Below are 54,011 nucleotides of genomic sequence, written 5' to 3'. Positions count from 1 at the left end.
GGGATAATTGAACCTAGCACTTTGTGGTTATGTAATATGCACTATAATCACTCAGCTAGCGGAGTATGGTACCACTATTTTTTTTTTAATTCATAGACTCAAAGGATGAATAGGATGAATTTTGACTCTAGTGATCCATGGATATTTCCTCTAGCGCCACCATGAGGTTGACATTTTTGTTTGTTTTTGAGATATCTTGACAACTGTAGGGCAGATTGTCCTGAAATTAGGTCCAGACATTCATGGTCTCCAGAGGATGATGTGTGAAAAAGTTTGATCCCCTGACTTTTAATCTAGCGCCACTATCCAGTGAAAATTTCTGTTTATCCAGTACCTTGATTATATGGCCAAATACCTGCCAAGCTAATGATGTTTCCATCATCCTCATCTGAACTTTATTGCTAATTAGCAACTGTCAGAATGCTAACACGCTAAACGAAGCTGGTAAGCATAATTGTGCTGCACATTAACATGCTAATACGCTTGCTCAAAGCACCACTGCACATGGCTATATGGTTGTATGCCTCTGTATACCTGTCAAGTTTGTGAAAACACAGATCACACACATCTTCCCCCTGGCAGTACAGAAGATCTATATAATCAGCACATTTTCAAGGTGGACACCCAGAATTAGTGTCACCAATTCAGTATCTAACCAAATGTCTCCCCTTCTGCTCCTGAGACATGATGTTGAGTAATGGCCAGAAAAGTGTTTTTGCAGAACATTATGATGTCACAGTGAAGTTGACCTTTGACCTTTTGGATATAAAATGTCATCACTTCATTATTATATTATATTATATTAGACATTTATATGACGTTTTGTCATGATTAGTGTAAGAATTCTTGAGTTATGGCTAAAAACATGTATTGTGTGGTCACAGTGACCTTAACCTTCGACCACTAAATTCTGATCAGTTTATTATTCAGTCTTAGTGGATGTTTGTGCAGCATTTGAAGAAATTCCATTCAGCTGTTCTTGAGATACTGTGTTCACAAGAATGAGATGGATGCAAGATTATGGTGACCTTGACTTTTGACCCTTGACCACCAAAATCGAATCAGTTTGTCCTTGAGCCCAAGTGAATACTTGTGCCAAGTTTGAAGAAATTCCCTCAAGGCGTTATTGAGATATTGTACCTCCAGCCACGACTATCACCAGTACAGAATCATAAAACACTGGTTAACACTGGGATTTTTTTGTTAATTATAATAATATAATAATATAATAATTGAGCTTTTTTTTTTTTTTTTTTAAATTGTCAGGGAGGATCCTCCAGTTTCCGAGACAGAGGTCCAACCTGAGCCCCACATGTCCTCAAATCCTACAGACGCCCCTGTGAACACCCCTCTGAACACCCCTGTGTGGGGCTGCTGCGACTGGATTTGCATGAGTGAGGTGAAAAGATCTTTGACAGGTTGAAAAAAGGCAATTCACCTTCCTCTTTTACAGGACCAAATTCAACGACACCCGGCCAGATGTTGAAGGTGATGTTTATAAATAACAGTTGCTTTTCTCTTTGATTATATAAGAGCAATAATATCCAAGTTGGTTTTCTTTACTGTGATTATGAGAGCAACAGTTAATGTGGCAGCAGATGAAGGGAGCCGTCATCATCAATCAGCTGTCAGCACCACTAATTAGGGAGTTAATTCTTTGAGTTTATTCTTAGCTGATGTTCATTCCTCAGTAACACAGAGCTGAGCGCCAGACAGCTGATCAGTTTAACACTTGACAGCAAACATTTCAAAAGCGACAGGAAGACTATTTATGAAATTAGGAAGTCTAATTAAATGCATGTACATCTTTAAAAAAATTTTTTAGGATCATCCCCAAGAGCTTTTGCTACATTCACCACTTCTCCACTACATGCAAATGTGGGCAATGTTTATTGGAATATTTCATAAGGATAAGAGTTCAAAAGGCTTGTAAGAAAAAGTTGTCAATAATAAACTTAATCAGATTGAACTAATTCATATTTTTGGCTCATCAAAGCTTACCATAATAAAAGCAGACCTAATAATTACTTAAGTCACAGTGAAATGCAAAAATCAGCCAGGACCCATACTGCCATGATTCAGACTGTAAATCTACACAAGAGAAGATTTTCCTTATGACATACAAGCATTAAACAATTATAAAAATGTTGAAATTTGCATTTAAAACCAGTGCAAACAATGTCACAGTTACATAAAGGTCAGTGAACACCGAACCCATTTCACAACAATCAGGTGAGATGAGAATGATAAGCACAGCAGTAGATGCTCCCCCACCTTTGCTACAGATTGATGGTAATGTGTAGAGATTCAGCTATTTCAGTTGAAACAATTTTCTTTATAATTATCTTTTCAAACAGTTACTTCAGATCATAAACAAAACAATGTGCCTCACTGTCCATAACTGGCCCTCTTGTATCTTATCTATAGCACATGATAACAAACCCTAATAAACACTAGATTTTCAGATTAAACGGTACAATAGTCTGTCATTTTTTTCCTGAACACGACAAATGACCCTATTTATTTCAATGATTTATTCCCCTGTATATACTTTTATATTTTTAAAACACAAGATCTCCATTACTCTCATATTGTAGAGTAACATCTCTGTTGTCTGGCTATTGTAATTCAGTAAAATAGAGAAGGTATTTTCACAATTTTGCATTTTCAAGTGCAATTATGGGCTACATTAAATGGAAACACCAATTTACCCAATTTAAATATATTATTTCTATGGCCTAGGTAAGTTCAGTCAATATTTGTGAACATGAGCTACTCTCTGTCAAAGCCAGAAACCAGAGAAGTGAGTAAAACCTGTGATGTCATTAAGTAGTAATTTTGGAGCTGCTCCATAGACAATGTCTGGGAGGCTGATTTTATGGCCCCACAGAATGATTGGGGGATTTTTTTTTATACCCAAATGAGCTTTATTTCATTTTAGTGTTCTCAGTTGTGAAACCGAAAATGTGCCGATATGCTCTCAGAGTCATCTGTAACATCTTTCACAGTTCATTGTCTACGGAGCAGCTCCAGACTTTATACTTGATGACATCACAAATTTGAATGTGGCTCTCTAGTTTGGGGATTTGGGAGAGTGTTGTTCATTTTTACCTATATTTCTGAACTGTCTCAGACCATAGGAATAAAATGTGTGAATTTTCGAAAATAGATGAAGTTCCCCTTTAAAACACCAGGGGAGGATCACAGTCAGTGTACATGAGGTAAGGAGGCCTTTAAAGGATGGATGATTTTTACGATCTTAACAAATACATCATGGTTGCATGTTGTAACTACAATAAAGGCTATATGGGCAATGATTTATGCTATAGTGGATTTTCTCTATGTGAGTTACATGTATTAAATGAGGTGGCTTAAACCATTAGTTCAAGACAAAAAAAACACTCTAGTTGTATCTGGCCATGCAGATAGTTTTTGTGTAATTTGCCCCAGTCTGGGTTGGGTAAGATTAACATCACTTTCTATAACAGGAATGGTCCCTATAACAACTGATACAGTGAGGTCTTTAGATCTAAATGTCCAAACCTGGACAAATAAAACCCTGGCTAAATACTGGCACTGCAGTTGTAAGTGAGATGGTAAACTGAACCTACGTTATCTCAGTACTTTCACATACAATTGAAGCAAAGGAAGTTTCCTGCCCTTTATTTTACATCTCAGAAACAGAAAATGGGGGCGTCGGTGACTTAGTGGTAGAGCAGGCACCCCATGTACAAGGCTGTTGCCGCAGCGGCCTGGGTTCGACTCCAGCCTGTGGCCCTTTCCTGCATGTCTCTCTCTCTCTCTCCCCCCCTTTCAAACTTGTCTGTCCTGTCCATTAAAGGCTAAAAGGCCCCAAAAAATATCTTAAAAAAAAAAAAAAGGAAACAGAAAATGATTCCTCCATCAGCATCTGCACAGTTCATCCACAGGTAAACAGCTAACAATATGAAGTGCAGGTTGATTTCAATGCTGCTTCCAGAGATCAGGTGAAATGAGCTACACCTGCTCCATCACTGCATATCATGTGAACACACAACTCGTGTGTCAGAAGGACAAATCAGATCAGTCTAGGTGACGTGGGTGTAAAGATGTCGCAGGAACTCTCCTCCGGTGGTTGTGTCTCCAGGGAAAACCGCCTGGCAGAAGTCACAAACGTGAGACTGTAGCGCTACATCTGACATCAGCATCCCACCAGACTGACTCAGGCAGTGTCCAACCAGGGAGGGAGTGTCTGTCATAGGCATCTGACAAGAACAGAGAGAACAAGACAGATTTTTTTTTTTTTGCGGAAGATCATAGTAAAATCCAAGCCCTGCCCTGTTCAGTAAAGACACTTACCCCTACAGTGTGCGTTGTCCTGTCTCCACAACAAGAATCAGCATGCTTTGGATTATTTAAGACATTGGAACACGCTCCTGGCCACTTAGTGATGTCCTGGCTTATAAGGGGTGCAACCGTTTGCTCAGTCGTCCCATCTTCCTTTCTCTGACGAGGCACTTCCATACAGAGCTTAGACATATCCTCAGCGAGGAGATCCGAAAAAGTCCCAAGGTTTCTAGAGGGCCAATCGACACCACATTGTGCTGCAGGTTTGGGTGCCTTGGCTGTTAGTGTTTGAGGCCCGTCATGGAGATTTACAAGGATTTCTTGGGTACACTGGACGGGGAGGGACATTGCATCACTAAGTTCTCCATTAGGAACAGTGGTACCTGCAGACAGAGAGTTTCAGTTGTGTTAAAGAAAAAGGTCAGTATTTGTCAACCAGTTGTCTCCATTAGTCACTAGGACCCCAAAACATAGGAAAACAGGGTCCAGGTTAAAAACTGATGTTTCCCTCTCAGTAAATGATGACTGACACATATTTATGGGCATTGCATTTACAGTAAGTTGTATATGAACCTTGCTGTTTCTGCAAAGCTGTTTTGAGTTCATGTAGCAGAGCTGCCTGTCTCAGGCAAAGGGACCTCAGGCAGAGAAACTGCTGGTAGAGTTCATTGTACGCTTCCTCCATCTCACCAGCTCATGTATCTGCAAATAGTAAATAGAGGAAATTACATTTATCCAATATGTACACAGTATACAGATGGATGATATATTAGGAACAAGAGTTTAAAGCCATGCTAGCAGCTAAGGGTGGGTGGTATATCAACATTTTAGGACAGTGGTTCCCAACTGGTCCAGCCACAGGGTCCAGATTTATCCTTGGTCATTAGCTCAAGGTCCACACAGTTTAGTATATTCAGCGAATTTGGCCATGTCATCATGCTAATTTGCTGTCTCTCATAAGTAGTTGTCCGTTTGTCACTCACTCTAGTTTTTTTACAAACTTGACACATTTGCAAGTCACTTGAGGTCCATTCAGAATGGACCCTTGACCCACTTTTAGACAGGCACCCAACAGTTGGGAACCACTGTATTAGGGTATATCGATTTCAAACTAAAATTACCACCTTGCAGTTGTATGCCTCTGTGCACCAGTCAAGTTGCAATTACAGTTTACATCTATGTCTGTGAAAACATGGATGCTTCACACACATCTTCCCTCTGACAGCACAGAAGATCTAAACAATCAGCACGGTTTCACAGTGGATACTGAAGGGCACCCAAGATTAGTGTCACCAATTTAGTATCTGACCAAATGTCTCCCCCTCTGTTCCTGAGTTGTGACATTGAGTAATGGCCAAGAAAACTGTTTTTGCATATCTTATGATGTCTCAGTAAAGCTGACCTTTTATATATAAACATAAACATAAATTCCTGAGTTTTGGCCACAAACTTGTTTTGTCCTCACAAAACAAGTTTGTGGCCTTGACCTTTGACCTTCAACTACCGAAATTTAATCAGCTTATTGTTGAGTCCTAGTTGATGTTTGTACTAAATTTGAGGAAATTTCTTTAAGGCCTTCTTGAGATATCACATTAATGAAAATGAAATGAATGAGGTCACAGTGACCTTGACCTTTCACCACCAAATTTGAATCAGTTCATCGTTGAGTCCAAGTGGACGGTTGTGCACAATTTGAGGAAATTCCTTCAAGGTGTTCTAGATATATCATGTTTACAAGAATGAGATGGACGCAATGTCATAGTGACCCTGACCTTTGACTTGTGACCATGAAAATCTAATCAGTTTATCCTAATGTTCAACTGGACATTTGTGCCAAATTTGAAAAAAAAAAAAAAATTCCCTGAAGGTGTTCAAGAGATAGCATGTTCACAAGAAAGGGACGGACGGACCGACAACCTGAAAAAATGATGCCTCCGCCCACGACAAGGCATAACGTAGACATAGAATGAGACAGTACAGTTTATATAGATATAGTCTGATGTTGGGTTACATAAGCCTTTTTTTCTGTAGCCGTGCCAGCGTGCATCTCTTCTGTCTCATGCTCTTCATGCAAACTCAGTCATAAGTTCTGTTGCAACATGGAGAGACACACACTGTTGGTGCTCTATTTTAATCTGTCTGTTATTGTTTTTGAAAGTAACTGAAATAGGATTCTCAGAAACAGGCCTATTTTTATTTAACATAGGCTATTTAATTTATATAATCTTTCATTTCCATGTTTTTTAGCAGTATATTTTTGAACAGGAAAGGAACCACATTTTATTTTGATCACAGTCTATTTTAGTAATAGTGCTTTTACTTACAACTGAACATAGAGATATGTGTCATGCATTGACATTTTCAACTAAAAATAAAGGAACAGTGGAGCTTTGAGCTAAATGCTAATGTCAGCATGCTAGGGTAATACATTGCAGGTTCACCATCTCAGTTTAGCCTGTAAGCATCAAACTATTTAGTGACCCCTTGTGCCCAGTGTGGACACATCTGCATTAGTTTTACAGTTGTTTCTCTACTCACTGGTATATCCAGCTTATTGCAATAAAATTCTGGGGGAGAATTGCTGAAGCCTTTATTTAAATTTTTAATTTGTTGGCCTCTAAGTGGTCAAAAATACTGGAATCAGCATGTAAAGTATCCACCATGTGCCTGTTGATCATTGTAAAGCCCACAAATTGAAAAAAAAAAAAAATAAAAAATAAATAAATATATATATATATATATATATATATATAAAACCTCAGTGTCTGGATTGTTCCTGCAGGTGGAGATTTTGAATCCAAAAACATCCAACAACAATCAAACAACAATAATTTCATTACCTCTAAAAGAAAATATGTGCATTAAGTCTTCTCCCTTATAAAAATGGCACGTGCCGTTTGATCCTGAATTATGTGCATTTTATTTTACAGTACCAACCAAAACTCATCTAACATTTCATAAGGCCTATTAAAACCCTAATGTCTTGGTCTTGTTTTTTTCTGTCTCTGTGTGAATGTGTAAAGCGATTTCAAACTCCTACCTCTAACAGACAGTACACTTCCTTATAGTGCTGATTTATTTACCCTTCATAAACTCATCTGTCGCTGCTCCGAGATTTCGGGACTCCTTGTCATTTCTTCCAGCTTTGCTCAGTCTCCTCCATCTCCAACAGGACTCCTGGTATTGTCAGAGAATCAGACACTCTCTCAGTGTGTAAATCCAGACTAAAAGCACATTTACGTAGCACCACGTCAACAAATTTGTGACGTGAAATCCATTCTGCAGATGAAGCCTTACTGACCACAGTGACTGTATGACAAGTCTGTTTCTCTGAAATTATGCTCAACTCGTGTAACAACACTTGGACGCATTGGAAAATGTTAAACATAAGGAAGTAGCTCTTAAAACAGGGAAGTGAAACCTCTTTAGTATAAAAAGGAACCTCTGCAACTCTTAGACTGTAACATGAGAGTCGGCAGTCTGCATTTTTTAGCATAGACTCAAAAGAGGAAAGAGTCAGGCTTTATTTTTGTACAATGCTAATTATTAAGATTTTAAAATATTTGACTGCCAATGATTTTACCCTCATGTTGTCCCACAATGTTGCTCCATCTTTGCTTTAAATTAGTTTCAATGAGGAGTGTCAGAAGACGATAGAAGACGGAGTGGCAGATCAGAGCAGCTGTTTCCTGTTTGCTTTTCAAGTTACTGCACTCAGAACAGGCATTAGACAGCAACAGCAATGCACTTCATAAAATGTGCACCCAAACATATCAGTGCTGTTATGGTAAGACATGGACCTTATAAAACATACTTGACTGCATAATGCCTCATCATCAGTAGTGATAGAGGTTTACTTAACGAGTAATACCACCTAATTTAAGAATTTCAAGTTCAATCAATATAAGTGAACATGAGCTACTCTCTCTCAAAGCCAGAAACCAGCGGAGGAAGTCTCAAACTTGTGATGTCATCAAGTATGAAGTCTGGAGCTGCAACATAGACAGTGAATGGGAGCCTGATTTTGTGGACCAACGGAATGTTTGTTTTCTTCTTCTATTTTATACCCAAATGAGCTTTACTCTGTTGTAGTGTTCTCAGTTCTGAAACAGAAAATGCACCAAGTCATTGTCAGTTTCATACTTTATACCCAATGACATTGCAAGTTTGAATTTTAACTCTTTCAGTTTTGGATTTGGCAGAGTTGTTCATGGTTACTTGAAATTTCTGGACTGTCTTAGATCATAGGAATAATTCCTCATGGAATAATATTATTCCATGAGGAATGATAATAATAAAAGGGCGGAGTTCCAATGTAAGAGTTTCACTTAAAATTTTACTGAAGCAAAACGTGTATTAGCAGCAAAATTCAATAGAAAAAGTAGGGCTGAGCAATACATCAATATCATTTTATGAAACTAGAAATCATCTTAGATTTTAAGTGTTGTGCTTTCCTGGTTTTAAAGGCTGTATTCCAGTAAAGTGTCATTTTGTTCAGCCGTCTTATTATTTGCCTTTACCCACTTAGTCATTATATCCACATTACTGATTTTAAGTTATCATAATCTTATTGCGTTAACATTTTTGAAAGCACCAACAGTCAACCAAACAATATCTTCGCCATATCAATATTGTGGTTTTTGGTCAAAAAACACATGGTATTTGATTTTCTCCATGTCCTTCAGCCCTAAGTATAAGTCTACTCATAATGTAGAGAATGAGTCCAGTAAATGTTGTTTTGAACTGAACTGATTATAACTAATGCGTTGGTGTGTAAGTAGCATTTTACTGTATTAGTTGGTTTAAGTGAATCCAATTTTACTGATACTTTTGGGTATTTTAATCATTCACAATGCAGCATATCTCATAAGATCGTTATATTGTAGGCTCTGCAAATATATCTTAGTAAGCTGACTACATTGGAAATACTCAAATTACGTACAGTACTTGAGTAAATGTAATTATGATATATTCTAACACTGTACATATACGTTATGTTCTAGTGTCGTTCATCATAAGATGCCACAGAATAACCAGAAAGGCAAACATGTCTCTCTGATACAAAGTTACATAGGTGAGGTGGAAAAGATAGGTGAAATTAATTGTATTGACTCTGTCATTAGATATTATGTTTCCAGATTGCCTCCCTCCATAATGTACCCAATAGATCAATCTGCCTGACCAGCAGCTTCTCCTCCAGTAATAATTCACACAGTGCCCATTATGGAAATGTCTCTTCCTGTTTTCCAGCACTCATGGATTCCCTTCACTTGTTAGTACACTTCGAAACAATAGTACAGAAACAGCTTTGAACTTTCTACTCTCTCTCTCTGACCTTACATGAATCACAACTGTGTCAGTGGAAATTAAGAGTCACTTAGTTGCTCAGTTTCACTGTAAAAATGCGGGACTTGAACCGACATACATTTTCGGTTTTCCAGCTTTCCCAGCCGAGACTTAAATCACGTGAGAATAGTTTTCCATTTGAATCATCATAAAAAGTAAAGTTTACTTACACTCTGAGTGATCGATCATTCCCAGCAGGAAGTGCAGACGCATCTGATAGTGATGATGACAGACCTTCCTCTCCCGAAATGGACAAGATCCGCATTTTAACTCTGATGACGTTTCTATCCCAACCCGCAGCACAAGTTCACCTGAGTGAATCTCAAACCAACCTGCCAAAGTAATACTTCCTGTTTGATTGCCTTCAAAATAAAAGGCATACTCTTGTGTGGTCATGCAGCAGAAGTCTCAACACAACTTTAGATTTGAAGTTGGTCTCATAAATGTATAACACTGGGTAAAGCATCATAGAGACAGTTGTATAAATTACCAAATAGACTTTAAAAACCAAAGACATGCATCATATTAAGCTTTCATTTTTACTGTTGTTTTTAATGCTTATACTATGAGATTGATAATAGTAAGGTCATGCGTCCAAGTCCCAAACCCAACACTACACTCTTCAGAAAAGTTTGTTTTAGAAAATTATTTTATAAGTCTTAAAAAATATGTATTTTTGCATATTTAATTTTGGCAATTAAATGTTCAGTTATATTTTCTATACAATTGAATTCCTGTCATGAAGGTCTACTTTCTGTTTCAAAGCCTTCTCCACACTGCCAGTAAAAAAATAGTGGAAATACTGAAGTCTTTATTCACCTTGTCTGTTGTTTGGTACTATTTTTTTTTAATGCAGAAATACTCTCATACTTTACCTGTTTAATCCATGTGTTTAAACTGTAGAATGTAAACTACCCCAAGGTCCATAAAAGCCCCCAAAAATACCTGGGGAAGAAAACAGAGGACATGACATGATCTCCACAGTGGTTGATACAGTCATTGGCCATTAGTTTTTCATGTGTTGGTAAAGAACCAAAGTACTGGACCAAACAAGATGAGCCATCATCAGTTAAGAGATCACCAAAGTAATTACATTTCATTGTGAGGGGATATATGTGCCAGATTTAATGGCTACCCATTAAAGTGGAAATAGACATGTTTTACTTTAATTTATCATCACGAAGTAAATGCTGATTGCACAAAGTGCTGACTATAGAATAAAGACAACATCAGTGTTTAAATTTGTTCCATATCCACATCATTCCTGATGGCACTACTGTAGAAATGATTATGTGAGATAGCAGTAGCAGTAAGCTAGTTAGTCCCATAGACTGTCTGTGGTTAGTCCCAGTGGCTACTCTTGGTGGCTAACTGCCAATGCTGGTTCTCTTCAAAAGTAATTTGCCTTCAGTTTGGCGAATACTGATTTATTTTTAACAAATATTTAACTAATGTTAACTTAGCTTCTAAGCTTCTAAAATGTCTTTGCGGAGCTCTGGTACCTGTTGCACTGTCCATGTCTGTAATGACTAACAACCAGTCTAAGCTAAATTTTTGTCTTCAGCAACTGTGTGTAGAACATGTAACCAGAACAAAAAGGGATTGTTCCTGTTGCCAAAGGTACCATTGATATGAGAAATAGAATTTGCGGAAGAGAATGACACCTAGACTGACAGGTCCGTCACTCAACGTCAGTACATGGTATCTCTATCTTTCCCCGTCTGACTTCACTCTCAACCTACATTAGGAAATAAACTCAGCAACATACCTTGAAATATGTATGTAGTCATTAGGGCTGAGAATGTGTTACTGATTTACTGTACTTCCTTTATATTACATAAAAAATGAATGCTAAAACATATTTATTTTACTACTACTTTGTATTACTGTTATTGAAGTCTGCTGCTAAATTCAGCATCAGGTTTTGCTGTTTTTAATAAAGTAGAAGTTAGACAAGTGGAGGATTAGCTGAGAAACATCACATTTATTCAATTCACATGGAGCTACAGTTAATACTGAATTATGTTAAATGTTTGCAGAATGTGTTGGTATCTCTTAATAAGTCATCAGAAATCAGAAATCATCTTTAGAAGGAGCAGGTGTTTACCTTAAGCTAGCTCGGGCCATGTTAAAGTTAACAATATCTTAACAGAGCAAGGCAAGCTAATTGCTAGCATGCTCTGTTGAAAAGGGGGGGGGGGGGGGGTGCTTTGAGATGGCTGTCAGAGATGGCAGAGGTATGATCACATAATCCCATTTGAGCTATAACAGGTAATGTGTTCCATGTTTTATTTCCCAGTTGCTCTTGGAAAGAAGAACAGAGTACTGTCAACAAACTGTTACCAATGGAAATCGTCGGTTTCGGTTCAACGCCAGAAGTTACATCCATAATTCACACAAGGTATCATGGGGGCTAGGAATAAGGTGGACAAGTCTCACTTTCATCATGCAAGTTTGTCCTCTCTCCTAGGAAGATGAATGCTCAATTTATGGCACAAAGGAAGTGCTTCAACCATTGTGCAACAAAAACAGGAAGAGGACTGCGCTTTTGCTTTTCCCCAGATCAGTATCAGTATCAGTGTAAGTTCTTTGCAGTTACTATCCCCAGAAGCAGAAATGGAGGGTGTTGTAACAACAGGAGTTAACTGTGGAAAACAAAATGTAGGCTAGTGTGTGCCCTGGCTCTGAGGAAAACAGAAAGCGATCCAGTTGTCTTTGCAACTGCTGTGCCAACAATAATACCACTTGGATACATTGGGGGTGGGTTTTAAAAGTTGTCTATTTCTGCTCTTAATAGTTGTTGAGATAATTCACTCAAAGCTACTGGAGCCACTGGAACGAGATCTCTCCATGAAAATGTTTAGTCATGTTTAGTCCTGTTTCCCCAGGGGGGTATTCACTGTATGTGCGTGTGTGGCACTTTGGGCGTTCAGTCATGTGTTGAATGTGCCTGATATTGATTTAAAAATAGACCAACATTAAGTCAGCAGAGTCCTGTGGGTGGCAGACAGCCTTCAATGCTGTCCATCTACTTAGGAGGAACAGCAGTTTCTGCCCTCAATGTCAACTCCTGACAGCTGAGTTCACAGCCAGTACCTTGTGATCTTAGAGGGGTGCCAGCTCCCTTTGCTTCAGACTGGTTATGTAACTCTGTGAGAGGGATGGGCAGCCTTCAGTTCTCTGATACTGAGTCCTGTCTTTGTCAAGTAACTTCTCCTCAAGAGGATCCATTTATGTCCTTGCCTTATTTTTGGCAAAATACAGCTGCTAATATGCATTATTTGCTTTCTTATTATCATCTTGTTGTTTTGTTCAACTTATTATCTGCTTGCTGACCTGGTACAGTGTAACGTCAAGTCAGTGCTGCATACTTTATAATCCAGCCCATGATTTACATTGTAATTTTGTTGTAGTAATAAAGTACCAATAAAATACTTAGAGGTTCTGACTGGTAGCCCACTTAAATGTAGGTACTGTATAAGAAAGCAAGACAATGGTGAACAAGAGAAAAACAACCGGGTATTTTAGATAAATGTAGCCAAAAGAAGCAGTAGCACTACTCTGAGCTCCTTCCAGATGTCATAGCTCCTCACCCTATCTCTAAGACTGAGCCACCCCACCAAGGAAATTCACTTGGCCAGCTGTATCCACGATCCCATTCTTTAGGTCACTAACCAAAGCTTATGACCATAGGTGAGGTACATAGAAAGACTGGTAAATCGAGAGTTTGCGCTCTGGCTCAGCTTCTTCTTCACCACAACCAAGCAGCACAACACCTGCAGCACTGCTTATGCTGCACCAATCCGCCTGTCCATCATGACCATGAGATACTTGAACTACTCCCAACCCAGAAGGAGCAATCCTATGTTTTCCAGCTGAAAAGCATGGCCTCAGACTTGGAGGTACTGACTTTTATCCTGACTGCCTCACAGTTGGCTGCAAACTGCCCCAGTGCATGCTGGAGTTCAGGGTCTGATGTAGTCATCAGTACCACATCATCTGTACAAAGCAGGGACAGAATTTAAAGTCCCTAAAACGGGGACTCTCCTCCCTCCAGTTGCACCTTAAGATTCTGTCCATGAATATCCCAAACAGAATTAATGACAAGTGACAACCCTTGCAGGGTTGCCTTGCGTGCCACTTTGTGCAGAGTATCCAATCACAGCTCTTACTTTGGTTATGCAAGGACCAGATGGCTTGTAGCAATGGCCCCTGTACCCTATACTCCCACAGTACTCCTCACAGGACTCCCCAGGGGACATGGTCAAGAGCTTTCTCCAAGTCCACAAAGCACATGTAGACTGGATGGAGAAACCCCCACGACCCCTCAAGTAACCCTACAAAAGTGAAGAGCTGGTCGACTTTTCCATGGCTCAGGCAGAATCCACATTGCTCCTCCTGCATTCTAGACTCAACATTCAGTTGGAGCCTCCATTCCAGTACCCTGGAATAAAGTTTCCCAGAGAGGCTGAGCAGTGTGATTCCATAAAAAATCTAGCACACCTTCTTGTCCCCTTTCATAAAAATGTGAACCGGTGTCTGCCACTCCACAGGCACTGTACCACAATACTAAAAAGGCCTGTCAGCCAAGACAGCCCAAAAATGTCCAGAGCATTCATTTTCTCCAGGTGGATTCAATCCACACCTGGTGCCTTGCTGCTGAGGGGCTTTTGGACTATCTCAGAGGTCTCTGCCAGTGATATGGGTGAGGCTCCCCCAAGTCTTAAAATCTGGTTCCTCAAAATTCTCTTTCCATTGCTTGACAATATCCACAGTCCGGGTCAGCATTTTTTCCCATCTGAAAACAGCCAGAGCTAAGCCCTGCTGTCCCCTCCTGTGTCAACGGTTTTTCAGATCTTCCTTGAGGCCAACCAAAAGTCTGTCTTTGTAGCCTCCCTGAATTCCTGCTACAGCCGGGTTTTTGCTTCAGTGATCACTAAAGCTACAGCTCTTCTAGCCACCAGATACCTATATGCTACTTCAGGTGACCCTCCTTCACTGCTGGTGGACACCAGCAGGTTCTAAGGTTGCTGCCACAACAGGGCATTCTGACCAAAAGCCCTGACAGCTGCCTCCACAGTTGAGGTCCTGGACATGATCCACTCAGATTCCATGTCTCCAGCTTCCCCTGGGATGCACGAGAAATTCTTCCGGTGGCAGAAGTTGAAGACCTTGCGGACAGGGGCCTTGGCCAGATGTTCTCCATTCACCCTTCTTCAAGGACGCCACCCAGACACTCTAGCCGGTACTCTGAACTGCTTGCATAAGCGCAAACAACAGCCAAAGACAAGCAACTTGCAGTAGCACACAGCCATTGAGTATCCTCACACTTTCCTTGTGCTTCTCACCCTGGGCAACTCAAAAAAAGCAAGAGTCCAGCACCACTCAAGGCGTTTGGTTCAAGAACCACTGCTATGCCTAGAGGTGAGTCCAACTATATCTACCTTGTACCACTCCACCTCCTGTACCAGATCTAGGTTCCTTTCCTGCCAGTGAGGTGATGTCCCATGCCAGCATGCCTAGATCCTTGCCTTCGCCTGCCATCCTTACACTGCATCTGCCCCCAATGCCCACCTTCTTCAGGCTGTGCTCAGCTGAGCACCATGGGTCAAGGCCTGGCTGAGCTCCCCTCCTGGGTCTGTGCCATGAGGGGGCCCCAGTATGGCAGGATACGACAATGTCAAAGAAAACCACACAAATCCTAATTTTTATGCCAAAATAGTTTGGCAACAAAAACATGGACATGAAAATTTGTGTAGCACCTTACTAGTCTTCCAACCACTCATAGGGCTTTTACACTACACATCACTTTCACACACTGGTGGTTGAGGCTGTCATACAAGGTGCCCCCCGCTACTCAGTTAACCACACACACTCACACACCGATGGCACAGCATGGAGCAATTTGGGGCTCAGAGTCTTGCCCAAAGGACACTTTGACATGCAGAGGAGGAGCGGGGGAACTATTAGCTAATGACCCACTCTACATCCTGAGCCGTCCCGACAAATGTATCATACAAAAGTATTAACCCCCATACAGTATTTCATCTTCACATGGTGAGAAAGTTTGTATGTTAATTCCTATTTTTAACTGTTCCTCATGTTTCCAAGGACATGTGTGATGCTTTATCACGCCCACAGCTTTTAATGAGATGCAAGTGTCCAAAACTGTTGAAGAAATGTTACTTCCCATAATGGTTATAAATCCAACAGGTTTACAATACACATTAGCATTAAAGAGGCTTTGCCTACATATTTTTTTTTTAGAAGTCAGAGAGTAAATTGTTGATTGATGCAGTTATTTATATTCATGTTGTACCTTATACCAATAGCCTGCACGAGTTGCTGGTTTGCCCCATGTATTTGGTCCGACCTTGAACCTCTCCCTCCACACACACACACACACACGCACACATGCACACACACACACACCACACCCTGTCCACCAGCCCCCTTTCCCCTAGCGCCATCCTTTTACATTTGATCCCTGTGTTGGGGCTCTCTGAAGTGTGCGTGGTGTATGTTTGTGTGTCGTGTGTGTGAGTGTGTGTGTGAGTGTGTGTGTGGTGTATGTTGTGTGCGTGAGTGTGTGTATGTGTGTGTGTGTGTGTGTGTGTGGGCTTTGCTGTGAATAACTTCTGGGCATGCAGCCAGGAACTGTCATCTGCTAGGGCAACACTATCCATCCTGTCAATCTTGTTTTATAATTGTAACATTCTCATATTCTCCGGCTGAGCAGGGAGAAGTTTCCAACATAGTGAGATACACACTCTCTCTCTCACACACACACACACACACACACACACACGCACACATATTGCAAACTGGACTTCTCCAGCAGCATCTGTACTTTTTATTAATTACGTTTTTAAAGGTGTAGTTATAAAGTTCATGGATTGTAAAATTAAACAGTCGACCTGTTTGCACTCACTGTCTCAAGCCCTTTTTAGATAGGAATTGTGCAAATTTGCAGGAAAGCCCAATCAGTCTTTTTTCAGCATTGGCAGTATAAAAAACAAAATCGGGGATAATGCCGCCTACCTACTTTTGTTTATACAGAATGCGCCTTTTTCGGGGTAATGGGGGGCATGAGCAAGTAACACAACGTGTAGCTCAGCGTGTGACGTAAACAGTGGGAGGGAAGCCGCGGCTAGTCAGGCGGCGATTCTCCCGTAAGGCGGCCCGTTCTTCACCGTCCCCGTCATCTGACGGTTAATGGCCTCTTCATTTGCGAGGGCAAGGAGGGCGCACAATTCCTTGTCTCCTCAGTTGCTCATCTTTACAGTGTCTGTCAGGTTTATGTCTCCCTCTTGCTACTAGCTGCTCACTAATTCCTGCTATCAGCTGTTTCCTGTTTATCCACCGCCAGTGGGTCGCACGTGTGGTGTCATCAACAGCTCCTCCCACAAGTCATCAACAGCCCCTCCCATTGCGGAAGGCCGCCTCAGTCTGTTTAAACTAAAAGTGTTCCGCCAATATGACTACCCTACGAGGCGGAAAACTGGGCACCTCGGACCAACTCACCAATCCAGCTCTGTGTGTATAAACGCTCACAGCTGGCCAGGAAAACAGCCCAACATTCACAGAAAATCTGGCAGTGTAAAAGGGGCTTCTGTCTTTATCTTTCACCTGTGTTGCTCCAAACACAGTTTTTCCTGTATTATTTATTTTAAAATGTAGGAAAAAGTAAATAAAATAGAATTCAACTCTTTGCATATATTGTGAACAAACATAACAAAGTATACAGTTGTTTTTTGGGGTAGTAATTTAAACGACTTTAAAATATATATATATATATTTTAAAAGCCAAACTTCAAAGATTTACGGTGTAAATCTTAAATCTCTTTTTCCAACTTCTAAATCTAAACCATGTTACGATACTGTAATGGATCCCTCATAAGCAGGAGACCAGAGTAGCGTTCGGGAAAAAGGCCCGTTTATTTGAGCACTCCAAAAACTCCGGTAACACTCCAGGGGGTAAAAGACTCCGTCCCAAACTCTGACTCTTCTAGCGTAACAGACACACTCCATACACACATACTCACTTACAGTACCTAGCGGGTTCCCCCTCCCCTCTCTGCTCCACCAATCTCCAGCCCGCACACTGACTGACAGCGTAGCCTGTAAACAGAGCTCAGCTGTTTGTTTAGCCTAGCAATATCTCCGGACTATAGTAGCTGCAATGGACGACTTTGAACGCGATTTTGAAGAGTTTCTTGTAGCGGACACAGATCCAGAGCTATACCTGTTTGAGCCGGAGCATACAGATGAGAGCCGGAGTACACTGAGCGGGCGAGAAGAGAAGCTGAATCCTCCGCTCCCATTTTGCTGCACAGAATGGGATTCGGTGCTACCATCGTTGGGGAGATATATCATCAGGAGGAAAAGCGCCGCAGAGAGTGCATCACAAGGAGTGAAGTTGCGTCTTCTTTTCCTCGCAGATGACGGTTCGGGTTCATTCTCTCCTGTTGCATGGTAAGTGTGGTCCATTCCCAAACTTTATAACTAAAAAAACTTTTCACTACTCTCCATCGACGAACTACTAACACTCTCTGCTGTTTCCTCCTCCTTCTTCCTTCCTTCCTCCCGCTGTCTTCGTTGGTTTATTTATACACACGAAACGTGTTCTCTGGCTGGCTGGATTGTCCGCTCGGGCTGCCTTACATACATGGCGGCGCAAGATGGCGACCTCTCTAAAGCAAGGCCCTTGCTATATATATATATATATATATATATATATATATATAAAAGCATAATTATAAGGCTACGAAAACCAAACAAATTTTATTTTATAGTGATTATACACTTATATAAACATATTATTGGGTAGAATATTCAGATTCAGATTCAGATTTGATAATAAACCATGCCAAATATTACACACTGGCCCTTTAAAATAAAAACAACATAATTATAATTTTAGGGGTAATAGCTTTGAAGCTTTGAGCAAAGAGGTTTCCACCGTCCCTTCCTTTCACACACTTAAGAATGATAATTCAGCCGGCTCACCATCCATTTATTAATTTAATCCAGCGGAGACTAAGGGCTTAAGACGGTGATGTGGGGCGTACAGTTATCGCAGGGATGGTATGAGCAATGACGTCTGCCAACTCATTTATCAGCGGACTCCCTTAGTGAAAGAGACAAGATCCAATTACAGAGGTTTCTATGGGCTCAACAATGGGCTGCTATAAATACACTTACAGAGGGTTTTCCACACTCAACAGCACACCCACATACATACAAGGACTGTTGCACATACACAGTACATGAACAAATGAATGTGTGTCTAAATGAACATGGGAGATTGTGGTCACCACTGGAATTAAATTATAATGCCAACATCTCTGATGGGTTCATTTTGGTCTTGGTGAGGGATTCAGCATTGTGCTAAAGATAAATATCTACAGAGTCTTGTGTGCACCTGTGTGTAAGTGGGTGTGCATATAAATGTATAGAGGAGGAAGAACAGTGGAGGAGGAAACACAGAAGCCCCCATCGAGTGCTAAACAGCTTCACAGAGTTATTTACAGCTCAATCCATCAATAAACGACAGGTGCAGCATCTTCACAAACAAACCTATTAGCTTTCCTCCCGCTGGAACAATATCCTCTCCAGCAATCAGCTGCTCCCTCTCTCTCTCACTCACACACACATACACATACACATATACACAAACACCAGCGTCTTTGTGACAGGCCAATATGGACAATTGTGATGACCCTCTTGCTTAATTCTTTTTAAATTATGCAAAAGAAAAAAAATGAAAGGGATGTTGTTGGTTTACAAAATATGCTTCCTATATTTATCACTGTCAGTTTTATCCTAGCAACATATTCAGACGTCAGCAGCTGTCAACAGTGGTGGTAGAACCAGTAAGTGTCCGACATTGAAAATTTTACCTGAGTGAGAGTAGGCAAGCGTTAATAGCAAAGTATACTTTGTAGAAAGTATCTAGGTTATTCATGCCAGCTAACAGTAGGTTGGCTGGCCACAACTGTGATCCAGTCCCACATATCTGAAGCAAGTATTGAAGTATAGCCACTAATTGTTTTACACACATTCATTGTCATGTGAGGATGAAGTCTACTGAGTTTAAGAATCCCCTGACTTTTTCTCTAGCACCACGGACAGGTCAAATTTTTTACTTTTTTTGTGCAATATCTCAGCATCCACTAAATAGACTGGCACCACAGACATTGTACAGACATTCATGGTTTTCAGAGGATGAATCCCCCTGGTGCCCTCATGTGCAAAAAATAAATAAAAAATGCTGTAAATTTGCCCTCTTGGATGCCCGACATGCTTACATCCCAACTTATCAAATAGTGACGCTTACTCAGTGATCCTACACACCAAAATAAGATGTGCTAGGTACCTTCCTGTGTCAGTTTTGGACAATCAGGGACGGTGTGTTAATTCACACTCATTACTTGCATTGTGTCTTTTCAAAATACACCTCTGTTTTCACAGGAAATGTACAGTTTCTACTTATGAATCCATACAGTCTTTTTCAAATAAACTTATGTCAAGGTAAAACACATCTATTTTAGGTTTTATTTCCTTATGTTTAGACACCAAAAGCCTGTGGTTGGGTTTAGAAAAAAGACATCATAGTTTGGCTTAAAATAAGTACAGTACGAATGTAGTGTCACGACATATGTCACTAGCATAGCATGCTACACATACTAGCACACTTTGTACTTAAAATAGCTCCACTGAATTTTGGTTTGACGCAAGACAAAAACAACAGGCTCCTGGGTGGAAGTCCAGAGTTTGTTTGACCCATGTAAATCCCTTTCCAGAATATTGCAGAATATTGGCTTGGTTGTGCTATAGCTCCACCAAGGTGTTAGTCCCACCACTTAACAACCAATAAAATTTGCCAAGCAGAATGAGCCAGCTTCTTCTTTTTTCATTTAGTCTTATTTTTTAACTTTATGTTGTCTCTTTGCTTTGGCTCAACAGTGCCTCCACAACACCTACCGTATGTGCTGTATTCTGTAATCTCATGTGCCCATCAGGATGTAATGACTTTGGTGAGCCCATGACTTTTCCCATCAGTTCTTCAACACTTGATTTCTTTTTTGGATTTCCCATCAGCCTCAACTGTACATGTAAAGCTATGCTGGTGAACAGGTAGTTCAAACATTATTCATGCCTAATATAAATATATTAGCATGCTGACAGGTATTAGTATTAACAGTAGCTCAAAGCACCACATTGTCTGAGTGCAGCCTCACAGAGCTGCTGGCATGCTGTAGACTTCAGTGCCATTTTTGATGCCTTACTGGTTTCATTTTCAAAATGTTATTCTGCAAAGTAACTTGTAACTGCATCTGTCAAATCAATGTTGTAGAGTAAAAAGTAAAACGTTTGCTTCTCATTCATTCATTCATTTTCTGTAACTGCTTATCCTGTTGGGGGTCACAGGTGTACTGGAGCCTATCCCAGCTGACAGTGAGTGACAGGCGGGGTACAACCTGGACAGTTTACCAGACTATCACAGGGCGTTTGCTTCCCAGTTGTAGTAAAATATAAGTATAAAGGGACATGATGTATTATACTATACTAGTAATTGAACTTAAGTACAGCGCTTGAGTAAACATACTTAGATACATTCTACCACTGTTCTCAAACCTTTCCTGTCACGTACAAGGTGGTGCAGAAGCATAAAACGTGGAGATCAGCATGTTCGTCCAACAAATCACCATGACAAGCGAGCCACACTTTACTGGTCAGAACATAATGTCTCATGTGTGTGGGGTGTAAGGCTTCAGTCTGTCCTGAATGCAGAGTGTTGCATGACAGGGCACAGGTCAAATGTTACGGGGCCAATGGCAGCTCCAGATGGTACCTTTCCACTTTTGGAAAAAGATGGTGTCAAGAAAGACAGCAACTTCAAACATGTGATATATTGGCAGGGGGATGTATTTTGAGTTTAGGTTTGGGCAGTGAGTAGAAGCAACATGTCTGACCTGTCATGGATATGTGATCAAAAAGAATGGAAGTCAAAAGGGATTAACACAGTAGATTGTTCTGATTAAAAGATAGGTTTTAGTCAGAACCAAAAGAGCCCTCTGAGCTGCCGCATTCATCTAAATCCTTCTTATGAAACTGTACTCGTCTGCTGTTCCCATTACATCTGACTTGGGCAGCATGCTTGCCACTTTGTAACATAATGAACACCTCAATGCAAGCTAGCTTTCATATGCCTCCTCCTCTTTTCTCCCCTTGTCCCTTTTTTCCACTTAGTCTGCCAACACCAAAATCCAGATGACCGGAACGTGGTGTACAGTAGGATCGGGTGTCGAGCGGCTGAATGCAGTCGGTGTTGCAGTCTGCTGTGGCTGAGAGTGGCACGGTGTCGTCTTCCCTTTGGTCGGGGATGTTGCCAACCTTAACGCCATGTGTGACAAAACAACACAGACTCAGTGAAAAGGAGATGAAGGACTAATTTTGGTCACTTTTCATCACGTTATTAATATGTAAGAGGCTGCAGCACTGTGAGTGCTGTGTTAAATAAAGACTAAGCTTTGTTTCCTACACTGCTCACACTGATGGGGAGACATTTTCTAAACTCTTCTTAAAGGATGAGTCTGGTGATATTTCTTTTTTTTTTTTGTCAAAAATCCAATAAAAAGGCCAAAAACATGGGGCATTGGTGGCTTAGTGGATAGAGCAGGCGCCCCATATACAAGGCTGTTGCTGCAATGGCCCAGGTTCAAGTCCAGCCTGTGGCCCTTTGCTGCATGTCATCACTCCTTTCTCTCTCTCTCTCTCTCTCTCTCTCTCTCTCTCTGTCTCTCTCCCTTCACACTTGGCTGTCCTGTCCATTAAAGCCAAAAATCCCCAAAAAATATCTTTAAAAAAAAAAAAAAAAGACCAAAAACATCAATTAATCAATCTTTACTACAAAGTTTTGCCTATAGAAAAAGCCTGATAAAACCTACTCTACATCTGGCTGTGAGGCTGTACTTAAAACAGTTGTATGCAGTGTATTAGCATAACTATGATTTACACTGGAATTCCACTGGATGCGTGTTCGTTGCGGAACGGCTGCGGTGGTTATCCACTGCATGCTCCGCCGTCCATCAACACCCACCGGCTGCGTTTGCTGTGCGGAGCGGTGCAGCTCCGCCAGACAACGGGAGTCACGAGGACCCACGAGATCTCACGAATTCACGCATAATCGTGTGATATAACAAGATGTAGTTTCTATAAACAGAACCACAAAACCAGAGTAGTAGGAAGACATCTCAGTGCACCTCCATGATTAACATCTCCTCATCCATGGTGTCAATGTTAGCATGTGCACAATGACAGTGCTAACATGGTGATGTTTAACATGCTCACCATTCTAGTTTAGCATGTTAGCATGCCAACATTTGTTCCCACATTTGTGGGATTGTCAAAGTCAATCCGACAATCCGTTCATCTATAAGATGAATAAGCCATGTTGTTACGCTTAGTGAGATGTTCCTTGATTACACAGAACCTGGGCACTGCAATTTATTTTACAATTGACCTATGGCTAAGTCCCGCCCTCAAACGTGATGAGCCAATCACAGTGCGTATAGCCATTCTCCTACACTTGGACATTCTTTGCTTTTTTTGCAGTTTTGTTCGGTTTTGTGAGCTTTTTCGGAGATTTGAAGTTTAAAAATGGTCAAATGGTGTGCATGGGGTACATGCAACTCCGACACAAGGTATCCTGAGAGGCTGGGCGACGAGGTGTATTTTTTTTTACACTTTAAACCACATCTCAACAGAGAAAAGTGTCTCCTTTGGATAAAGTTGTGTGGTAACGTTAGACCACAACATCAACTCAGCGTGAACAAGATTAACAATGATGTCTACAACTGTTTTAAGGTAAGTCAACATTGTGTTTGAGGCAACATATTGTCACTTTGCTGGAAAGAAATATGAAGTTATCTTTAATGTTAGCTAAAGTTAGCCTAACGTTAGCTCCAAGCTGCGTTGTTCATCATGTCACCTTGTTTGCTGGGAGTTCATTAACCTATTTTGTTCTAGTTTTGTACTTTGGTGATCGTACATCATTAGTTGTTGTCCATAGGGCTCTAGTTAAGCTAACGTTAATGTCTGGAGCTTAGCTTCATTAACTTATCTGTAATCGCAGAGATAACAAAGGTTGGCAAACGTTATGCTGAATGATTAAATGTAAATACTGTAGCACCAAACTAACAGAGAGACACTCTTGGTAAAGATGGTAAAAAGCCCGTTATCCTTTTCTCATATTCTGAGCCAAAAACCTTAACTTCAGTGGCACTTTAACTTTTGTCTTTGATGGCGATGGCAACGAGATGCGGTTCACAAGCGTACACTGTGACCTGTAAATTTTGGCTTGTAATTTAAGTTTTTCATCAACCTTCTCAACAATAAAATGATTAATACATCCCTCCAATGTGTAGTTTAGGCCCTTTTGGTTACTTCTCAATGACATCTGATCGTTATGTCTCCAAAAATCATCAGTTGTCTCCTGTGAAATGTCGTGTACTGTGACACCTGCCATAGCGCCCGGTCACTGAATGACTGTTGATAGTTTGTCCGAGTGAGTGGAAGGGGCGTGGCTTAGCCATAGGTCAATTGATCCAACAAACACGGTTCTGTTGCTGTCAGTACTCAATAGCACGACAAATCTGCAGCTGAATATAGTCCCCATCAAACACATACTTTACTGTTTGAGTGGCAATTGCAAAAAGGTTACAGTGCCCAGCAAGTTTAGGGGATTATTTAGCCTTTTAAAAAACTTTAAGTATACGTTAGTGACCTTTTCATCTTCAGTAAGAACCAGTGTGATTGTGGGTGAGAGCCAGGAACAGTAGTAGGGAAGTTGGAAAGTATTGAGTATACAGACCAAAACATTAATGATTTTGGTCTTTTTGTGTAATTTGCTGACAATATATAGAATATCATCAGCCTTATCCTACAACCATTTTTGTAAGCCAGTGCTTCCTAAGACAGAATATAAAATTCACCCCCTTTGAAATTTACACCATGATGAAATGCAACAGAAACATAGAGAAACTAGCACTTACTCATCTTCCCCAACAGGAAGCAGAAGACACTAAAAATATATTTGGGTAGACAGCATAGAGACAATAATCTGACACAGGCCACATGGAAATATATCACTCCATTTCCTAACATATAAACAAAGGCAGCCACTGACGTATTTTCAAAAAAGATTTAATATCAAATATTCTCTGTCTTTTAACCATAGACTGTATATAAAGAATCTATGCTTTTAACACTTCTGCACCATTTTACGAAAGCCCTGGCAGTATTTTCAAAGTCCACACACACACACATGTCCAAAACAAAACACATACAGTTGAAGAAAAAATGTGTTCTTCATCTTGTTTTCACACTGTTTGAAGTGCTCTTAGCTGCTCATCTTCTCATCACATGTCACTGTGATTCCTTAAGATATTTCTTTAGTTCATTTTGAGATGAAAATACAAAATAAATCCAACATATAAAAACTGCAGAACTCAGAAGAATGTGGAAGACAGTAGGAGAGCTTTACAAACACATGCAGGGTGATGTGTTTGCAGCCAAAGACAAGAAACCAGTTGATGTTGAACATAAAATGTCTGCTTAAGCATGTGGATTTTCTTGACTTGTTGGGTTAAAAACAAATCATTGAATGGGGTATACTGTATCTAATTGTGGATGCAAGGAGACTCATGAAATGTGCTTTGACTTCATTTAGTCTAAAACTGGACGGCTCTGCTGCTGTTATAAAGTTCACTGCCTCAGGAACATGAACAGGATTTAGTTCTTATAGATCCTAAACCACATGTCATCACTTGATCTCTTCCTAGTTTTGCAATGTGAAGTGTGTGTTCAAGTATTGTGTTCTCTAAATTAACAACCTCATGGCTCAGGCACTTCATAACAAAAGCTGGCACAGACCTGAAATCATATTCCAATACAAAATTAATTTTGATGGTAACACTGAAATAGATAATTTCACATCTGTAATAACAGGGTCTTGCTGTGTGTGATATTTGGAATGAAAATTCATTTAGTGTCACTTAATTAATATGGTTCGAGGACTGAGGTTTTATAAAAGGCACTGCATTTTCATTCAGCAAGTCCATTTTGTTCTCAAAAGCCCAAAAAGTATTGGGTAAAGTTGTTACAGGGACATGCAGTTCAACAGGAACGCTGCCAGCAGCAGCCTTTACAAGGTGTTGCAAAATGGCAGCACAAGAGTTATGGCAGAACATTTTGTTTAGCTTAAGGCAACAAGGTTTAAGTGGTAGTATCAAAATAAGAGTAAACTTTGGTCCAAGACCTTCCACAGGAGCACAACTAGGACTAAAACTATCTTTTGTGATTCAAAGAACTTAGTATTTCCCTTTCTTAAATTAGGATTCCACAGTTCTTTAAAGAAACAGGTGATTCTGCCTGCCCTTTTCTACTAAAAATTATATTATCTCAGCTTCTTAGTGGGAACAAAAGCAACTTTAAAAACATGCATTTTAAGAGATTAGTGTGTTTCTTTTGTTTTTAGAAAAAGCTGAGTATGTAACACTGCATTGCATCTACCCAGATATCCATGTCTTACAAGCTGCATAGCAGGACAACATTCACACATCGAGCACAGCAATAAAATCATTTTACAAATGCACACAAGAAATATATATAAACTGTGTCCTGAACTGTAACACCATCTCAGCTCTGTCTGGGACAGTATCCTTGAACTGAAATAAATCTTTATGTGGTACTCACACAGGTACCATGTTAGAAAAATAATCTTGAACCATGTCAGACATTCGTCAGTACACAAGTCAGTGTGACAGAAGGAGGTTCATCCGTAGAGTTCAATGATAGAACCTCACATTAAGTGCTTTTTTACAAATAACACATTTGTGTTATTGTTTTTTTCAGAACGGCAGAGTATCCATGAAGATTTTCTCCACTATTGGTGGAGGAGGGACCAGGTCCTCCAGTTTCAGGTAGAAGATGCGCTGCAGGCCCTGTGTGCATAGAGTCCTCAGTTCAGGGAGTTTGCCCAGAAGACGAGAAAGATAGTTGGGCTGGGTCCGGCTCGGCTCTGATCCATTTCCGTTCACGTGTTCCCTTAAACAAGTGATGAGATGACTCTGAAAGTCTTCCACCCGTTTGGGCTCTTTGAGGCCATGGCGATCTAGATGCAAAAGATGTTCTCATGAGAAACACTTTCCTGAATACAAACATAAAATTCACCCTTCAGTAATATTCACCCTAATGAAGACCAAACAGAAGCTCTCACCTGTGATGATAACTAATGCTGCGAGGCAGGCAAACAATGAGACGTCTAAGTTCATGCGGTGAAGGCTTTGCGAGAAATCCATGATGGAGTCAATCCAGTCACCAAAACTGCGAACGCACTGCAGTCGGTGGAGCACCACACCATTACAGAAGATCAGCTTGTTCTTCTCAGGATTTGACCTGCACAGTTTCAAACCAATAGAACAATCAGCATATTGAAAGGTGCACATTAATCCAGCAAAATATTCCTTAGCCAGACATTTTTTAAACTGTAAAAATGCTGACCTGTATGCGAGTCGCAGAATGAAGAGCTCAACAAAGGCAGATTCAAGCAGCAGCTCTTGGTCTTCTGTGCAGAAGTCTGTGAATCCCGGGATGGTTTCAGCCCAACTTCTTATCACATCCAAAGCACCGGTCAGCAGATCATAAAACTGCTGGATATCACTAGCATCCTCCTTTTCTTTCAGGTTGTCCACTGTCTCCTGGTACTGAAGAGGAAGAGAAGGAAAGCGTCAATACTGAAAAGAACTGCAGACACCATCAATGAGATGTTCACTGTCATGCTTCATCCTGTGCTGTGGAAACTGTTACTGTCTCAAATCGAATGCCTCTGTACTTAAACTGGCTATTTTGAATGCAAAGGTGCAATCCCACTGAGAGGTATGGCACAATGCAGTGCACTATGAGTGCGCAATTTGGGGACTCATAACGGTCAAAAAGCCAAGTGTGTAGAATGAAACTTCTCACACTCACTGGTCGCCTTGTGGCCTACGTAGCAGAAAGAGCGGGACGACAACCACAATTCAAACTTGTGAATGCCAACTACTGCGATAATCCCAAAGCATTGTACAAATATACATGTCCATTTTTTTCACTACCACTCTAAGGTTGTCGAACATAGGTCATCAGTTTGTTTTTTGGGGTTAATTCTGTAATAATTTGGCACTGCAAACAATAACTCCAATGCTAACGTTAGCTTCCTAGCTAGCTAACAGCGGCACGTTGTATCATCAGGCACTGACGTGATGTGGTGTGGTGTAAGCTATACCTTTAGGTATTTATGCATGTTAAACTGTCGTTTTCACCGTAAAAGATTTTAGTATCACATTTGTGGTCAGATAGTTGACAAGTTGTAAATATTTGCAAAATGTAGCAGCTCATTACCTCAGTATCGGCCATGGACATTCATAGATATAGAAATGTGCCATGAATGCACGTTCATTTCATTCGATAAATAAATACAGAGAAAGTCAAGTTGGCAAAGAAGCAGATATAGCATGCATATATTTTGGCAAATGACAATCGTTCGTCAGATATCAGCAATAATGCTCCGTCTGGTTGCAATTCACCCAGCAGAAGAAGAAAAGCTGACAGATCTTGTGATTGTCATATCATATAGGGTATGCGGTGTACTAATGGAAGTATCCAATTTGAGACACAGCATGTGTGATCTGATCTGATAGGTACAAGTCTTGAGCTTTACCTCAGAGTAGTCAAGCTTTCCAATGGTTGGGTTTGAGTCCAAATGAGCCCTTACAAGGGAGGCAATGATGTTGACACTGGGGGTTGTTGATGAAGCCTCGGCCACAGTCTTGGGTTTGGAAGGCAGACGTCCCCGGCGACCTTTGAGGCTGTCTGTGCGAACAACTGGGACAGGGACAGAAAAGAGGGACACTTCAAGCACACGTTTGTGACTCTCACATGGCTGTCGCTGCACCCCGCAATTTAAAAAACAACTGCTGTATCAGTTTCAGTTTCTCTTTTTCTGCAGCTGGCACTATATGGCTCCGGTTACATATGCCTGTCATTCCTAGCTTTGGTTTCACAAGACTGTCATTACAAACCCCAGTTTCTTGTCATCATACATAAGTCAATGAAAGTGAGTCTGACATTGTTTTACCTTCTTTGACCATTCCCACTGCGAGACATTTCTGGAAACGGCAGAACTGGCACCGGTTTCTCCTCCTCTTGTCCACAGGACAGTCTTTATTGGCGAGGCACACATACTTTGCATTTTTCTGTACAGTTCGCTGTTAAATTGGGGAAAAAATACATTACAGTGGGTCTGTAATGCTGAACACATAAAACAATGTAAATGGCACAAAGACAATAATAAATCTGTGTGCTGCCTCTATGTAACTCAGAAGTATAGTCTGATCAATACTGGATTTTTGAAGCTGATACCAACACCAATATTCAAGAGTTCAAAATCAAATAATTACTTTTTTACATAAACATAGGGAGACACTTTTAATAAGGATCCCTTAAATTTGTCCTATCACCTGACATATACACTGATACCAATATATCTGTAATAAGCTATTATCAGCTGATCTGCTCAGCTGAGCCAATTTATCAGTCGAGCTCTATTGAGAAGAATAAACCAGCAAAATGCTGTCCAGCTATTTACCTTGAAGAAACCTTTGCAGCCCTCACAGGTGCGGACTCCATAGTGCTGACATGATGCATTGTCACCACAAACTGCACAGCGGCCCTCACTGGATCCTGGGTTGTGGGTTTTAGGCGATGTCATAGTCCCCTCCACTATCCTGGGGCTCTCCAGGGGTCCATGCTCCAGGGACATGGGGGGGCAATGAAGGGGAGAGACATGCTGCTGAGGAGGCAGGAAGAAAGGGTCATCATGACCTGGCTGAGCATCCTGATGCTGCCCCAGGGGGGAGTGCTGTTCTGGTGTGGGGCTGAAGGTGAAAAAGGAGAGCTGCTGGGCCATGGCAGTCTTATCAGCCACAGAGGAGGGGGGGGCTGAGGAGTAGGGGCTGAAAGGGGAATCCCAGACAGGTGCAGACTGGGCCTGAAAGCCCGATGTTGGAGGGGAAGCAGCGGCATAAACCGGGCTGCCATAGTAGTCGGAGCCACATGAAGACAGCGTTTCATCAAGACAGCTCAGCGCAAAGGAACCTGGGTAACAGCCATACACCTGGAGATCATCTAGCTTGAAAGCTTGGCTCTGCATCTGAGGGCAGGAGCTTTCAGCTACTGCGTTGTGGCTGAATGAAACTGTAGAGGCCGGAGGAGAGGTGGTAATCTTGCAGGAATAAGCATCAAACTCCCCCACATAGCCATTTCCCACCAAGGTGTTGATGCTGGGCAATGAAGATGTAGACAGCTGGTCCTTTTGGCCACTGATGTCCATCATCAGTTTGGCACTGAGGTCAGGATTCAAGAACTCAGAGCTGAAGTAGGTGTCATGGGACAAGGATGCATACTGGGTTTGTACACAGGGCATCGCTAGAACAGAGGACAACAACAATTACTGCGATGAAAATAAACCTCTATGCTTGTCCATACACATTGTAAATAGAATAAAAGTCAGCAAAATCACTTGGGATAACAGGGCTTGATAAGCATACAATGAAGTTCAGACATCCCAGTAAATTAGATATTCCTTTAGGTCAGCATTTTTGTAAATCTGTCCCCTGTAACCATCCAAACAGTAGCCTACATTCACACCTTGAACGCACACGGTCTCATTTCCCCAACATGCCATTTCTCTAGCTTAAGGGCTAATCAGTCCTCTGTAGAAAATGCAGAGGGAGGTCCAGCGGAGCCATCAGATATCGTCACATATTGTGTTACTGGCTGTTAATGCTTTGAAAACCTCCTTCAGTGGAGGGCAACCCTCTTTCACAGGGACTGTACCAAGGAGTGCTGCAGATTGTATTTCAGGGTGGGCTACATGCCAGCTGAAATAGGAAAGGTGGCAAAGCCTGTTTATGTGTGTATGTGTCTGTGTGGCGTGTGTATGGTTAGGTGGATAGGCGTGTAACAACAAGTGCGAACTTCCTCGCTCTGTAGCTTTTTCAATACAAAAGTGAAGCACACCTGATGATTCTTTGCAAAATTGCTTAAACTTAAACCTGACTGTGAAAGTACATTCATAAACCCACAACTGAGCTTGATTAATGGGGAGACCACACTGCTCAAGTGTCCAAGGTGTGTTTTATGACCTATAAATACACCCTACTCTATAACCTACGTCTGCTCGTATAGCAACAGTAATAGATCCACATGTAAAACATGCATGTAAAATCTTGGAAAGTAATTACGATGACAGCACACTGACATACGCTCTGAAGGATTTAAGTTGACACCAGACAACTGATTAAACTTTTAGGAAAGTACTAATAGCACAGTTGTATTACTAGCAGAAGTCACTAAAGACAAAATATACTCTATTTTAGCAACTATTTAGCATATAACAAGATTTGCACTTTCCATAAGAATAAATTATGTTCAGCTTATGTGTATTAGGTACGCCTGGCTTTATACCAGAGTGGTGTTGATGCAACTTTTTGGAGGCTGTAGTTTGTTCTGCTGGTGTGGTAATATGTTGTCTACCCCATTCTATCAATAAGGGTAATATAGTTACATCAACACCTCTCTAAAACAACATCAACAAAACTAAACCCTATAACCATGAAAGAAAGATTTGTATCAGGGGTGTTGTATTAGACTGCATGTGTTTTAGCCAGGTGTAGCTACCTAACAAACCTGCAGCTGAGTGTGTAGCTCTGACTGCTACCCTGAGAGGGAGGCTGAGGCACATATGGCATCTTTAAACATTATTTCAAACTGATTTAAGTATAACATGTTTAACTCTTGTATTAGCAGCCATGTAAGCCTTACCATTTTTAATTAAGGCTATATTATTATAAAAGGTGCTATAATGAAGCATAAAGGCAAACATCAATCTGACATCAGCCTTCATGTGACACCCTACATAAACTAATATCAAAACATGCAAACCCACAGTTCCCTCTCACTCACCTGGTTCAAGTAAATATCCGGATTTTGAAGCTTTTCATTTATTCCAAACGACTGAAACTGATGAATGTCACCTCTGCCAGCTGCTGTCAGTACACACACTCATTGAAACACACGTTCACACACACATACTGGGTCAGACCGACGCAGGAGGCTCCATACACTCTTGTTTTATTTTGGCTGCGTCGACAAAAAGGGCGGGTCAATGCCCAAACATGGTGAACAGGGCGGTGGAACGTTCCGGCTCGGGAGCCAATCAGCGTCGGCCCGACATAGACGTTCTTCCGTGTGACGCACGCACGGAATTCCATTGACGCAAGAGCCGGGGGAGCGTGCGTTCTAAATATAACCCAACAACGACAGCGGGGCTCACGTGGGGCTATTACTGGATGAAAAAGGCTAAAAATAGCCGCAGTTTGGAGGTGCACACGTTTTATGAGTGGAAATGTAGATGATATAAACGTTTACAGCAGGGAGGTGTGTTGTCACATGACACACCAGGAAACACCTGTGCGTTCTTTTTTCCAACAATAGGATTTCTGTTTTGAAAGAACTGCTAGAAACTCCCTACCCTCTGCCATGTCTCAACTAAACTCGTGGAGGAAAAGGTACCTGCTATAAGCACACATCACTATTCAGCACCTGAACTGTGAACAGTTATTGTTTATTTATGATTTTATACTAAATTGTTTAAGCCCAGACTGTACTGCTGTATATCTCCTACTTGTCACAAATATGTTGTATTTAATGAAAAGATAGTGAATTAAACCGTGCTGGTTGTCAATTAAGATGCCTTTGATGGTAACCACACAATGTCACTCTTACATGAATTATTATAAAGTGGATAAAATCAAATATTCATTTTTTTTGTGATGCTAAAAGTAGAAATTAACAATTTATCTTTAAATGTATGGCACTGTAATGGATGTCACATATTGTCATTTAATTTGCACAGTTAAATGTATGGAGACTCAAACACTGCATACATTTTGAATGTATAGAGGCCCAAAATGCTCAATATTGAATTTTTATCTCAAAGGAAATTAAAACAAACAAACAAACAAAACAAAAACACCTGGAACAATATAAAAGTGACCTGCATTCAACTATTTTAAAAAGAAGCAGGAAGTAAAAGATGATTATGAGTTTAAAATATTTCACAAGTGTATGGTTATAGTATAAGCCAGGGGTTGGCAACCTTTGCTATTAAAAGAGCCATTATTGTCCAATTTGAAAAAGAAATCTGCCTTGAGCCGCAAAACATATTTGAATTAAGGTAACAGCCAATTAAGTCTAAATTAGCCCATCAACATTATGAATATGTCTTAATGAGCATTTATTAATATGATTTACTACAAGGTGGCTACTCTGCACTGGGCTATTTATAATTATTTGGTACTTACACTTTGCAGCGTTGGTGGTGAAAGCAAATTAATTTCAAGACTTTTCTAGAGCTACAGGCTAACCACTGCTACTGAAGTTCAGCAAAATTTTGGGGGAAAGGCACCAGATCGTAGACGTATGATGCACAATTTTAGTTGATGAAATGTTAGAACATTTTAAAATTCGATGTAGGCTACACATTTTTGCAGCTGTCAAATGCAATAATCACTTTAGGCCTACAACAATGAAAATCTGAATGTTAAGATAACTTTTATTCATTTCCAGATAATTTCATGTCGGAGCCACAGGGAGCCAATGGAGAGGGTTTAAAGAACCACATACGGCTCTGGAGCCCCAAGTCGCCTACCCCTGGTATAGGATATGTTCTGTTCATATTCATATGTTTATTTATTTCATTATGTTTTATTATTTGTTTAATGATGTACATTTAGGATCTCCATAATAAAGTAGCTTATATTTTTTATACTCAGCAAAATACTCTTATGTCAAGGTCAGTTAAAAGCTGTCCTGTGGGCTTTTGATCGTATCACATGATCTTCATTAGCGGATGGAGTCTGTCCATTTGGTGTGCAATTGGAGACACATTTCAAATACTGTAAAGACTTCTCGTCCACGTTGGCCTGAGCTGAGATCGTTCATTCTTGACACTGAAAACAGCTATCAACAAAACAGTCTCACCTCAAGGTCAAATAAGTAACTCCTTCATGTCACATGATCCAAACAAACTCATCCAGATCAGATGAATGGGAATTTTAACGTGTGCATCAAGTGATACGGTTGAAAGCTCCAAAATAGCCACAGCTATTAAAGGGGGCTTGAGGTGACATTGTTTTGTCTGTCAACATAAGTAATTATCTGAGCACTGTGAGATCTTCAGTCTGACCCATAAAATATGCCCATTACGACTGGTCACACTCTGAATTCATGAGATGTGAAATCACAAACCATTTCACATCATAAAGTCATCATCAGGCAATTTGCACTATGGATGTCACGGTCACAGCTGCAGGTGTCCATTTGTCAACATCAATTTAAGCATCACCTAATACCCCTCACCTCTTAACTTTTCCACAACAACCAGAAAAACCAACACTCGCTAACACTTGAACCCACTCAGGGGATCTATAGGAGTGATCTAGTTTCACTTTTAAGTATGAAGAAAGTGAGAGGGATCATTTAGGGTGAGAGGCAGATGAAAGTTTCTCTGAAGAGGGAAGAACCTGCAGCTGATGTGACTGGACAGACCGGCTTGTTAGTGGAGTGAATTACAGGGATCTGAGCATGATGCTCGGTTTGGTGCAGTAAGAATATAAAATAACAGGCTAGACTGGACATGTTCTTTCCAATGCTTTCACACAATCATGCAAGAACACACACGTGCTGGCATGTTGCGCACGTACACAAATACAAATACAAAAGACATTGCATGTGTCAATTAAGCATGATTAACATGATTAAGAATTAAACACAGCCTGTTACAGTTCAACTTTAGCCTCAGACATTCTTTACTAAACATTGTTAATACATTTACTGCACAATGTTGAGACTTCAATATAAGTCATAAACAGTTACGGTGGTGGTCTCATTTAACTGTTGCCAGACCATCATCATTAGAAAACTTAACACTCTGCTAAACACAAATGCAAGAAGTGTTTAATTCTCTTCACCTCAGTATGCAGACATGATGAAATATCTTGGCATAGAACCACACAGATCAGCAGGTAAGGTTACAGTGGTGGAAAGTAACTAAGTACATTTATTCAAGTACTGTATCTAAGTATAATCTTTACATGAGTATTTACATATTGTGCTATTAGCACTACATTTCTGAGGCAAGTAACGCACATACAGTAATACTTCACTGCATTTATTTAGCATCTTTAATTACTAGTTATTTTTCAGATTCATATTATTTTTACGCGATATAATCAGCAAAGAAATAATGATGTATTAAGAAACCCAGCAGTATATAGAGCTTATTAACATTAGTTTCACCTTTACCAGCTGCAACATTCAAAAAATGTAATCCAATAATACATCCATTATGCATTAGGAGTATTTTACCTTTGGTACTTTAAGTACATTTTGTAGATAGTAATTGAGTATGTTTACCTGAGTAAAAGTATATATGTATGTTAAATTGCTTTTGTTACTTTCACCTAAGTACTGTTGTTGAGAGGTGAAATGTTCTGAAGCACGACCAGTCTGCAAAAAAATCATCATTTTCCTTGAGAAGAACAATCAGACTTCTTCTATCTCATTTTTGTACAGTATATTCTTGAAACAAGTCAATTTTGTATTTAACAAATCGTTCATGTACAGTATATTACCATTTATTAGCACCAGTAGAGTTTGTCACGTGAAAACTATTCTGATGTTATAACAGATTTGATTTATAAAATGAGATTTCAGTGACTTTACGGACACATTTTGACAGACATGTCTCATGTGTCTATCAAGCAGCAACCTTTTGGCTTTAAAAAATGAAGCCAATGCACAAGTGCCAAAAACTACAGTTCCTCTAATTGCCACTTGAGGCTGGCTCCAAAAGTGAGTCAATCCCTATAGACCTTCAATGTTAAAATGCCCAACTTTACAGCAGAAATAAACATGTTTACAGCCTGGTACAAAAAACAGTTTTGGTCTTTATAGCGAATTCCACCTTTATAGCAACTGTACAGCGGTCAAATTTTTATGTAACTCAACCATTTACATTTTATGAAGGCTTAAATTTAAACATAATTGACAGTGTGGCTGATTTGATTGACAGATTGTCTTCAGGGCGTCACTACAGTCAGGCTGTTCTTACAAACTGTATGTTTTTCTACGAGAAGTAATGCACCCCAGTTCATACATATCTGAGAGGTTGCAATCACGTGACCAATGCACTGCAGGAAGCAGTTCCGAGTGGGTAGGGGTGGTGGATTGGTCACAAAAACCCAGACTTTTCTATGTGACTTTCCCCTGGAGTTGTACATTCAAAAGGTACGTCTTCACGTTTTTTCTCCTAAATCTAACCACATTAATTTTACTTGCCTAAGGCTAACCTCTGTAACTTTACGTTAAGTATGAAACAGCACATTGCGGACATAACATCATTCATGTGGCAGTAATTCATTGGATATCGTAAGAACTGTTGTGCATGCATTTTTCGTAGGATGTCATACAAACCATTCTGTGAAAATACGCTGCTACAGTCTATGATTGATCCACCTCTTGCTCCTCCACAGCTCCACTCCCTTGTCCAAATATGGTCACCTGTGGCTCCCAAAATCCAAGATGGCGACAGCCCAAATGCCAAAGTCTATATAGGCTTCAAAATGGGAGTCCACAAACTAAGTGGTGACATTGTGGTGACTAAATCCTCAATATCTGTCTAAAGTGTCTATTGATAAGTAATCTGAACAAAGATAAAAATTTAAGATCCAATGCAGTCTTGCTTTGCCAGCATTGGATAATCCCTTTACACTCAACACAAATACAAAAAGATTTCACATCAGCATAAGATTATTCCTCTTATTTTGTCAGATTTTCATTTTCATTTTCATTTTCAGTGTATGCATATGAAAAGATACTTGTGTAATCTTTTCCACCAACTCCCCTCTCTGCTCTTTTTTCATCACTCCCAGCCCTCAGTCAGTGGCTTCTTGCTTTTGTCTGATGCCATCTCCCGAGAGAGTTCAAGTGTGTCACAAACACACTCACACATACCATCCACACTGAACTAACCGTTTGCTGTTGCCACTTCTGGATTAGTCCTGCTTTCCCTCCCACAATGACGCAAAGCCTGCCTCACTGTATGCTGCCATGCTTTGGATTTAGGGAGATTTAAGCAACTTAGATTGAGAATTTCAATAAGTGGGCTGCATGCAGAGTAATACTGCATACACACAATCCTATAAATAATCACACAAGTCAGTACTTTTAAACATAAGCATTGTTACGTGCTGAGAAACATTTTTATGACAGATAATCATGGAAGTACACTTCACACTTATATGGATGTTTTTACAGGCAAATTTGTGTTTTTTTCTGCTTTGACAGGAGTGTGAGAAGCATCTTACTAAGATCTGTAACTTATAATACCATGTAAACATTTGGCTGTGCTGCCATTTGTGCTTTTATTATAGAGACAATTCAGATGAAAATGGTGTTTTTGTACCCTCATAATAAGCAGCTTAATGCACACGTTTCTCTTATTCCAGTGTAACCAAGACTTTAGGAGCTTAATTTTCAGTTGCAACATATATATATCTATAAACAGGGCAAACAATATATCACAAAGATAATTGTAGCTGGGTAACAGAAACTGCAAGAACTTTTGAGGACAATTCAGTAACTGTGATGCTGTCTACTGAAACTGAGTATGCAGTACTTTCAAGACAAAGGACAACTACACAATTTCACATTAAGACAAGATGATAAATGAACATGAGAGCGTGTTACATGTAAATAAGTACACTGAACATCCATCACAAGACTGACTATTGAAAGTTGAAGACATATAATGCACATCACTAAAACAAAATCTTAATATCAGCATTTTTCCAGTCACACAAATAGATTATCAGGTGAAAAATGTCTAATTTCATTAGATTTTTGAAGGTTTCTGTGAATTTTGTGACTGTTTTCAATGTGAGAACCTTGTTACATACAGTAGATGGTGCAAAGACATAAATTATCATCAATGATGACAACAGGAAACTAACATTACTCTCGTACAGTGCCATTCAATGTATTAAATACAGTGGAATGCTGTTTTTTTTTTTTATACTAAACTTGCTAAATTTGGGAAAGCGATATCAAACCCTCAGTGCCCAGCACTAACTGTAGAGCAAACTTTTATAAAGCCACATTCAGTTACATTCATTCCAGTGTTTCTCACATCATTTCTTTACCTATCGAAGAAACAGTAAAAACCACTTAAAAATTAACACACTGACAGTGAAAGACACAAGAACAGACAGGTAGGATCGTGTTGCTGAACAAGGTGAGCTGCTGTGAGTCTCTGAAGGCCGAACAAAGACACTGATGTAAATATAATTAACCACAAAAAGCTTGTACAACACAAAATAAGCAAATGTATTTCTTACCACTGTAGTGTAGGTAAACAACAGGCTCTGCTCTTTTATTTACATAAACAATAAAATGAATGCATTACATTGAAGTTGGCACACAACAGCAGCAATCAGACTAGTAGTGAAACTCGCACCTTTTATTTGGTCTGTCAGTGTGGTCTCTGCCTTAGTGCAAGCTGTCTGTACTGAACTGGAATTATTTAGAGTTATATCAGGGATTAAGACCAAATGACACACACACAACAATAGGTCATAATAGAAACACACAGTTACACACTCAGCGTCGGACGTACTCTTTAAAATGCCTAAACACCTCAGCAGACGGGAGGACATGGTGGAAGAGTTTATCTACTAGAAGTGAAAGAAGCCGGTTGGTTTCGCTGGTGCAGCCATCAGCATGTTAGCTTGGTTTTTGTGAGTTATGTGGATCTATAATAAAGAAAAAATAAGAATTTGTGAAAAACAACAACAAAAACAGTGTATTTTTACTTTAAATACTCATCCCTTCCTGTGATATTTAATCTCCCACTGACCCAATTCCAATAACCACCCTCAGCCCTGAGCGCTGAATCCTGCATGACTGATGATCAGTGAGTATAACAGGGTGCCAAGGCTCCAAACTCTCAGTTGCCAGTTTATTAGGTACACCTAGCTAAAACTAATGTGGTCTTACACAGCAGTCCTGCAATTAATCCATCCTTTAGGAAGGTCATAATGTTCACTTTACGTTCAAACTGTTTGAGAGAGGTGCTGATTCACCTGTATGAACATATTGAGGTTTGTGAAGCTGTGACGGCAGAATAAATATTAGAAAGAGCTGCTATTTGCACGTAAGCCTGTACTTGGGAGCTGTTGTTTCAGAGTTTAGATTTCCCCTGCTATCATTTCTAGGATTTGGACACTATGAATTGTGGGTAACTGGGAGACAAAGAGTCAGGTTGTGTTCAAAATCGTATTCTAAAAAAACTGCCTACTACACACTCAGTCTGTATGTACTGCAAACTGCCTACTTAATGAATGAATTTACCAACGGACTGTTCACATTTAAGTATACTCAAACAAATCAATCATGACTGTATCACATGACTGACAGCCGGTCTGATCAAGCCAGCAGCTCTCACATCTCTGAAAACATACCAGGAAATTTCCAAACAGGCGTTATTTGGATAAACTGACCATATATTGTGAATCTAAATATTCTCTCGTCTAAAATAATATTAAAACATAATTAAGTGACATTTGAACAGCTTTTAGCCTGGCTCAACATCTCCACCACTGCACAGTCTGAAGAGATGCAATGCATTGTGGGGAAAATTGAGTATGTTCAGTAAGCTAATTTGTGTTTTGTATGATAGCAAAGCCATGATCTGCCCTACTCTGCCTTAGTCTGCCTCTGTTTGCCTTACCCTGACATTTAGTACGTTTACATGCACAGTTTAATTCCACTTTTAATCGGAATGAAAGGCCATTCCGATTAAAAGTGGTCATGTAAACGGTCATTCCGATTGAAAAATGGTCATTCCGATTGAAAATTAAATCCGATTAAAGGGGGTGGTTTATTCCGTTTGTCATTCCGAATGAAAGAATTTTGTATGCATGTATACACTCATTCTTCTTTAAATTCATTCCGGTCTTTCTGCGCATGCTCATTTCCTTGCCCTTCTGGGGCGATGACGTATATAGCGCGCATAGCAACGGGCTGCATAGCAACGGGCTGAGATAGAGCAGTCGGACTCGTTGCACTCACCGGTTTCCATTCGCCACAGCACGGTCTTCTACTTCTCTTCTCCTCCTCAACAGACGAAGCATTAGTAGAACAAGGTTGTTGTCGTACTGCTGCTTCAAGAATATAAGCAAAACACGCCCGAAAAAGGCACTAAGAACGGCGCCGTCAAGCATCTTGTTATCCGGAGCGAGGACTACAGTGTTTTCTTCCGGTAAACGTAAATACGTAACATCCACCCCGCCCTCTATCCAATCAGAAACCTTCCCTGCCCCAAACCTTGCGCAGACCTGAATAAAGGCGATTAAACTGATCTCCCGTGTAAACCCTCATTCGGAATGAATATTTCCCATGTAAACTACCTGGAAAGACTTTAATTCTGAATGATTTCATTCAGATTTATTTCATTCCGAATGAGAAGCCATCATGTAACCGTAGCCATTCTTACCCTAACTTTTACCAATCTTACACCTCTTGCCTAAACCAGCCAACAAAGGCAACAAGTACCAGCCAATCAGAGGGAGAGAGGGCGGGTCATGTCTGCCATGTTATGAAATGCAAATTTCCATCCAAAAGGCTTATGTCACATACCTGGAAATTCTTGCACATGTATTCACATGTACTGTACATCCAGGTAATTCTTGCATACACAAAATCCATAAACTATGAAGTGTGACTGCACTAAATACTCAATTTTACATCATACTTAGTAGGAACAGTATAGCACGTGATTTCAAACATAGCCTCAGTTAGTTGTTTGCTTTTAATGACAAGGTTGGTGGATTGATCCTCAAGCTTCCCCTGCCCAAACTGCACACAGTGTATCAGTGCGATAACTGTAAATCACTTTGTATAATATCATCTACTAAATGAATGTAATACAATGTTTAAAAGGAGAGTCATTGAACACTTGCTGATTTCACAGTGTGATAGCCCTGAGAACTCCCAGATTAGGCCCTCGCTAACTGGCTTTAAACACCTCACACAGATAAATATGATCTAAATATGAACCTAACATGTAACGTCTCTTGGCACTGGTTAGAAACACTTACAGTACATGGAGGCTGCATCCAGGGCTCCCCATCGATTTGCATGGGCAGGGCTTTAATTGTCCTGCACACAGGGAGGGAAGAGATTGAGATTTAATTATACTGTACTATTTATACTGTTTACAACAGACTACATAGAGAGAGATAAAATACCAGAATCACCTGACAATATAATACAGTTGAAAACAATAGCCACATTTAACCTTGTTTTTGTTGTCTTATACTGTTAGGTATTCTTGTTATCCACCTGTAGGTAAAAGTACACAACCTGATAGTAATTTGGGAAGACTGTGCCAGCCTGTGCCCGGCACTCTTCAGTCCTGTGTAGATCTGTCCCATCTCTATGACTCCTTCAAGTCCCAAAACCTCCAAACGCTTATCACTCATATCTGTGGAGTGACGAAACACACACAGATCAAATTCAATGAGTTAGTCATAAATTAAACAAGGTTGATGACATCTGCGTGCATGATGGCAGGGAGGGTTTACTGCCAATATTTGGACACAAAAAGATGTGGTGATTTAGGAGAGTACAGACCTTGAGAGATTGTTTTAAGAACTTCAGGGTCAGTGATAACTTCACTGTGCTCTACCTCTGGCACACTATCAGGCTTCCTGGACTCGCCCCAGAGGTTGGAGCCTCCGTGCATGCTGGGTATGTTGAGGACAGCTATGCCCTCCAGAGACATGCTGCTCAGGTCCAGAGTCTTCCCACAGCACTTGTGGAGGCAAAACAACAGGTTGTTTACACAATGGAACAACAGCAAGACTTAAAACATGAGCAATTATGTGAATTACAGATAATTACTTTTGGCACAACAGCAACACGACTGCATTAGATATTCTAACCTCAATCAAGAGACAGTCCGTCAGCCTCTTGCAAGATGCAGAGATTGTCTCAGAAGTGGCAAACTCAAGATACCAAAGTTTGTTCTTCATTCTAATGAAAACAACAGAGAATAAGATTTAAAAAAATGGAACTCCGTTAAACTTTTCATTGGTAAACACTTTCATACAGTTAGTGTGAATCCTCACCTGCTGTTGAATCTCTGTGGATATTTCTCTCTCATTGTGTGGAAACGATGAGCGATAGAGGCATCCTGTCAGAGATATTTTTTTTTTTGTGTACATCAATGACAAATTACAAGAAATGTTTGTTTTTTTGCTTTTTTTTATTGGAGAAATGGGTGTGATGTTATCATTCCTCCCTGCTGAGGCAGTGACTCACCACTCCAATAGAGAAGTAGTTGTTAATGATGTGGTAGGGCACAGGGTCTCCTGCATCTTGGGGGTCCTCTGGTATCACCTGGATGCTCCAGCGGTCCAAGGGCATCACCTCGCTCGCTTCGATCTCCTTCAGGATCTCTCTCAAGTCTGACCCTTCATAGCCTTTGGCAGGATTACGAAAAGAAGCAGAAAAAGTAAACACAGGGAGCTAACGTCCGAGCCAATACCTCAGTTATGGATCGCAGCTCATGTGACAATGGTGTTACCTCCTCCCCAGCGTAGACAGCGAGCCAGGTCATTCCCGGTGCCCAGAGGCAGGACAGCTATTGGAGGATGCCATGGCAGGTTTTCTTTGTCTGAAATCAAAGGTCCATTATTAACCTTTTAGACAGAGGGGATCCTAAACTCTGAGGGGCCCCGGGCGAAGAAGCCCATCAAGGCTCTGTTACCTGTAATAAGGTAGCCAGAAGGGCCGCTACTAAAGGGGTTTTTGACAGTGGATCAAACTGGTCTGGGGACTCCCTGAGAGGAACTGCTCACTGCTATAAAAGATTCTTTAAATGCTTTAACAGATCAAAATTAAGTTGTACGTCCCCCATTTCAGCAGGTCATTTGTTTGTGTTTTCTTCTGTTTATGTGGCTAACGGGTGTTTTAAAATGGCAGTTACTGGTGCTGCACTGGCTCATGTGTTCAACCAATAAACGCACACTTACATCTATCTAACGGCCCTGACACACCAAGGTAATGGTCAGCCATTGGTCAGCGTTGGGCCTTTGGTGAGTGTCTCCTTGTTCGTGTGACGCGTCCCATGCTGTTGGCATTAGTCAGCTGTTGTCAGCATTCCTGAACACCACTTCCACCTGCTGGTGTGGAGAATGATTTCTTCTCGCACAGAACGTAGTGCTAATTAGGCATCAGCTGTAGTGTTTACGGTGTGTTCAGGTGTAACTTTTTAGCCGAGACACAGGAGATATGAGGTGATGCAACAGTCGGCCTTTGTTGCCACTAGTTCTTTGATCTCAATCTCTACATGTCGTATTCACCCATTCACACACAGGTGGTCAAGGCCGCCATACAAGATGCCACCTGCTACTCAGTAACCATTCCCTCGCACTGACACACCGATGGAACAGCCATCGGGAGCATTTTGGGGTTCAGTATCTTGCCCAAGGATACTTCGACACGTGGGCTGGAGGATCCGGGGATCGAAAGGCTAATCTTCCGGTTGGTGGACGACCCACTCTACTTCTGAGCCACAGTCGCTGGTTACCTTAATCATTTAAAAAAAAAAAAAAAAAAAAAAAAAAAAAAAAGCCACAATACCTATAGCATCCAGGAGCCACCCAACAGTGCCGTCTCCTCCACACGCCAAGATCCTGTAGTCACGCATATTGCGGAAGAGGTGTAGTCTAAAGGAACAAACAAAACGTTAATATGAAGAAACTCAAATGTGTACAGTTATAATGGTGAAAGTGTACTGTACCCTGGTGCAGGACCTCCGTTGGAAAGGTTGTAGACTTGACGCGGGTTCAGCATGTACTGAAACTTCCTGAGCACTCTGTGGAAAACAAGAGACACACACACACAGTTAAACACATCCAGGAAGTGAGAGGGACCATATTCTAAAAATGACATAAAAATGAATAGATTGCTTTTACACTAGGAGTAAAAGAAAGTTACACAAACATATTGAGACTTTCAGCTGCTTACCGTTCACCCTGCTTTCCTCCACTTTTTGGGTTGACAAACACCAGCAGAGGGTGGATGTTTGGAATCGAAACAATCTGAAGAAGACATGACAGATTAAGATCTGATGGATTATGTAACTGTACAGATCTTAGATGTATATAATGTATAATAACTGTGAGGCAGCAGCATTCTAACGTTTGCTGCTGTCGAATAAAGAAGATAAGAGGAGGTTTTATAGATAGCCTGGGTAAAGCACGGTAATTCTAAACCTTCGCTGACGGACCACAATGCACCATGACTCCTTTGTGTCTCACGCTAAAAAAAGTTTGATTTATTTTATATTAAAACATTATGATGATATATTGTGATTGCCATGGCAGATATTTTTAGATTTCAGGAATACTCAAATGAAAAATGTTGGCAGTGAATGTTAAAAAATGTGCAGAATCTGAGCAACAAAAAGAAGCAGTGTATTTAGCCATATTTACGAGAGTAGTGAATTATGCTGCTGGACTAAGTTTTGGTCCTTCATTTCAACAATTAAAACTTGTTACCATAGGAATAGATTGAAACCAACATGATTTAATGCTCGTGACAGGAGGTGAGTGTCTGGTACTGTAAATTTTGGATCAGTGGGCCTGTCCCATCTGAAGTGAACATAACCGTGATGGGCGTATTTGTCCAGGACTCCATCCAACACACTGAACCAAACAGACTCAGAAAACACTGGTACAGTCCTTTTAAACATAAAAACCTTCAAAAAAAATAACATGACGAATCACTGAAATTGGAGATTCTCCCGAGAACAGCGATATGCAGATGGTGGTTTGAGTTGACAACTTGAAAGAGACCTCACAGAGAAAACACATGGGTGTACAGTTGGGAGAGGAAAAAACTGTGTAGGAAGATTTGATTACAGCAGACCTGGAGGATGTGGCCATCAGGGGTGATGTTTAACAAGCTGGAGTCCTCATCCTGCAGGGAACACAGGACAATTAACCAACAAACACACAACAATTCTAAAAATGTAACTCTGCTACAGCCAAATTTACAGTGCTGCTCATTTTACCTTGGAGACGGTGTATATCGCCCACGGAGGCAGTATATGATCTTTCAGTGGTCCACAATCACAGGGCGATGAGCCAGAGGAAGTGCACTCATCATGACGCTTAAAAAGATACAAGACTAAGTGACCATCGACAAAAAGAGATCCCCTCTAACTTGTTCACTAATGTCCTCACACACACACACTCCTCACCATCTCCTGGCACCATGCACAACGCCTCCCTGCTAAAGTTTTGATCTTCTTGTGGCAGACATGACACTTGTTGGACTTACAGTCAGCTCTGATCCAGTCGTGAGCTGCTACCTGAGATACAGAGGAGTGAAAGAAGAAAAAGGTGGGGAAAAGATGTAAATCACCACTATAAGTTATCTTTTTTCTATAAAGAGAAACAGTTTGATCGATGGAAGTGATTGCAGAACCATGATTTCCTCGTCCATTTATAATCACCTAAAGTAATTATCACCTGTCCCCGCTACTCATAATGTAAAGGAAAGTCTTAAAGGGGCAGTTCACCTCAAAATTCTTTCTCTTACAGACAATATCTCCAACACTCTGCAATTCATACAGATTTTGCAGTGTACTGTCCCTTTAAGATGATATCCAACTTCCGCTCCAGGATCAACGTTCATGTTGACTACAGCGGTGCCAAACCACAACCCAGCCCTGAATGACTGCAGGAAACATGATGTTATAGTTGACTTAGAATCAGCACAGACCACACCCTCCGTAGAGCAGCTGTGGAAGTTAAAGACAGCGTCAGATTTATGACTTTCTGGATAACCATTGACAGCCAGACATGCATCAACAGATCAGATATCCCTGAAGCACACTGGCCTATCAAACCTCCGGAAGCAGCTGACGAAAGTTGGCCGGTTCACTGCTGTGATCCATTACAGATCGTGAGTTGTGGTTTTGACACCGGAAAAAGACAGTGAACACATCATTGTCTAAGTTTGTGCAAAATCAGGACGTTTAGCAGATGTGCAGAGCAGACTGTGCCGGCTGTATTTACTGCTGCTGCCATTTGGTTTTTGGTCAGTAAAAAGAAAACTGACATGGTTTTATTCAAATGTCAAATATGAGCTTTCAGTTCATTCTTGACCTTGAAAACAGCTGTTTGACAAAAAGTAATTAACGCAAGGTCACACAGATTTGATTTAAATGTAACAAAAAGGACTTTAAAGAATAATTCTGGTGATGTTGTATATTATTGATCATCTACAGCGATTGACTGTATACCCACAGCCTGATTCATCTAATTTCTCTGTGCCATCGGCCTCCACTGTTTTCCAGAAACCATTAAAACACATCTATCAGACACACCGTTGCACTGGAGAACATGTTCTTTCATTACAATGTACATGCGCACTGTAGTTTATTTTGGGCCAATCCCACATACACCGCCCTGCTGCCAGTTATATTCACTCGTAAACAAAATGTGTATCAATCCACAGCTGAAAATAGTCCCCAACAAACGCACTTTTTACTCCTTTGACTTAGACTTTTGACTGATGTTTGCTAACAACTACAGCACCCAACTGTTTTAGGAGTTTACTGAGACTTTTAAAAAATGAAACTATCTATCTGTGACTTCTTTCAACATCTTCAGTGTGAACAAATGGGCTGATATAAGTCGGAGAGTATTGAGAGGTGGACTTATGTTCCCTTACCTTATGTTCCTGTAACTTTGAAAAACAGAAACAAAACACATGTAAGGAAAAGGAAATGAAGTGTTGTGTGTGTCCTTACACCAATCTCCTTCTTAGATTTGACAAAGGTCCGAGCACAGGGGTCAGGATTCTTGTTGGCACACTGATTGTGGACGGTGTACTTGCAGCCTGAGGAAGAAGATTAGAGAGGTGACTTGAGGTCAAGATAAAGCTTCCTCCCCTAAAAGCCTACATGATTCCATATTAAAGTATGTGTAATTATAGACAATGAACTTGAAAAGGTGTGACTCCTCCACCTCATTTATACTGTGCATGAGGTGTGTGGCTGCCCCCTGATGGCGGCTGTGAGCTCTTACAGTTGCAGCAGAGTCCCTGCTTCCCGAGGCCGAGCAGCATGCTCTGACACACACCACAGTAGGTCGGCTTGTTAAAGTGCTTCATCCTCCAAATGTGCTGCCCATCCTTTTCTGTCATCTGTGGGTGAGGGGAAGACAAAAAGACTAAATGAAATGTAACAGGAACCACAGCTGGGGATTTTGTGGGAAAACGTATGTGTTGTATGTGAAGTCAAGTGTTTGTTCTGTCACCTTCAGTCCAAGCAGAACAAGTAAGGGCACGTTGTTCATGCCTCCCTTCACCCATTCGTCCAGAGTGACAGTCCCACTGCCATCCGCATCAATCGCTGTCATCATTTCTTTGAGCACCTGTTCAATTATAAAAGCATCTGCTCACTATTTATCATCCTGCATAGTAATCTTCCTTTAACATCCCTCAGATGCTGTAACTGAGCTCTATTTCTGGTGTAAAACAAAATTTAATTATCTTACTTGTCAAAGATATTAAGTTATCTGACTACTTGTTTACTTTTTCAAAAGATTAAGACATTATTTAATGACAGAATTAAAAGCTTAAAAATGAAAAAGCAATCAAAATGAGACTCATACTGGTCTGAGTTCAGTCACATCCCAGCCCAGGTAATCAGCAGCTCGCATCATCTGGATGATTATACGATCCACCTCCTGATGGAGAGACAACAGGGTTTACATTCACAGTCACCATATTCATCTTAATCAGTGTGCAAAAACCTCTGACAAATCTGACGTGTGCTGTACATGCAAAACCAGCAAGTCAATAAGTAGTGTATAATAAGAACTTTTATTTATAGTTTGGTCAAATTTGTGTTGTTGACGCTCATATTGTATCCATGTCGCCAACTGTCGCACCAGCAAGATACTATACAGTACATTAGCAAGATGTTCACTGTCAGTGCTGCTTCTTCACCTTTCAGCGTTTCAACTTACAAATCAACTTTACAGGCTATATAAAAAAAGAAGAGCACCCTAAATATTTGGTTGATTTAGACACAGGTCATTAATATAGCAGTTAGAAAGACTTGTCAGTGATTTTGAGTGACTTACAGAGCTGTCCAGGAGTTTGTTGCAGTCTTTATCGTATAGTTTGAAAGTATCTAGAAACAAAACAAAGTCAGTCAGTGAGCTGAACATTGGGTTATTTCACCGCCTTGAACCTTGGTGAAATGTATGTTAAATTCAAATGCACTATAATAAATATGTAGCAAAATGCCCAAAAGGAAGATTGAACCAACATTCGAGCTTCTCCCGTGGCTGTCCTTCCTCCAGCACCGAGAAGTAACAGGACACATCACGAAGAAAGACCCCACCTGAAGATAAAGAAATGTACACAACCTTTTGACCCAGCTGAAAACTTTTATTACTTTCCTGAGGTCTAAAACAGCATGTTTGTTTTTTTTAGCTTCGCATGAAAATGTAGAACTGCTGCAATGAAACAATAAAAGCAAACAGAAGAACAAAATACAAGTGCACTAATCTCCAAAGCTTCTGAACGCCTACAGCTTCATCCCTATGACGCAGCACTACAAGATAAAACGAAAAGACAAACAAACAGGTGGGCGTTGGACAAAGTGTCCAACAGGAAATACTCTTTGCAGCATTCTTTATTTCTTTGAGTATTTTCAGGATGTTCTGCGGTGCATTCCCAAGCACACTCAGAGCTGAGTATGATTGTAGAGCTTTTCCTCTTCACACCTGCTCAATGCTGTTATGTAAAAGGAGATCAGGCTTTCAGAATGATTTACCTCCTTTGGGCAGAGGGCTCTCTGTGCACCCATCCTGCTCCACATGTTGAAAATAGCGAAACAGCCGTTGGCAGAAATCTGGAGGGACGTTATCCAGTTCTAGGTAGGTCTTGAGAAAGAGACAGAAACCTGCCTCATCAACGGACTGTGGAAAGAAAGAAAACTCAATGTCAGCAGTGGCACCCACAGAAATGTTTTCATAGAGGCACCAAAACCAAAAGAATGAATGAATTTCAGGAATTCGATTATGAAAACTATGTCAATATGAGAGATAAGGAATCGTATACTGACACACTTGTTTCTCATTTTACTAATTATCTGCTGTGTGTAGACTAATACTGCCACAGTTCATGTTTTGAGTCCCACAAAAGTTTTGTTTTAATATGTTATGTATCTGTATATGCAAATTGGCTGGCTGTCATTTTTCTCGAAAAGACAAATATACAGCTTTAATCTGAATGAGTGGGGAACAAGCCAACTCACACATTATATCCATATTATTATTATTATATCCATAAGGGGGACCAGGAATAGTATCACAGTGGCCATGACTCCCACCCACCCCTTGGCGGTACCACTGGTTGTCAGGAGACTCAGGGTCAAAACAATAATGTGTTTTTTATATTAAGTTCAAGGTAATGCTTTATTTTACCACAACTGTAATTCCTAGGTAATTCCCAAACAATATCCAAGAAAAAAAATCAAGCAGACACCTCACATATATGTAGAATAAAGTTTCCAATATCAAATAATCAGTAAATGAATATAAAGTTGGTTTTTAAAGATTTTTTTTAAAAAAATCCTATTTTCTCTTTAATTAATACCAAAATAATAGTTATCTTCAGAAACTTCCCACAAAATGTATCAGAAGAAATGGGAAATTACTACCACATGTATCACTGTCTAGAATGGATCTGCGTCATGACTTACCTCTCCAGAGCTGTGCTGGGCCAGCCGACCCCCAGCCTGAAACTCCTTCATCACATCTTTTACCTTCAAATTGCTCTCTGCAAAGAGAAGGGTGCATTAACAAATAGAAAATGACATGAAAAAAGGAATAAATTCTAAAGCCACTAACTTTTTCTGATATGAATCTTTGCTCTCTGTCTGTTATGAACATGACTGATAAAAAAAGAAAAATGTTCTGGAGTAAAAAATGAGAGCAGAGGAGCTTAGTCTGTCCATTGTCTATCTGCCATTTGTCCCACACTGTAATTACATGGCTCCTGAGTGCTAAAACAGGAAGCAAATGTGAGATGATCCCTAATCGTGGACATGAACGTACTGTGTGTATCGTACAATAAATCCGGGACGTGCTGTCAGAGGTAAAACTCAGCGGTGCTTTTCTCGGGTCCGGAGAGGAGCGGGTGTAATTATCCCTTCATCCATTATCCAACAGTGCAATTTCTACCTCCCCTCTCTGACACTAAAAGCCTACACACCCATTTCATTTCTTTCAAAGCCTCTGAGTGTACAGCAGAATATTTTTAGCCCCATACCACTTTTTGTTTCATGTCAACAGGTCTATCCAATTCTGTATTAGCTCCAAGTGCAACACAAAAGCATGAACTTACAGTTTGGAGTTTGTTGTTTGTGTTTTTGGGGTTGAGACTGACTGTCTGGAGCAATCTCCTCAGTCACATACTTTATGACCAGTGCTTAGTGCTGCTCTCATTTCATGTAAAAACTGACTGATCTCAAAGGAGAGATTTTCAAGTTTTAAAGAACTGGAAACAAAAGTAATGGATCCATCAGGTGTAAGAAAAGTCTGCACACCCAAATCAGTCAGATAAATCTAGTCTCTTAGTTTCTGTAGCACACAGGAGTAACTTGCACAGATGTTTCAGTGTGTCACTCCCCTTTACTCTCTTGTGCTGGACGTATGAACTGAAAGAATGAGATTGCAGGAGCTCTGTGACTGATTTAAGTGTGTGAGCTTGTCTTGTTCTTTTCATCTTCAACTGTAGTTACACTCTCTTCTTTATATTGTTTTTTTCCTTTCAATCATTAAGTCACTGATATGTATTCCCTTCCTCACAAATTCCAAATCATCAGGGTTGTTAAAATAATTCAGATCAATTTGCTTTAAGGGTAGCGTCAATATCTTTAACCTGGACCCTATTTTCTTATGTTTTTGTGCCTATGTGACTAATGGGAAAAACAATTTTTGAAATTGGTCCAATACTGAGCAGGAGTGCTGCAGCCGACAGCTGCAAAGCAGGATGTGAAGTTAACACTTGGGGCATGTTTGCACTGTCAATAAGTCCACTAGAAGTGCTTGTTTTGGCCACAGACAGGCTTAGATTGTTATCTTAAGTGTCTGGTGATATTATGGAAAGGATCCCTCCACAGATTCACCTAGTTAGATGTGAAAATATGCTGGTTTTATACACACTAAAATAACTGTTTATTCAAATTGAGTCTGGTGGGTTTGGCATTTGCAATTCTGAGGCCGTTTCAGGTTAAACAAAAAGGATCTTACCCTTAGACAAAAAAGTCTATATGTTTAGGGATCCTTTCCATCATTTTGTCAGAAATTTAGACTATAATCCGAGCCTGTCAGTGGCAAAAACAAACACTTTTATTGGATGTAAATTGATGGTGCCAAGTGGTTAAATTGCAGCCAGTTTCCCTGCTACTGGTCCCATATCAAAAATTGTTGTTCCCATTAGTCACTTAAACACAAAAACATTAGAAAAAAGGTCCAGGTTGAAAAATACTGAAGTTTCCCTTTCCTTAGGTAAACGTAGCATACAATTAGTGGTGCAGTAGCACAGCAGCTGTTCTTGTATGTACTGTTGGGTAGTTTAATTTATAACAAAACATCATATTTTAAAGACTCTTAATATGCTTTATATGCAAATAATCTTAATTTGTAAAGTAACTAGTAACTAAAGCTGTGAAATAATTGTAGTGAAGGAAAAAGTAAAATATTTCCCTCTGACCTGTGCTGAAGTAGAAAGAAACCACTCAAGTGCAAGAACCCAAATATGTGTAATAAGTACAATACTTGAGTAACTGTACTTAGTTACAATCCAACACTGCATACAACAGTGTAAAAATAGTATTACAAGTAAAAGTCCTGCATTCAAAATTCAAAATAAAATTACAGAAGAAGCAAAAATATACATGAAAGTATTGAAAGTAAAAGACCTATGATGTATAATACAGTCAATTATTTAACTATTGTTACTGATACATTGATCTGAAGTAATATTTAGTCAAATGTTGCAGTTGTTCTAACTGACACTGTAAACATGTACAGTTGGGTGGTTTAACCTGTAACGTGTCACATTTTATGAGCAGAGCTATATGTTATGTATTTAAAATCTTAATCAGCAAAGTAACTGTTGACTGTCGGATAAATGTGGTGCAGTGAAAAGTACATTATGTCCCTCAGAAATGGAGCAGAGTAGTGTAAGGTAACAAAATGGAAACACTTATGTACAGTACTTGAGTTACATTCTGGAATCATAGGTCTTTATATACACATACTCAGTCATAAGCAGATATAACTCACTACTACTTCAACTTGCTTTTCCTCCACAGTGAAGACTGACAGCCTCTCCAACTGGACTCTCTATGTTTAACATGCAACACTGACATGCTGGTAATATTAATAACTGTTGCAACAAAGAGAAGTGAGACGGTGATACTTACCGTCCATGTAATGCTGCAGCTGGATAAAATCCACAGGAGTCAGAGACCCTTCTGCATCGTCAGACGAGGCCATGTCGGTGAGGTGACTGAGCACAGAGAAAACAATGACAGAGCCGTCACACAGAGGTGACAGGAAGCAGAGCAACACCAGGACCAAGCGTAACAAGACAGCAGTCTGTCACCCACTGTTTCAGCAGTGACTCACATAAACTGGTCTACCTCCATTCCTTGGACTGCACAGGCTAGTATACACTCCCCTCATTAGAGATAGTGATCCCCCATAGCATCTGGTTTCAGATATTCAGACAGGCTTCTAGCTGAGGAATCCCAGGAATCACTAGTAAATATTAGCCCAAGCTTGCTACACCACTGAGTTAAAGTGATACTACCATGCAAACTTTAGTTGACACACCTTCTTAAATATAGAAATGAGACAAAGGTCTGTGACAAGATCTGACATGATGAGTTTGCCTACCATGAGCAGCTATAAATAATAATAATAATAATAGCATAACAAGCTGAATGCTGCTGAGTTTCAGCCTCCAATGATTGATTATTAACTTTGACTGGCTGAGAAGAAACTTAAATTAAACACCAACCTGTGGAGATATAAAGTGCTGGTAAATGTGTTCTTCATATATGTTGTATATGTAACACTTTGCCACAATCACCTTATAAATATTAATAATCACAAACATTCAAATAGGAGCAACCTTTTAAAAGAGGCGTCCACCTGTCAGCATTATAATATGAAGCCAGGCACCTGTCTGACTGACGGACAGGTACGACTCTACTGCACTATGCTCTCAGGTGTTCACACACTCTTACCTTTGTCTCTCCTTAGACTTCAGCGGAAGTAAAGAGAAAATCTGTCCCGGACTCGGAGCTCCGCAACACGGAACTTTGCTGTGTTGTTTGACGGGCAGCTGGTGCTTGTGGGTAACGTCAGTGGCGGTATTAGCGGATATAAGGGATTAAGACCTGGCGGAGGAGGAGCTTTCGGCCACATAATTACAGTTAGTGGCGCCGCCTCGCGCGCGTGTACGCTCACACTAACGCAGTGCACGTGCTTGTGCGCGGTTTGATTTGTTATACCCTGCCAAACAAGTCAACACATTCCCTAAATACTGAAGCTTTAAGCCTCAAAGTCAGAGTGAGGACCAGGCTGTCTGGTTCCAGCGTTAACAGGGCGTGAATGAGCAGATGTGGATGAATGAAATACTGAATATGGACTCATAAAGTGGCTCTGACAACTCATGCATGATGTTCTAATGGGTCTTTGCAGAAGGCTCTTGCAGACTGGGCCTTAAAATTCCAGATAAAATTATAAAAAAAGGACAGTAAATAGTTTTCTTCAGCTGTTATTAAGGACATGTCTGACCCAATAGAAACCACCTGATCAGGCCTACAGACTCAGGCTCAGGCAGGCTGAGGTCTATGAGGCAGATAAGATATGTTGCAGTGAGCGTAAATGCACTGAAGATAAAAATCCCACAAACTGAAAGTCTGGCAGGTCAAAGGTTTCCTGATGAGACAGTGAGAATGTACCATGCTCTAAATACCTGTGTCCAACTCAAAGTGCATTAAA

General features: G+C 40.4%; 3 protein-coding genes across 4 annotated transcripts; all 3 read right to left on the bottom strand.

Moving 5' to 3' along the window:
- Positions 1-1,874: 1,874 nt before the first annotated feature.
- LOC117256457 (uncharacterized) lies at positions 1,875-9,992 on the bottom strand. Of its 2 annotated transcripts, XM_033625882.2 has the most exons (5): positions 9,843-9,992; positions 7,410-7,503; positions 4,900-5,028; positions 4,339-4,709; positions 1,875-4,244 (listed from the first exon to the last, which is right to left on the bottom strand). In XM_033625882.2, the coding sequence occupies exons 3-5, from the start codon at positions 5,009-5,011 to the stop codon at positions 4,068-4,070; spliced, it is 660 nt and encodes a 219-aa protein (XP_033481773.1). In that variant the 5' UTR covers positions 5,012-5,028; positions 7,410-7,503; positions 9,843-9,992; the 3' UTR covers positions 1,875-4,067. The 2 variants fall into 2 exon arrangements, with proteins under 2 accessions (XP_033481773.1, XP_033481774.1); XM_033625883.2 differs by lacking the exon at positions 7,410-7,503.
- A 16,185-nt stretch (positions 9,993-26,177) lies between these two features.
- Positions 26,178-31,883, bottom strand: LOC117257477 (putative nuclear hormone receptor HR38). The gene is made up of 7 exons (XM_033627703.2): positions 31,744-31,883; positions 29,366-30,204; positions 28,856-28,985; positions 28,439-28,602; positions 27,241-27,443; positions 26,957-27,135; positions 26,178-26,851 (listed from the first exon to the last, which is right to left on the bottom strand). The coding sequence occupies exons 2-7, from the start codon at positions 30,200-30,202 to the stop codon at positions 26,589-26,591; spliced, it is 1,776 nt and encodes a 591-aa protein (XP_033483594.1). The 5' UTR covers positions 30,203-30,204; positions 31,744-31,883; the 3' UTR covers positions 26,178-26,588.
- Positions 31,884-37,063: 5,180 nt separating this feature from the next.
- On the bottom strand, positions 37,064-53,368 carry dgkab (diacylglycerol kinase, alpha b). Its single transcript, XM_033625523.2, has 24 exons — positions 53,252-53,368; positions 52,424-52,509; positions 49,694-49,770; positions 48,764-48,908; positions 48,254-48,328; positions 48,066-48,115; positions 47,592-47,666; positions 47,235-47,351; positions 47,004-47,121; positions 46,727-46,815; positions 45,170-45,280; positions 44,981-45,079; positions 44,836-44,886; positions 43,933-44,006; positions 43,706-43,780; positions 43,546-43,631; positions 42,488-42,577; positions 42,223-42,383; positions 42,030-42,094; positions 41,844-41,934; positions 41,533-41,713; positions 41,263-41,383; positions 40,998-41,058; positions 37,064-38,651 (listed from the first exon to the last, which is right to left on the bottom strand). The coding sequence occupies exons 2-24, from the start codon at positions 52,494-52,496 to the stop codon at positions 38,574-38,576; spliced, it is 2,163 nt and encodes a 720-aa protein (XP_033481414.1). The 5' UTR covers positions 52,497-52,509; positions 53,252-53,368; the 3' UTR covers positions 37,064-38,573.
- Positions 53,369-54,011: the final 643 nt, after the last annotated feature.

This window comes from Epinephelus lanceolatus, chromosome 1 (assembly GCF_041903045.1).
Source record: "Epinephelus lanceolatus isolate andai-2023 chromosome 1, ASM4190304v1, whole genome shotgun sequence".
Classification (NCBI taxonomy): domain Eukaryota; kingdom Metazoa; phylum Chordata; class Actinopteri; order Perciformes; family Serranidae; genus Epinephelus; species Epinephelus lanceolatus.
Note: the sequence above shows the minus strand (reverse complement) of the source record. Positions and strands in the feature narration are given on the sequence as shown.

What these genes read in the sequence shown, in the direction of transcription:
- LOC117256457 (XM_033625882.2), bottom strand. Translation starts at nt 5,011, where the DNA reads ATGGAGGAAGCGTACAATGAACTCTACCAGCAGTTTCTCTGCCTGAGG. An exon ending in AGCTTTGCAGAAACAGCAAG is followed by an intron (nt 4,710 to 4,899) that starts GTTCATATACAA and finishes CTCTGTCTGCAG; the next exon opens with GTACCACTGTTCCTAATGGA. An exon ending in GGACAACGCACACTGTAGGG is followed by an intron (nt 4,245 to 4,338) that starts GTAAGTGTCTTT and finishes TGTTCTTGTCAG; the next exon opens with ATGCCTATGACAGACACTCC.
- LOC117257477 (XM_033627703.2), bottom strand. Translation starts at nt 30,202, where the DNA reads ATGCCCTGTGTACAAACCCAGTATGCATCCTTGTCCCATGACACCTAC. An exon ending in AGTGGGAATGGTCAAAGAAG is followed by an intron (nt 28,603 to 28,855) that starts GTAAAACAATGT and finishes TCCCTGTCCCAG; the next exon opens with TTGTTCGCACAGACAGCCTC. An exon ending in AGCATTAGTTATCATCACAG is followed by an intron (nt 26,852 to 26,956) that starts GTGAGAGCTTCT and finishes TTTTGCATCTAG; the next exon opens with ATCGCCATGGCCTCAAAGAG.
- dgkab (XM_033625523.2), bottom strand. Translation starts at nt 52,496, where the DNA reads ATGGCCTCGTCTGACGATGCAGAAGGGTCTCTGACTCCTGTGGATTTT. An exon ending in CGATATACACCGTCTCCAAG is followed by an intron (nt 44,887 to 44,980) that starts GTAAAATGAGCA and finishes TGTTCCCTGCAG; the next exon opens with GATGAGGACTCCAGCTTGTT. An exon ending in TCTTAAAACAATCTCTCAAG is followed by an intron (nt 41,384 to 41,532) that starts GTCTGTACTCTC and finishes GTCACTCCACAG; the next exon opens with ATATGAGTGATAAGCGTTTG.